The 72,089-nt window shown below is 43.7% G+C and overlaps 1 protein-coding gene across 1 annotated transcript; it reads right to left on the reverse strand.

The window, feature by feature from the left end:
• Positions 1-18,138: 18,138 nt before the first annotated feature.
• Positions 18,139-55,033, reverse strand: COQ10A (coenzyme Q10A). Its single transcript, XM_040425554.1, has 5 exons — positions 54,767-55,033; positions 44,717-44,872; positions 37,322-37,514; positions 34,124-34,225; positions 18,139-19,667 (listed from the first exon to the last, which is right to left on the reverse strand). Exons 1-5 carry the CDS (start codon positions 54,889-54,891, stop codon positions 19,500-19,502), a joined length of 744 nt encoding a protein of 247 aa, XP_040281488.1. The 5' UTR covers positions 54,892-55,033; the 3' UTR covers positions 18,139-19,499.
• Between the last annotated feature and the right edge of the window lie 17,056 nt (positions 55,034-72,089).

Raw genomic sequence — 72,089 nt, forward strand, 5'->3', positions numbered from 1 at the left:
CTGGGTCCAGTTGAAGAATACCCCAATTTTTTTGAAAGATGTCTCTGATGTCACCTGCAGCGCTGTCATAAGTCATGATAGGGCGGATGATGCTTGCGGTCGGCACTGAGCAAGGTTTGGGAGTGAGGAGAGATGCTCTATCCGCATGCAGAGCAAACTCAAAGGCCCTCCTCAGAACCTTATCGGGGTATCCGTGCTGGCGGAACCTAACCCTTAGGTCAGCCGCTTGTCTGACGAACTCCCGTTTGGTTGAACAGTTTCGCCTGAGATACTGTCCTTTGGGAATACCCCGCTTAAGTGGGAGAGGATGGCTGCTCTCCCACCTAAGCAGGGTATTGGTAGACGTCGGTTTTCTGTAAACCGACGTCTCCAGTTCGCCAGTTGGTGTTTGAGATATGAGGACATCAAAGAAAGGCAGCCTTCTGCCCCCAACCTCACAGGTGAAATGCATGCCAATCTGATTGTCATTGAGCATCCCCACCAGAGAACGGAACGAGGGCTCATTCCCGTTCCATATGATGAAGATGTCATCAATGTACCACGCCCACATGCCTACTTGGTCCATAAGTGTGGACCGGTCCTCCCTGAAAACCATCCGTGAGTTCCGCAGACGTATTGGGGAACACCTAAGTGACATAGCAAAGGCAAAAGACACCCCTGTAGCTAATCATGTCCATAACCATCATAACGGAAAAGCCTGCATTTCAGTGATGGGCATTGATCGGATCTTACCCCCAAAACGCGGGGAAGATTGGGATCGCGCCATCCTGTAGCGGGAGGCACGCTGGATTTACTACCTCAAAACCATGGCCCCCATGGGCTTAAATGAGCAGTTACACTTCGGTTGTTTTATTTGAATTTCTCCTTTCCTCTACCCATTCCTTATCCCCATGCTCTCACCTGGCACCCTGTCAGTTATCTCTTCCCTGGGGCTGATGTCTCCTAGAGCCTGCCTCTAATAGTTCGGTATTGTGTTATCTTTTGTTACTAGGGGATCCCTCTAACTATGGGCCCCAATCGCCACCTTGTTGGTCCACATATACCTTGTGACAACAAGGTTGCTTTGTGCCTACTCCCGCCCCCTGTTTATACATATAACCGCTCCCTCTCCGACGCTCAGCCTGTGGGCGTGGCCTCTGGTTGTGATGCGCTCTGCAGTCGGCTCTCTCCCGATCATGAGCCTGGTCACATGATGTGTGACGTCATTCCCTGGCGCCGCGCACTCCAGATCGCATCGCCCTGGAACGCACGCTCACTTCCTTGAGTTCCACCGGACACGTGACTTACTTTCACCGGAGTCACATGACCGGAAGAGGGGCGTTACAGGGCTACAGGCGCGATTTCTGGCACAGTTTAAAAGGGGCTGACAGGTGGGCATTCTCTGCCCATTTGGATTACGAATATCCTGCGGTCATACTTTGACTTTGACAGGCATCACCCACTGGTGTTCCTGTACCTTAATTAAGAGATTTGCTGCGGTCACTCACTGGTGTTTTTGTCCGACTGACCATTCACCTATGTCCACATTTTTTTGACTGACCTTTGCAAACCCTCTTTTCTACCATCTTTTTGGTTATACAAGCCCCATCCATAGTCTTGTTATTACCATTTCTCCCCTGAAGAGTTCACTCACGGAAAAAAAGTGACACGTCGGGAGTACCCGCCTAGGGTTTATTAGGGATTCCGCCCCCACAGGGTCAGGTATCCGGACGGGGACAGTTCCTCGTATAGATAGGTAGGGCGTACTAGCCCCTGCCCCATACATAGGGTGTTCTAGGGCCTTTTTGCCCTGTTATCCAACATCATACAGGGGCGAATACGCTTGGCACCTTCCAGCATGGCGATCCACCAGTACAGGTCCATCTCTACCTCCAACGCAGATTGAGAGAACCCTCGGTCCATCTCCACACCTGGGTGAGAACGTTCCTGTATATTTTGTTCACCATACTGTGTGTGCATGTTTAGTCTTGGCCTTTAGGGCTGTTCTATGTTCGTTCCATCCTCTAGCGTCCATTTATTTTAGAAGTATTTACATTAAATGTTATGTTTTACCCCTCTGTCCCCTAGGGGATTAGTATCTTTGCCATATTAGTTTGGGAGTTAATAGGCCTGGTCGTCGAACTTGGCCTTCATTGTTTTCACCAATTGACATACACACAGTTAAACAGATAACTCAACAGCAATACCCAGCATGCTGGGTGATAAACATGTTTGGAACACGGAACTTCAGTGACCATGAAAGTGGGGAACCTGCACAGTGTAAAGGTGGATCAAACTGGTGCAGGTGAGAGAGCTGGCTCTCTAGATAAATGGTCAACAAGGCCAGTAACCTATTGCTTCTTGAACAGTACCTGAGATATGTTTCATTTATGTCCACGGGACTCTCACACCCGTTTGTTGGCAGGTGTAATGATCACATGGAAGTCCAGTAAAACATTCACAGCCCATAATTGAGAAAACATAAGGTATACATGTCCGATCCCGGAAAATAAAATATAGCTTCCCTTGAATAAATATCACCTCATCTCTGGGGCGCATTCCTAGGTCTCACCAAGAGCCAGTCCTCGGCCTCTCTGGGGTTGTTGAAAAAATGTGATTTCCCTCCATCTAGGACCCTCAAACCGGCAGGGTAGGCCATGGAATATTGCAAATCGAGATCCCGCAAGAGTTTCTTAATAGATGTGAATGTGGCTCTCCTCTTCTGTAACTCCGCTGAGAAATCCGGGTACAGGGATATCTTGGCAGATCCGAGGGTAATGGTTTGCTTTACTCTCGCTTTAGAAAGAATGAGGTCCCGAAGTTGTCTTGAAGGGGCCCCAGGTGGGGGCATCCGAGCTGGAACTCGGTGAGCTCTCTCCACTGCAAAGGCCGCCGAGAAGGACGCGTCCGGGAACGTCGATTTGAACCATCCCTCTAAAAATGTAGCAGGATCGGATCCCTCGGTCCTCTCAGGCATGCCAAGTATACGGATGTTGTTTCTCCTCGAGCGATTTTCGAGGTCGTCACATTTCTGACGCCACATCTCAACCGCTCCTTCCACTGCAGATACTCTAGCTGCCAGAGGTCTGGTCGAGTCCTCCAGCTCGGATACTCTTTCTTCTATGAGCCGGACCCTCTCCCGCAGTTGTTGAACATCATGGCGCAGGAGGCCTAGGTCTACTCTGACCTCCTCTATCTTGCCTGTGAGAGACAACTGGCATCCCATGATAGCTGCCATCAACTGGCTGTGGGAAGCCTGCAAGGTTAGCTCTGGTTCCCCCTCTGTCTCCATCGTTGGGATTTGCCCAGATTGTCCTCTGGTTTGTGGCGCGCGAGAAGAGGAGGTAGCGGCGGCGCCATGTTGCGTCTCCTGACGAGCAAATTCCTTTAGGCGATCCGCCGCTTGTTGCGCTTTACTGGGACCCATGACCAGAATGTTTGGTCTCTTGGGGTTCTTGGGCTCAGGTTCCAGGCTAAATATCTGGGTTACCAGCGGCAGGATTATTCAGGATTAATGCTTGGAGCCGGAGCAGCTCTCAGACACGTCCGGCCATGTCGGCAGTTAGTCACCCCCCCCCCCCCCCCTATAGCATGGATTCTTGCTATATTTTGTCCATGTTCACGGATCCATCAAGCCTGTTATAGTCTATGGGTTCATGAAAACCACGGATGTTTCATGGATCATTAGGAAGAGATCATTTGAAAATTATTTTTCAGCTGTGCAGCGTCAGTGAAACACGGATGACACACTGACCCTTCACGGGCAGCTTCATGGATGCATCACTGACCACCTTTTCACAGATTTAGCCTACATGCACACGAACGTGGTTTGGTTCCGCATCAGAGCCGCATTTTCTGCGTTTTCTTTTTGAGGACTGCAAAACACATACGGTCGTGTGCATGTAGCCTTAAAGGGCTTCTGTCACCCTACTAAAGTCATTATTTTTTTTTGGGCTAGTTAAATTACTTATATTGCGATATATGAAAATATAATGGTCTTACTTACTTTGATTCAGCAGTTTCTTCTAAAAACGAAGTTTTATAATATGTAAATTAGGTCTCTACCAGCAAGTAGGGCGGCTACTTGCTGGTAGCAGCTGCAGAAAACCGCCCCCTCGTCGGGTTGATTGACAGGGCTAGCCGGGATCTCCTCCTCCGGCCAGCCCTGTCAGCATTTCAAAAATCGCGTGCCTGTGTTCATTCGGCGCAGGCGCTCTGAGATGAGGAGGCTCACCTCTTCAGCACTCCCTCAGTGCGCCTGCGCCGATGACGTCTTCTATTTCGGTGATGTCATCGGCGCAGGCGCACTGAGGGAGTTCTGAGGAGACGAGCCTCCTCATCTCAGAGCGCCTGCGCCAAACGAACACAGGCGCGCGATTTTTGAAATGCCGACAGGGCTGGCCGGAGGAGGAGATCCCGGCTGGCCCTGTCAATCAACACGACGAGGGGGCGGTTTTCTGCAGCTGCTACCAGCAAGTAGCCGCCCTACTTGCTGGTAGAGACCTAATTTACATATTATAAAACTTTGTTTTTAGAAGAAACTGCTGAATCAAAGTAAGTAAGACCATTATATCTTGGTCAAATGCCAACTTTGTATAAAAAAATGGGAAAAGTTGTCTTTTGCCAAGATATTTCTCTCACCCAGCATGGGTATATGTAAAATGACACCCCAAAACACATTCCCCAACTTCTCCTGAGTACGGAGATACCAGATGTGTGACACTTTTTTGCAGCCTAGGTGGGCAAAGGGGCCCATATTCCAAAGAGCACCTTTTGGATTTCACAGGTCATTTTTTACAGAATTTGATTTCAAACTCCTTACCACACATTTGGGCCCTTAGAATGCCAGGGCAGTATAACTACCCCACAAGTGACCCCATTTTGGAAAGAAGAGACCCCAAGGTATTCGCTGATGGGCATAGTGAGTTCATGGAAGTTTTTATTTTTTGTCACAAGTTAGTGGAATATGAGACTTTGTATGAAAAAAAAAAAAAAAAAAAATCAGCATTTTCCACTAACTTGTGACAAAAAATAAAAAATTCTAGGAACTCGCCATGCCCCTCACGGAATACCTTGGGGTGTCTTCTTTCCAAAATGGGGTCACTTGTGGGGTAGTTATACTGCCCTGGCATTTTCCAGGGGCCCTAATGTGTGGTAAGTAGGTAAATGACCTGTGAAATCCTAAAGGTGCTCTTTGGAATATGGGCCCCTTTGCCCACCTAGGCTGCAAAAAAGTGTCACACATGTGGTATCGCCGTAATCAGGAGAAGTTGGGGAATGTGTTTTGGGGTGTCATTTTACATATACCCTTGCTGGGTGAGAGAAATATCTTGACAAAAGACAACTTTTCCCATTTTTTTTATACAAAGTTGGCATTTGACCAAGATATTTCTCTCACCCAGCATGGGTATATGTAAAATGACACCCCAAAACACATTCCCCAACTTCTCCTGAGTACGGCGATACCAGATGTGTGACACTTTTTTGCAGCCTAGATGCGCAAAGGTGCCCAAATTCCTTTTAGGAGGGCATTTTTAGACATTTGGATACTAGACTTCTTCTCACGCTTTGGGGCCCCTAGAATGCCACGGCAGTATAAATACCCCACATGTGACCCCATTTTGGAAAGAAGACACCCCAAGGTATTCAATGAGGGGCATGGCGAGTTCATAGAAATTTTTTTTTTTTGGCACAAGTTAGCGGAAATTGATATTTTTAATTTTTTTCTCACAAAGTCTCCCGTTCCGCTAACTTGGGACAAAAATTTCAATCTTTCATGGACTCAATATGCCCCTCACGGAATACCTGGGGGTGTCTTCTTTCCGAAATGGGGTCACATGTGGGGTATTTATACTGCCCTGGCATTCTAGGGGCCCTAAAGCGTGAGAAGTCGTCTGGAATATAAATGTCTAAAAAACTTTACGCATTTGGATTCCGTGAGGGGTATGGTGAGTTCATGTGAGATTTTATTTTTTGACACAAGTTAGTGGAATATGAGACTTTGTAAGAAAAAAAAAATAATAATTCCGCTAACTTGGGCCAAAAAAATGTCTGGAGCCTTACAGAGGTGTGATCAATGACAGGGGGGGTGATCAATGACAGGGGGGGTGATCAATGACAGGGGGGTGATCAGAGAGTCTATATGGGGTGATCACCACAGTCATTGATCACGCCCGTGTAAGGCTTCATTCAGACGTCCGGATGCGTTTTGCGGATCCGATCCATCTATCAGTGCATCCGTAAAAATCATGCGGACGTCTGAATGGAGCTTTACAGGGGGGTAATCAATGACAGGGGGGTGATCAGGGAGTCTATATGGGGTGATCACCACAGTCATTGATCATGCCCCTGTAAGGCTTCATTCAGACGTCCGGATGCAGTTTGCGGATCCGATCCATCTATCAGTGGATCCGTAAAAATCATGCGGACGTCTGAATGGAGCTTTACAGGGGGGTAATCAATGACAGGGGGGGTAATCAATGACAGGGGGGTGATCAGGGAGTCTATATGGGGTGATCACCACCGTCATTGATCACGCCCCTGTAAGGCTTCATTGAGACGTCCGTATGCGTTTTGCGGATCCGATCCATCTATCAGTGCATCCGTAAAAATCATGCAGACATCTGAATGGAGCTTTACAGGGGGGTGATCAATGACAGGGGTGTAATCAATGACAGGGGGGTGATCAGGGAGTCTATATGGGGTGATGACCACAGTCATTGATCACGCCCCTGTAAGGCTTCATTCAGACGTCCGTATGCGTTTTGCGGATCCGATCCATCTATCAGTGGATCCGTAAAAATCATGCGGACGTCTGAATGGAGCTTTACAGGGGGGTAATCAATGACAGGGGGGGGTAATCAATGACAGGGGGGTGATCAGGGAGTCTATATGGGGTGATCACCACAGTCATTGATCACGCCTCTGTAAGGCTTCATTCAGACGTCCGGATGCGTTTTGCGGATCCGATCCATCTATCAGTGCATCCGTAAAAATCATGCAGACATCTGAATGGAGCTTTACAGGGGGGTAATCAATGACAGGGGTGTAATCAATGACAGGGGGGTGATCAGGGAGTCTATATGGGGTGATAACCACAGTCATTGATCATGCCCCTGTAAGGCTTCATTCAGACGTCCGGATGCGTTTTGCGGATCCGATCCATCTATCAGTGCATCCGTAAAAATCATGCGGACATCTGAATGGAGCTTTACAGGGGGGTGATCAGGGAGTCTATATGGGGTGATCACCACAGTCATTGATCATGCCCCTGTAAGGCTTCATTCAGACGTCCGGATGCGTTTTGCGGATCCGATCCATCTATCAGTGCATCCGTAAAAATCATGCGGACATCTGAATGGAGCTTTACAGGGGGGTGATCAGGGAGTCTATATGGGGTGATCACCACAGTCATTGATCACGCCCCTGTAAGGCTTCATTCAGACGTCCGGATGCGTTTTGCGGATCCGATCCATCTATCAGTGGATCCGTAAAAATCATGCGGACGTCTGAATGGAGCTTTACAGGGGGGTGATCAATGACAGGGGGGTGATCAGGGAGTCTATATGGGGTGATCACCACAGTCATTGATCACGCCCCTGTAAGGCTTCATTCAGACGTCCGGATGCGTTTTGCGGATCCGATCCATCTATCAGTGGATCCGTAAAAATCATGCGGACGTCTGAATGGAGCTTTACAGGGGGGTGATCAATGACAGGGGGGTGATCAATGACAGGGGGGAAATCAATGACAGGGGGGTGATCAGGGAGTCTATATGGGGTGATCAGGGGCTAATAAGGGGTTAATAAGTGACGGGGGGGGGTGTAGTGTAGTGTAGTGGTGCTTGGTGCTACTTTACTGAGCTACCTGTGTCCTCTGGTGGTCGATCCAAACAAAGGGGACCACCAGAGGACCAGGTAGCAGGTATATTAGACGCTGTTATCAAAACAGCGTCTAATATACCTGTTAGGGGTTAAAAAAAACACATCTCCAGCCTGCCAGCGAACGATCGCCGCTGGCAGGCTGGAGATCAACTCTCTTACCTTCCGTTCCTGTGAGCGCGCGCGCCTGTGTGCGCGCGTTCACAGGAAATCTCGCGTCTCGCGAGATGACGCGTATATGCGTCCACTCGGAATGAATCAACCACCTCCAGGACGCGTCTGTGCGTACAGCGGTCCGGAGGTGGTTAAGCATGGACGTGTGAATGAGGCTTAGTCCTGTATTTCATTGTAAGTGAGTGTGACAGAGTTTGTCCACCTGCCTACATAGGAGAGAAGCACTGAACTGGCAGTCAGGCTGGGGACCTCGACACAGCTGCCCATAAGGCCGCTTTCAGATGAGCGAGTTGTACACTTCGGACTGCGATTATAAGAGAGCTCCCATCCTGAACTTCCAGCACTGCCGGGGGCGCATAGCATTATATTGATTTGTGATGATATGTAACACTTACAGTTCTGGAATGTATTGGATAACACTTACAGCATTAGGTCAGTGTTATCCAATACATTTCAGAACTGTAAGGCCCCTTTCACACGGGTGAGATTTCCACGCGGGTGCAATGCGTGAGGTGAACGCATTGCACCCGCACTGAATCCGGACCCATTAATTTCTATGGGGCTGCGCACATGAGCGGTGATTTTCACGCATCACTTGTGCGTTGCGTGAAAATCGCAGCATGCTCCTCTGTGCGTTTTTCACGTAACGCAGGCCCTATAGAAATGAATAGGGTTGCGTGAAAATCACAAGCATCCGCAAGCAAGTGCGGATGCAGTGCGATTTTCACGCACGGTTGCTAGGTGACGATCAGGATGGGGACCCGATCATTATTATTTTCCCTTATAACATGGTTATAATGGAAAATAATAGCATTCTGAATACAGAATGCATAGTACAACAGGGCTGGAGGGGTTAAAAAAATAAATAAAAATAATTTACCTCACCTTAATCCACTTGTTCGCGCAGCCAGCATCTCTTCTGTCTTCTTTTGTGAAGAATAGGACCTTTGATGACGTCACTACGTTCATCACATGGTCCGTCACATGACCCATCACCATAGTGATGGATCATGTGACGGACCATGTGATGAGCGTAGTGACGTCATCAAAGGTCCTATTCCTCACACGACAAGACAGAAGAGATGCCGGCTGCGCGAACAAGTGGATTAAGGTGAGTTAAATTATTATTATTATTTTTTTAACCCCTCCAGCCCTATTGTACTATGCATTCTGTATTCAGAATGCTATTATTAAGGGGTAATAATACAATCTACACTACAACTAACCCAAACCTGAACTTCTGTGAAGAAGTTCGGGTCTGGGTACCACAGTCCGTTTTTTATCACGCGCGTGCAAAACACATTGCAGTGCTGGAAGTTCAGGATGGGAGCTCTTTTATACTCGCGCTCTGAGTCCTAAAGTGTACAATTAGCTCGTCTGAAAGTGGCCTAAGTGTTCAAAACGTATGAATGCAACTGAGCTGGGATGAAATCAATTTACACCAATACAATGCCAAATATGCTGCAGTGTTTTTTCAAATTTCTTTACAGATGGGATCTGTTCTGTTTTAGCAAGACAAATAGGGGGACATTTATCAATAATAGCGTAATTTGGGCCAAAAAAATACTGACATTACAAGTAAAAAGTGGTGATTTGTTTCACCTCCCATATAAAAAGGCACGCACCACTTTTAAAATATAAACCCGATTATCCACCTATTTCTCTCTATTTGCCACATTTTAACACCAATGGCACTAAAATGCAATTTTTTTAAACTATTTTCAGCCACCCCCCCCCCCCCCCGCCAGACCACACGTGAGACATTTGAAACATATTTACGACTTTTGTAATAACATTTTTTATTTTAGAATATAAAATTTAGTAGCATATATGTAAAAAGTGCGACATTTACAGTGATAAATTGCGAATTTTGTCTCCGATTTGGGACGTTTTTGAAATTGTTTTGTTTTTGTTGGATGTCAATTTACTAACAACTTTATTTAGATAGTTTATATTAGATAAAAATAAACGTATCCTGTTTTAATACCTATCACTTGTTCCCACGAGTTGGTTATCTTTTCGTAAATGCGACTTTTTAAAAAAAATGTTGCATCTTTCTGCCATAAATGTGACTTTTTACACAAACCACCACCACATAAGCCGGATTAATTGTCCGCAACAATTTGAGCCTTTTCTGCAGATAAGAGGATGATAAATGAGGCATAATATGCACCAATTGATAGCCCTGCACACTTTGACATTTATAACTTACCGTATTTCTGGCGTGATGCATTCTTTATGGTGAAAATTCGGGAGAAAACTGTTGATATATTTAGCGCAAATCAAAACGCAATTTACACCATAATTCTGGCGCAACATGCTTAGTAAATGTCCCCCATACTGTACGAATCGAAAATATAGGGGTTGTGCACTCTGTTTATACTTATGACCAATCATCAGGAAAGGCCATCAATATCTGGTCAGCTGTAGCAGTAGCTCTGGTGTAGTGGATGCTGTTGATTATGGCAGCGCTGCTCCCTATCGCTTCAGTGGAAGCGGCACAGCAGTAACCAGTGGACTTACAACTGAACAGCTGGTATGCGGGCTGTTGGACCCCCACTGATCTGATGTAAAGGCCTAGGCCAGGGGTGGGGAACCTTTTTTCTGCCGAGGGCCATTAGGATATTTGTAACATCGTTCGGGAGCCATACAAAATTCTCAACTTAAAAATTTGACTGCGCTATTTGGTCAAACATATAAGTGACTTAGGGGGGGGGGGGAGTCACAGAAATTGCGCTTCGATAAAAAAAAAAAATCCAGAGCGCTTTATTCTTGCAGCACAAAATGGCACCTGCACTATATCTATTACATATAGCGGGATCTGCTCTGTGTTGGTAAGAAATATACTGTATGACAAATAGAGGGGTTTTGCACTCCTTTTATATTGATGGCCAATCCTCAGGAAAGGCCATGAATATCTGGTAACCCCATATCTGGTTCCCCACCCCTGGCCTAGTCTGTCACATATAAATCACTGACATGTGCTGTCCATGTTCTCTATGGACAGCACATGGATCCGTTGACAGTAATGTGTTTTTTCACGCGTCAGTGGTTTTTCACTGACCCAAAACGGCAGAGACATGCACTTTTCTGGTCCACGAAGCAGACCATGCATGCCCATTGAAGTCCATGGGTAAAAAACACTGACAACTGTCAGGAGATGCACTGCCTGGAATTCGGATGTCACAGCGAACAAAAAAAACAGACATGTGGACCTTTCTGAGACTGACATCTTTACCGATGAAACCCTGACCGTTTTGTCACAGAAGATTGAAAGAGGTCTAAGGGACATAGATGCCTCTACAACACTCTGTTGCCATGTGCTTGAGCCCTGAGTGATGCTGTTGTCCTCTTGCTTCTCCAAGCAGATCACAAAACAATCCCGAGCACAAGCAGCGGAATCGCATTTGCTTTTTTATTATTATTAGGGGCTTTTTAATAGGACAGATGTATATAATCTGTATCTTTCAGTACAGCTTAGATACGTGAAATCGAAAACACCCCCTATCTAATTATGCACAGGCTGCTGCTTGGGTTCTTCTCACTTTAGCTGTCTGTTCTGATTGAAGCAGGAGGTAGGGAGCTGGTTTCTATTACTGCAATGGTAAAATAATTATAACCTGCAAGCAACTGAAGCAGCAGTAGATAAAAATGACTATCTAGCACAGAGATGCCCAACCTGTGGCCCTCCAGCTGTTGCAAAACTACAACTCCAAGCATCCCCTTATAGCTGTAGGCTGTCCAGGCATGATGGAAGTTGTAGTTTTGCAACAGTCGAGGTCCATAGGTTGGGCATCCCTGATATAGCACTTTAATTTTGGGGCAGAATTTGGAGACCTCTTAAAAGGGTTGTCAGGGTTCAGAGCTGAACCCGGACATCGCTCCATTTTCACCCCGGCATCCCCCCTGACAGTTTATGCTCCGATGCTCTCCTTTGCCCTGCGCTAAATTGCACAGGGCAAAGGCATTTTTAGGAGTTCCGGTGACGTACCGGGGCTCTTCATGGGGCTGCCAGGAACCCCGGTGACATCACCGGCACTGATGGGCGGGATTTAGCTTAGCTCTGCCCTAGCCAGTAAAACGGCTAGGGCAGAGCTAATGCCCACCCCTCAGAGCCGGCGACGTCACCGAACACACTGCCGGGCGGAAGTTACCGCCCGGCAGTGTGTTATTGAAAACAAAAGAGCCCGTGCCCTGCGCGATTTAGCGAGATGAGATGCTCCGATGCTAGCCTCAGGGGGGCTGTCTGGGTGAAAAAAAGGGTATGTCTGGGTTCAGCTCTGAACCCGGACAACCCCTTTAACTCCTGTTAATTTTTTTTCCTTTCAGGATAAGACGACATTTGGTACATAAGACCCATGTTTGTACTTGGATTTGTGAAAGTAATTTGGCTATATCATAATCTAATTTATGGGCAGACTATACTTTAGTGGCAAGAAACTTATAAATTACCCTTTAATTACAGAATCTGTTTTATTAGGCCAGTTTCACATGAGGGTATTCAGCTCGGGAAACACTCTGTGTGGGAGCAGTATTTCCCAGACTGAAAACTGCTCCTCTTACGTGAGCTCGCAGCATCATAATGATTTATAATGCAGTGAATTCCTGTCTCACCACAGGTCTGCTGAACTGTAGTCACATAAAGAGGTGACTACAGATCAGTACACCCCCACGGAGAGGCAAGAATTCACGGCATCATAAATCATTATAATGTTGCAAGCTCATATCAGAGGAGCAGTGTCCAGTCCAAAAATACAGCACCCACACAGAGCGTGTTTCCCAGACTGAATATCATTATGTGAAACTGGCCTAAACATGTATACAGGGCAAACTGTCAATCAATGCATAAAGGGAGGGAGGTTTATAACCAAGATAATTGTATAATATAAATTATAATCTCTGTATTCATCAGACTGGCCACAAGCATCTTAGTGGTTACAGGCAGAAATTCCCTCTACCACTCCTGCAATGTGATCCTGGGATGAAAGATGCTGATGTCCTTATGGAGAGCGTCTTCATCTGCGTTTTATGGGCCAGGCACAAGGCTCCTTACACTGATTAAGATGCCCTCCATAAGGACATATAGTACACCCCAAATCTTGACCTAGGCCTTGTACCCAATTAAGCCAGTACTCTGCTCTGCACTGCACTGATGTTTTAGGGCGATTGCCCCTCAGCTGACTGCAGATGAGATGCTGGCTTACTTAATATCCGAGTCATTGACCTTTAGGATAGCTGCCTTACATCTAGTGGCATCAGAGACAGAGCTTAAGAGCTCATTTGCATCCCTTCTTCTCTGGGATGCTGGTGGATTCCTATTATGACTGATGACTAGTGTTGAGCGAAGCGAGCTTCGGCTGCTACATGTCGCTTCGTTCAAAACTTCGGATTAATACTGTACGGAGATCCATCTCCATACAGTAGTAAAACGTATGGGCGCCAATAAGTCGAAGTTAGTTATTCATGAAGTCGCACGTGACTTCGTTAAATAACTTCGGTAGTTGAATTTTAAAGTGTAAAACCACTTTAAAACTTGAAACCGAACTTGGCTTCAGTTCTGACTAATACCTCAGAACCGAAGCAGAGTTCGGTTTCAAGTTTTAAAGTGGTTTTCCACTTTAAAAACCTATTACCGAAGTTATTCAACAAAGTCACGCGGGACTTCATGAATAACTAACTTCAGCTTATTGGAGCCTATACGTTTTAATACTGTATGGAGATGGATCTCCGTACAGTATTAATCCGAAGTTTTGAACAAAGCGACTTCGGATGTAGCATCTGAAGCTTGCTTCGCTCAACACTACTGATGACCTAACAAAGGCCTCTAGGTTTGCTATGTCTGTCATTCTGCATTATGTCAGTGGTATCCAATACATTTCAGAACTATTAGGCCTCTCTCACACGAGCGAGTTTTCCGCGCGGGTGCAATGCGTGACGTCAACACATAGCACCCGCACTGAATCCTGACCCATTCATTTCAATGGGTCTGTGTACATGAGCGTTTTTTTTTTCACGCATCAGTTCTGCGCTGTGTGAAAAACGCAGCATGTTCTATATTCTGCCTTTTCGACGCATCCGGAAGCAAGTGCGGATGCAATGCGTTTTTCACTGATGGTTGCTAGATGTTGTTTGCAACCTTCAGTTTTGCATTGCACCCGCGCAGAAAAAAGTAAACGCAGTCTCAGACAAAACTGACTGAATTTGCTTGCAAAATGGTGCGAGTTTCCCCGAACGCATCCGGACCTATTCCATCACGCTTGTGTGAAAGAGGCCTAAGGGTTACATAGCATTATAAATTAATATAATGCTATGTGCCCCCGTCAGTGCTGGGAAGTCAGGACGGGAGCTGCTGCATACTCGCTTGTCTAAAAGGCACCTTACAGAATAAAAAATATATATATTACAGGGGAAAAAAGCCTTAGGGTACATTCACACGTCCGTAGTGTATTGCAGATCCACAATCCACCCGGCCGGCACCCCCATAGAAATGCCTATTCTTGTCCGCAATTGCGGACAAGAATAGAACATGCTCTATTTTTTTCCGGAGCTGCGGACCAGAAGATCGGGGCCGTGCTCCGGAAATGCGGATGTGGACAGCACACTGTCTGCTCTCCGCATCCATTCCTGCTCCATTGAGAATAAATGGGTCTGCACCTGTTCCGGATATTGTGGAACGGATGCGGACCCATTCCATGGACGTGTGAATGGACCCTTACACAATGTTTTTCTAGGAGGGAAAAAAAAAATATAAAAAATTATATATTTTCTTACTGGTATTGCCCTATCTCTAAAAACTTGTATTAAAAAAATTAACATATTATTTATTTTACATTGTGAATGCTGTATAGACAATTCCCAAAACACAATGTAGGAATTGCGGTCCGTCCGCCCGCCTCAAAAAATGGTGCTGTTACAAGCCACAATATGTAACATTGATGGAAAAACAAAAAAAAAACATTGGGTATTCCTGCTCCCATTCAAGCGAACAGGAGTTAAGCTGCAGTACCCCGGCAGGGCCACTAGACAGCAGACAGATACCTCTGTTTCTGGCTCCATCCACTGTTTAGTTTTTCACTGCTGCCTAAATAACTGATTGGTGGGGATTGCATCCCCAGGCTGGAAATCACATTTAGAGGGGTTACCCAGGTAGAAATAATGATGGCCCTGTCCTCAGGATAGGTCATTATTATCACAGCGGCGGGCGTCCGAACCCCCGGCACACCTGCTGTACAGCACGTGTTTAGTATTGCAGCTCAGCCCCATTCACTTCAATGAAGCTGAGCTGCAACTAAACCATGTGACCGATGTGCGTTGACCTCACATGGCCTAGAAAGAGGCTATGGTGCCCACAGCCTCTTCTAACAGCAGGGTCCCAGGTAGCAGACCCCCACAAATCTGATATTGATGACCTAGCCTGAGGTTAGGTCATTCATATTTCTAGAATAACCCTTTTAAGACCCAAACTAGGTCACTTGAGGGTTAACAACACGTTTATGGCTGCTTTCACACAGCCATGTGTAGTCGGTGAAATGTGGTCCATGTGATGGCTGCATTTCCAGGACAGACCACGGCTTATGTGAGCCAAACTTATCATAGTGATATAGGATGTTGTGAGTTTGGCTCACATCAATCATGGTCAGTCTTGCAGCATAAAAGACGCTGAAAGGTGCCACAGGCGTGCATAGGCTATAGTAGTCCAAAACATTGGTTCTATAAACAGCTTGTTGCATTCATATGTTTGTTGGAGGCTTTATTAGGGATCTCCATCACAGACTATGTTTAAAAAAAAAAGGCCAGGCACCTTGAAATAAACCTGACAGAACCAATTCTAAATAATGGGTCTGTCTTTCATGCTTCAACTGCCTCCTGAGCTGTGATAGGCAGAGCATGAACACGCCACCAGAGCAGCAGCAGAAAAGACACTCCCCTGAGCTGTCAGCTTGATAGAACTCAGGGAGATCTATGTGAAGTACAGGGCTGGTTCTAGCTTAGTCTCTTTCTAACAGTCATATACTATATGATGTCTGATTTTCATTTTTGACATTATTTATGGGATAATAATCAGCCTGGAGTTCTACATTCTGTGCAGTCCCCTCACTTATAGTCTTTGTGAGCCTGCCTTGTAGGCATTACTCCGGCATCAGAATACAATTGTGGGATCACCATGGTCAGACGGCTGCTCTTCCAATTTTCTTTTTCTCTATAGGGATATAGTAATCATAACTTTCAGTATAGTCGTTCTCATTTCAGCCAAACAACAGTGAAGGGAAAAGCAATAAAGGAATATAAAAACAAAATGAATATACATCAGTTATCCATAGAGATAATGATAATTTTTACGGCATCACTAGAAAAGGCTCTGCACTCATGATGTAAGAATGAAGAAGGGTAAAGATTGCAACACAGATGTAAAGTTCAGGATGGTCTTGGCTGGTGCCAGGTTTTTTCCTGGAGTCACCCGATATCATATTTCTGTACAGTATGTCCTTCAGTACAGACGTTCTTTTAAATCTAAGTTTAGTCCATACCCCCTTCCCCCTTTGCAGGAACAGGGGCTTTAAGATGTGTGTTAGTTGCCTTTCATCAATGCCTCACCTTTACCCCATTGTCACCCATTTGTTATAGGAATGATTTTTTCATTTAAATTTTTTACAAATGGCAGGGATGATCAGATTAATAAAAAAAATGTAATACTTACCCTCTGGAACCTATTTTATTACAGCACTGCTACAAGTTTGACGCGCCATATACCGCAGCAGCCAATCACTGGCTCAGTGTGGGAATGGAGGGGGTTCTGGACGATAAGAATGCAATTTTTTTAAATGTATTTTATTATTAATCTGATAGTTTTCCTGCCACTCGTAAACCTTTAACAACTGCTGCCAGATTCCCCAGAGATTATAGCGGATTCCTGGGAGCCACAGCAGTGGAGTACCCTGTAATCCGCTTATTATTTGGCAATTCCTCTAAAACACTCCATACGTTTTAGTTACTCCACCATATAATTAACCCAAATATTATAAATCTAAATGTGTAAGCTTCACAAAAGAACATGAAAAGAAAATGTTCAGATACCGTTTCTGTAAAACACTGTATTTTCCCTTTAGAGTAGGCCCATCTTTTAAACACAGCATAGGCAGCCATACTGCAGACTAAATCATTATAAACGGGTATACAGCTCGCTAGTGACAGCAAAAAGGTTTGAAGCAGATTTATTGCCAACTACTGCAAGTCAACAACACATATAACGGCTACCGACATCCCTGGGGAGGAAAAAAAGGTTACAGCTCTGAAGGACTTCAGCTTCTGGTAAACTGAAAAAGACGTAGGCTATAACAGCAAGCAGCGCCCTGAACATACAGTAGATAATTGGGGATGGGCTCATGCACTGCTCACCACTCTTGGGCACTCGATTGTAAGGCGTCATCCACACGACCGTATCCATTTTGTGGTCCGTAAAATACGGATGCTGTCTAATATATATATATATATATATATATATATATATATTTTGCAGACATACAGATGCAGAAAGCGCATTGACCATCATTAGTGTGCTTTCTGCATCTGTATGTCTGCAAAATATATATATATATATATATATATTAGACAGCATCCGTATTTTACGGACCACAAAATGGATACGGTCATGTGGATGACGCCTTACAGTCAAGTGCCCAGGAGTGGTGAGTAGTGCATGAGTGCATCCATAAATGTCTGTTCTGCAAAAAGACACAACACATCTTATACTTGGCCGCAAAATGCAGGCCACGGACCGACTGAAGACAATGGGTCTGCAAAAAAAAAAAAAAAAATGCGGATGAAGCTCGGATGGCATCCGTAAATTGCAGACTGCAAAATACACATGGTCGTGTGCATGAGGCCTTAAAAGGGATTCCTAGAAGGTGCAGTTTGTAGGATTGTAAAGAGGTCATGGTGTGGGTAAAGGGCAGTCGTGCCAAAGGTCAGGCTAGTTAGGGCCTGGCAATGCCAGTTATATTGCATGTGTGTACCTTTACATTATTTTTTTTTATACTTGTTCCCGTTTTGTCGGTTTGTCAGTCACTATATGTTTTCTCGATCAATAACGACACGGCACACAAGCGGAAGTTGAAGACAGCATGTTTCACAAAGAGATGGCTCTGCGTTCTAGCCTTCAGGTCCCAGTAAATGAAGCAATAACTAATAAACAAAGACAAGTGGTCCCTGTCTATTGCGCCCAGGAAAAAGCAACAGAGAATTAGAACACAATAAAAATGGATTCCAGCGAGGAGTCACCACATGTTCAATGCTTTTCTCTAGAAGGCTTTTCCGTGGCGTGCGCTCCTGGTTCATACAGCAGCAGTGTGATAGGTGGGCAGTATTGCACTTTTTGTAAACTCTTGCACCAGGATCAGATCTCCAACTCTTTGTGCTTTTGGAGACCCAAGAGGCAAGCTTCATTTTCTTAACTTTTCTCCATGTGGAACCTGCATGCCATGCATAAATACATATACTCTTTTTCCTGGTGAAGAGCCAACTAGTGCATTAAAGCAGACTTTAAGGCCCTAAAGCAAATGGTGGACCCAGTCTTGAAGACAATGACAGTTACTGTGGCACTTTTACTTTCTGTATCATCTTGTCGATCTCCGGCGGTCTTTTGGCACAAAGGATCTCAAGTCTACTGTCATAGTGTACCCTGCTATTCCAATTCATACTCATTTGCATAGAATATAATGCTTTCAAATAACCATGACGGCAATCATGATCTCCGTTCCTGCTATGGTGTGTCTCCATTGTTGGGCAGTTTAACCATGCAGTAATCAGCCAGTCTTTAAAAAATGCACCATAATTTCATGTTATCAATGCAACATCCTTAGAATGCATACAGTATCACAAAATATTGGGCACTAAAGCTGGCACAGAGTAGAAATGGTCATGTATTAGGAAGAGGGGGCACATAATCAGTCAACAAGAGGTATATGTGATCGTAAAACCAGCAGTGCCTTCCTGTAATGCAGGGGGTCTGACTATGATGGTTTAGGACTACAGGCCTAGCTTTTGTCAGTGGTGCCACTATGGCAGGAGTAAGAGAAAAGTCCCTTTCCAATATAGGAGTACAGTGGGATGCAGCACCCATCTCATCATATATGAGAACTTAAAACAAAAATATAGGATAACACACGGTTAAAATGCATCAGTCCCAGGTGGTCCTAGTCCTGCTACAGTGCAGCGTACCAGCCTGGACACTACCGATAACTTCTACAATATATTTCTCAGCACAAATCAGATGTGAAATTAAATAAATATGGTTTAAAAAAAAAAAAAATACAAAGAAAAACCAAGATGTGTTTCTGAGCTCATAAGTCCCAGTAAGTGCCCAGAGTTTGAGACTCTGGTTCCATATTCATTGTGTGAACTTTGGGTTGGTTTGCGTTGATGTTTCATTGCGGTCTCTCCCGTGCCAGTACAGCTGATGTGAGGGCATCACGTCTGATGTATTTCATGAAACATCAGTTCACGGGGAATTGACGTTTCTGGACCAAAGGTCTTCCCTGCTCGTCTCTCAAAGGCTGCGACCATCTGCTTCACTACCTCATCGAAAAAGACAGCGGCCAGCTGGGAATGCAGCAAGGACCGAAATTCGAAGGATATCTGTAGGATAAAGAGAGCAAATCAAGTTACAGCTAGAAATAATTCCAAGCCAATCAAAAAAAGGGAATGAGTCATCAAAAAATGACTATTGTTTAAAAGGACAGGGAATAACTATTAGATCGATGGGGGTCCTACCCCTGGGACCCCTACCGGTCATGAGAACAGGAGTCCCGTACCCCGTGAAGACCTCCCCACCCAGAAATGAATGGAGCAGCCAGAGTATGTGTTCATCCGCTCCATTCATTTCTAGGGGAGTTTGGGAGATAGCCAAGTACAGCGCTCATCTATCTCCCAAACTCCCCTAGAAATGAATGAATGTATTATTCAGTCATCTCATTATTATCACAGGCAGAACTACAATAATAGATAACAGCTATATATAGGTAACACATGACCCACCATTCACAAAAGGTGATGTCACAGCTTATCTACTCCCTCCTAACCTCTGCCCAGGTCACAGAGCATGCCTAGAACATTCTCCCATAGAAGCCAATAAGTTGGCTCCTGTCTAGTTTGTCTATGACCCATGTGGCTGTTGTAAAGGATCTCTCTAAATGCTGTTAGGCAAGATGGCCGCCCTATAACCTTGCATAGAGAACAGGATAAAAAAAATATTTTTTTATATATAGAATTGTAAAATAGATAAAAATAAATAAATATGAGACAAAATAAAGATATTAATATAGGCAACACATTCCCTTTAATTCCACTGTCTAGTTAAATAGTTACTAGTTGATCGTTGAGTTATTCCGATTGCCTGATTGGAGTCGGGAAGCAATTTTTTCCCCTAAAGTGGGGAAAATTGGCTTCTACCTCACAGGGGTTTGTTTGTCTTCCTCTGGATCAACTTGCAGGATAACAGGCCGAACTGGATGGACAAATGTCTTTTTTCAGCCTTATAAACTATGTTACTATGACACTGCCCACTCCCAAAAGAATATTGCCATTGTTTACTGTAAAATACATTTTATTGTGCACACAATTAAAAAATACATTTATAAATTACACCGTAATTTATATGTATCCCAAACCAATGCCAAAAAATTAAATTTCTCAACAAATAAATAAAAACAGCACAATTTGCTGCTGTAACGCAAAGGGGCAAAAACAAAAAAAATTCAAGAAGTATTATGGTGGCTCACCTGGCTGCCATCATGTAATTGGGTGAATCAGATAGACACTGAGCACCTATTAGTATATTGAATAAGTATTAATGCTGTATAGACAGGCACCCTACATCTAGTCGCACGCAGAGAAAGGTACTGAATATAAAAAAGGTACTGAATATTTTATTCCATTGCTAACACTAATATACAGAATACAATAAAGATGTAAAAAATAAAATAAAATACAGATAAAAAAGGTGCGTGTTACACAAGATATGGATAAAACTGCAGGGAATATGCCCCTAGAGGCAAAAAATATCTCCTATAAATATCAAGTCAATATTTCTTACTATTGTCAAGACAGATATTGGACAAATAAAAGTGACGTTGTGTCCTCCTAAAACGTCTGGGGGAAAAAAACACTTTAAAAATCTGGTGGTCAATACCGGCTAACTGCCGTCCTTATAAATGTACCATCTTGTTGACTGGTACAGCTGTATGTAGTGGTTAGAATCAAAAGTCTAATGTATTGATAGCCACAATCGGTTATATATGAGAATCACAGTCAATCCTTTATGGTGGCGGAGTTTAGTGATGTAATAGTATTAATGGAGGTCTTTCTCCACCACAGCGGTTTGATCATATACAGGTATAAATAGATTATATGCAGTTTGGGCAGTTGGGTATTGTGCTAACCGCGGCGTCCCACGTAGCTGTACTTCCAATATCCCAAACTGCCGTTACCTGTCTTGGCGTCTTCACGGCTTGCTGCCGCTCGTGCAGGCCCGGCTTCACTTTTGGGATTCCCCGATGAGTGTACCACGTGGGTGGGACGTCACTTCTTCAGCGTCCCACGTGTATCATGCCGGTCTTTTACAGCGGATTCGCAGATCACTGAAAAGGCAGTGTTGTAGTTGGAAGCGCTTCCAAAAGAGTTATTGAATGTTATCTGTCTATATCATGGGGTATGCGGGTATAGCCACTAGTCACCAGACGAGTTTGGGAGTCCCGATCTGACTCCATCAGTGGTTACCCGCGTATACCCATAAGGCTTTTTTTATACCCCATCTTTGGTTACACAGAAAATCTAAAATGTATATTGGATTTTCTTTTACTGGGAATAGTTGCATATCTTCCATTCTCAATTATCAAAAGTCCATGATGGGCAGTACCTCATATATTCCAATGTTAGATTCCAGATTGCTTTGTTGCGGTAACGCTGTGTTTTTTGATTACATGCATTTTTTTGTATATATTATATTATATTATATTATATTATATGGGAGATTGCATTATAACCGTTCCATTACATATTTCTTGAACGGGAACCTGTCACCGGTATTTTGGGTATAGAGCTGAGGACATGGGCTGCTAGCACATCCGCAATACCCAGTCCCCATAGCTCTGTGTGCTTTTATTGTGTAAAAAAACCGATTTGATCCATATGCAAATTAACCTGAGAGGAGTCCTGTTCGACTCCTCTCACATACAGGACTCATCTCAGGTTAATTTGCATATGTATCTAATCGGTTTTTTTACACAATAAAAGCACACAGAGCTATGGGGACTGGATATTGCAGATGTGCGAGCGGCCATCTAGAAACCCATGTCCTCAGCTCTATACCCAAAATCCCGGTGACTGGTTCCCTTTAAAAATATCAAACATTACTCTATTTAAAAAAAAAGTCTTACTCAAGGAGAAACATTTCTTCTAGATCAGGCATGCTCAACCCTCCAGCTGTTGCAAAACTACAACTCCCAGCATGCCTTAACAGCCTTCAGCTTACAGCAGGGCATGGTGGGAAGGCAAGGCCGCAGGTTGAGCATCTCTGTTTTAGATAAACATTGATAAAGGGGACATATGGACTTCATGTGTAAAACATAGTATCCTAGTTGTTCTTGGGTCATTCTTATTTTTTGCATTTTCTATTTTCATTTCCATTTTTCTTATTTCTATTGTTGCTTGACAGATTTATTCAGTATATGCGAATTCTTCATCTGAATAGATGATAGACGGGGGGATGGGGGCCTCCTACCGAGGGAGGGTCGGAGTGCTGATAAACAGCCAGACGCCGATCCTCTGTCGGCCAGGGGTGCCGAGTCTATAAGAAGCCGAACAATTCAAGGTCTGCCTTAAAGAGGACCTTTCACCGATTCTTACCCTATGAACTAAGTATACATACATGTGGAGCGGCGCCCGGGGATCTCTCTGCACTTACTATTATCCCCGGGCGCCGCTCCGTTCTCCTGCTATGTCCTCCGGTATCTCCGTTCCCTAAGTTATGGTAGGCGGAGTCTGCCCTAGCGCTGGCCAATCGCATTGCAGAGCTCACAGCCTGGGAGAAAATAACCTCCCAGGCTGTGAGCTCTGCGCTGCGATTGGCCAGCGCTAGGGCAGACTCCGCCTACCATAACTTAGGGACTGGTATCTCCGCCTACTATAACTTAGTGAGCGGAGATACCGGAGGGCATAGCAGGAGAACGGAGCGGCGCCCGGGAATAATAGTAAGTGCAGTGAGATCCCCGGGCGCCGCTCTACATATCTGTATAGTTAGTTCATAGGGTAAGAATCGGTGAAAGGTCCTCTTTAAGCTCTTCTGGTATAAGTGTGTTAAATTCAAATATATATTTTGATTCTGTACATGACATTTTCATAACGTGATTCCCTCCCCTTCAGTGTTCCGCCACCATTTCAATAGGTGTAAAGGATAAACCCGTTGGATCCTGGTTGTGGTGTAGCTTAAAGAGTTTCAAAAGTGAATGTTTTTCATACCCATTCCTGTTATTATTGATGTGTTTAGATATTCGTTTTTTAAGAGTCCTTTTCGTTCTCCCTATATATTGTTCTCCTCGTGCTATTACAGGTAAGGAATTCTCTTATTTCATGTTCAAACCGGGTTGTTGTTGAGTATAGTTTTTCTGTCTTTTTCTGGAAGGAGGTAATTTTGCAGTTGCCACATTTATTACAATATAGAAACCTCTTAATTTTAGCCACCCACTCATTGAGTGTTCTCGTCTCTTATTGTATGGTTTGATGGATGGGGCGACTTTTAGGGCTCTTTCACACTTGCGTTGTTCTGTTCCGGCATAAAGTTCCATCGCCTTGGCTCTATGCTGGAAGAATCCTGATCAGTTTTATCCTAATGCATTCTGAATGGAGAGAAATCCGTTCAGGATGCATCAGGATGTCTTCAGTTCCGGACCGGAACGTTTTTTGGCCGTAGAAAATACCGCAGCATGCTGCGCTTTTTGCTCCGGTCAAAAATCCTGAACACTTGCCGCAAGGCCAGATCCGGAATTAATGCCCATTGAAAGGCATTAATCCGGATCCGGCCTTAAGCTAAACGTCGTTTCGGCGCATTACCGGATCCGACGTTTCGCTTTTTCTGAATGGTTACCATGGCTGCCAGGACGCTAAAGTCCTGTTTGCCATGGTAAAGTGTAGTGGGGAGCAGTATACTTTCCGTCCGTGCGGCTCCCGGGGCGCTTCAGAGTGACGTCAGGGCGCCCCACGCGCATGGATGACGTGATCGCATGGATCACGTCATCCATGCGCATGGGGCGCTCTGACGTCATTCTGGAGCGCCCCGGGAGCCGCACGGACGGTAAGTATACTGCTCCCCCGCTCCCCACTACTACAATGGCAACCAGGACTTTAATAGCGTCCTGGCTGCCATAGTAACACTGAACGCATTTTGAAGACTGATCAGTCTTCAAATGCTTTCAGTTTACTTGCGGTGTTACGGATCCGGCGGGCACTTCCGGCAAATGGAGTACACGACGGATCCGGACAACGCAAGTGTGAAAGAGGCCTTAGTCCTAAGGGTACTTTCACACTAGCGTTATTCTTTTCCGGCATTGAGTTCTATCCTAGGGGCTCAATACCGGAAAAGAACTGATCAGTTTTATCCTGATGCATTCTGAATGGAGAGCAATCCGTTCAGGATGCATTAGGAGGCCTTCAGTCCAGTCTTTTTGACTTTTCAGGATGGAGATAATACCGCAGCATGCTACGGTTTTATCTCCGTCCAAAATTCCGTAACACATGCCGGATCCGGCATTTTTTCCCATTGAAATGGATTAATGCTGAGTGTCCCTGCAAAACAGATCCGGCATTGTGGTCTGCACATGCTCAGACCGCAAAAGATGTGAAAAAAATAAATGTCGGATCTGTTTTTCCGGATGACACTGGAGAGACGGATCCATCATTTCAATGCATTTGTCATACGAATCAGGATCCTTATCCGTCTGACAAATCCCATCAGTTTGCATACATTTTGACGGATCCGGCGACTGAGCTGCCTGCCGGATGCCTCTGCCGCAAGTGTGAAAGTACACTAAATTTGGGGCTTTTGTGTAAATAATATGTGGGTTAATGGCAATGGAGGGGCCTATCAGTTTGTCTTTTTGAATATGGTGCCAGTGTTTTCTAATGATCCCTTCTACTTTATATTGAGCATTGAATGGTAATATAATGTATGGCGTTTCATCTTTTCCTGTAATGTCGTTACTTTTAGCGTTTTCAGCAATAAAGAAGGTATTTCTATCAAGCTCTCTTACTTTGGCTAGAGATGTTTCTACCTTTGTGAGAGGGTATTCTTTGGCAAGGAATTGATCTTTCAGTAATTTTGCTTCATATTCAAATCCCTCCTCACTCGTACAGTTGCGTTTTAGACGTCTGAATTGACCTTCTGGGATGTTTAACAACCATCTGGGTAAATGACAACTAGAGTGGAGGATAAAACTTTCTTGCTTTTGGTTTTTGAAATGTACAGCAGGTCAATTTATTATTCTCTACTCTGATTTGTAAATCTAAAAATTCTATTTGATGTTTGCTTATATTGGATGAAAAATGCAAATGAATCGAGTTGTTATTAATGTCTTCAAGGAACGCTTGGAGTTCTAGTTCTCCCTTCTGCCAAATAATTATGATGTCGTCAATGTACCTACGCCATAGCACCAGGTCCGTCCCCAGTCTATGTTCTATATATCAATCTTCCCACTGGGACATAAAAAAAAGTTTGTATAACTGGGGGCGAACCTGGTGCCCATGGCTGTTCCTCTGACCTGGAGGAAAGATTCCGATCCAAAGCAAAAATAATTGTGCATTAAGATAAATTCTACTCCTTCTGCTAAATATTGGATTTGTTCCGCTTGAAACATATGACTTTTTTCCAATTGTGTCTTCATCGCTTTTATACCCTGTTCATGATCAAGAATTGTGAATAGATGTACAATCATTAAGGTACCTAAAATCCAATTGGGGTTCTATTCCAAATTTTAATAGTTTGTGTACTATCTTTTCTGTACGTTTTGGTGTTCTTTATTACCGGTTGGAGTAGTCTATCTATATATTGCGATAAGTTTAATGTTAAAGACCCAATCCCTGAGATTATTGGGCGACCTGGTGGATTCTCCAGATTTTTGTGTACTTTTGGCAAACAATAAAAAAAACGGTAATCTTTGTTGTGTGTTCAAAATAAATTTGGCTTCTTGTTCTAATAGGATCTTATTTTCCACACCCTTTGACAATAATTTGAGAGTGAGTGGCTATATTCTTTAGTGGGATCTATAGTTAGTTTCTTATATGTGGTTTGATCTAACGGTTGTCTGGTACATTCTGGTTTGTATTTTTTAGTGTCTAAGATCACAATCGCTCCTCCTTTGTCTGCTGGTCGAATGATGATATTGTTCTGAGTTTGTAACTGTTTTATTGCCTGAATTGCCTGGCTTGAAAGGTTATTTCTATTAGTTTAGATTTTTATACATCTTATATCAGATTCTACACATTTACGGAATGTGGCGATTTTCTGTCTGGGAACTTTGGTCGATCGTTGTTTTAGTTCCTTATGTTTATATCTTTCACCATTTATTGTGGCTTGTGTAATGGGATTTTTCATAAAGTATTTTTATAAACACAATTTTCTAATTAATTTCTCTATCTCTATAAAAGTATGAAATTTGTCCATTTTGGTGGTAGGTGCGAATTTTAAACCTTTGTTAAGAAGTTTGGTTTGAAAGTCTCAGTGTAAAAGGTGCTAAGATTTATTATTGCATCTTTAGAATTATCTGTGCCTATCTTCTGTTGTAAATTCTTCGTTTTTCGTTGTCCTCTCCGAATCTCTCTTCGTTTTTCTTGAGTGTGAGGTCTGTGGTATTATTTCTGAGGAACTTCCTGTGTATAATTGGGTTTCAGGTGTGGGGGTGGGTTCCATGTTTGTGATGGTGATATTCCTTGTGCTCCCAATCCAGATTGTCCTGTCTCTTCCTCAGATTGTATTGGTGTAATATTAAGGGAGGGGGGTGTTGTGTTTGATTTGGTGATTGTCGTGACATCCTTCGAATTCGTGACCTGTGATGTGGCGGTGTTTTGTCTAAAAAATGTTCACTTGACAGTGTTTCATATCTGTTAGTAACTGGGATATTAAACTTTGATTGTGTAATATCTTGGTCCATTTCTCCTATCTCTCTAGTGACTTCGCGAGCATAGTTCTGTGGTTTTTCTAGTATTTTATTTGGTTGTGTACTTTCCTGATTTTTTTTTTTTTTTTTAGAAACAAATTTTATCCATAATTTCCCATTCAAATTTATCTAGACTTTTGCATAGTCTGTCTTGCCATATGTTGTATTCCTCGTTGTTTGGAAGTTGTTCTATCGTCACTTTCATATCATTTATTTTCTCAGTTGTGTCATTCAAAATTTGTGTTCTTCTTTTGATAATTAGTTGAACCAGTGCTAGATTGGGTCATTAGAAAAGATTCCCACTCTTTAATGAAATCTGTCTCAGAGGTCCTGTGCTGGGATTTTAGATGGGTATAGACCTTTAGGCTCCTTTCACACGGGCGAGTTTTCCGCACGGGTGCAATGCGTGAAGTGAACACATTGCACCCGCACTGAATCCGGACCCATTCATTTCTATGGGGCTGTGCACATGAGCGGTGATTTTCACACATCACTTGTGCGTTGTGTGAAAATCGCAGCATGTTCTATATTCTGCGTTTTTCACGCAACGCAGGCCTCATAGAAGTGAATGGGGGTGCGTGAAAATCGCAAGCAAGTACGGATGCGGTGTGATTTTCACGCACAGTTGCTAGGAGACTATCGGGACCCGATCATTATTATTTCCCCTTATAACATGGTTATAAGGGAAAATAATTGCATTCTGAATACAGAATGCATAGTACAATAGGGCTGGAGGGGTTAAAAAAATTATAATAATTTAACTCACCTTAATCCACTTGTTCGCGCAGCCCGGCATCTCTTCTGTCTTGTTCTGTGAGCTATAGGACCTTTGATGACATCACTGCGTTCATCACATGATCCATCACCATGGTGATGGACCATGTGATGAGCGTAGTGACGTCATCAAAGGTCCTATTGCTCACAGATGAAGACAAAAGAGATGCCGGGCTGCGCGAACAAGTGGATTAAGGTCAGTTATATTTTTTTTTAACCCCTCAAGCCCTATTGTACTATGCATTCTGTATTCAGAATGCTATTATTTTCCCTTATAACCATGTTATAAGGGAAAATAATACAATCTACACTACAACTAACCCAAACCTGAACTTCTGTGAAGAAGTTTGGGTCTGGGTACCACAGTCAGTTTTTTAGCACACGCGTGCAAAACGCATTGCACCCGCGCGATAAAAACTGAACAACGGAACGCAATCGCAGTCAAAACTGACTGCAATTGCGTACCTACTCGCACGGGTTTGCCGCAATGCACCGGGACACATCCGGACACGCCCGTGTGAAAGAGGCCTTAGGGATTCTCCCATGGTCCATTTATTGTTAAATAAGAAGCCAGGTCTACTGGCGAAACGGCGTTGGGTCAGGAGTCGGCCGAGAGATCGATACACCACTCAGGGTATGCCTATTTTTAGTTCTTTCACCCAAACCTCATTTTTACAATCGCCTCCTTTGTACTTTGTTTGGGGCGTTGCTGCCATGAGGTTCTGTGGTATGCTCTTTTAGCTAGCATTCTTTTTCCCTGTTTCTTGGTGCACTGATCTCCTGGCCTCTCCTTGGGTCCTGCTCATCTGTGTGTCCTGACTTGTGCTGCCTTTTTTATTATGTATGTACTGTCTATATATATTTATAATAAAGTTTTTGGGATTTTCAATTATTTATTTTTTGGTGACCATTGAAAGTCAATGGAGGATATATCAGTTTTTTATTGTGCCAGATTATGTAATAGAAAACTGAGCCAAACGGATCCGTCCTGACACACAGTGTAAGTCAATGGGGACGGATCAGTTTGGCTCAGTTTCGTCAGACGGACACCAAAGCGCTGCAGGCAGCGTTTTGGTGTCCACTTCCCAAGCGGAATGGAGACGGAACGGAGGCAAACTGATGCATTCTGAGTGGATCCTTTTCAATATAGAATGCATTAGGGGCAAAACTGATCCGTTTTGGACCGCTTGTGAGAGCCCTGAACGGATCTCACAAACGGAAAGCCAAAACGCCAGTGTGAAAGTAGCCTAACAGATATGAAACACAGTCAAGTGAACATTTTTTAGACAAAACACCGCCACATCACAGGTAACGAATTCTGAGGATGTCACGACTATCACCAAATCAAACACAACCCTCCCTTAATACCACAACAATACAACCTGAGGAACAGACAGGAAAATTAGGATTGGGAGCACAAGGAATATCACCATCACAAACATGGAACCCACCCCCACACCTGAAACCCAATTATACACAGGAAGTTCCTCAGGAACAATACCACAGACCTCACACAAGAAAAAAAAGAAGATAAATATTCGGAGAGAACAACGAAAAACGAAGAATTTACAACAGAAGATAGGCACAGATAATTCTAAAGATGCAATAATAAATCTTAGCACCTTTACACGGAGACTCTCAAACCAAACTTCTTAAAGGTTTAAAATTCGCACCTACTACCAAAATAGACAAATTTAATACTTTTATAGGGATAGGGAAATTTATTAGAAAATGGTGTTTAAAAAAATACTTTATGAAAAATCCTTATGTTTATAAGTAACTAAAACAACGATCAACCAAATTTCCCAAACAGGAAATCGCCACATTCCGTAAATGCGTAGAATCGGATATAAGATTTATAAAAAACAAAACTAATAGAAATAACCTTTCAAGCCAGGCAATTCAGGCAATAAAACAGTTACAAACTCAGAACAATATCATCATTCGACCAGCAGACAAAGGAGGAGCGATTGTGATCTTAGACACTAAAAAATACAAACAAGAATGTACCAGACAACCGTTAGATCAAACCACATATAAGAAACTAACTAAAGATCCCACTAAAGAATATAGCCACTCACTCTCAAATTACTGTCAAAGGGTGTGGAAAATAAGATCCTATTAGAACAAGAAGCCAAATTTATTTTGAACACACAACAAAGATTACCGTTTTTTTTATTGTTTGCCAAAAGTACACAAAAATCTGGAGAATCCACCAGGTCGCCCAATAATCTCAGGGATTGGGTCTTTAACATTAAACTTATCGCAATATATAGATAGACTACTCCAACCTGTAATAAAGAACACCAAAACGTACAGAAAAGATAGTACACAAGCTATTAAAATTTGGAAAAGAACCCCAATTGGATTGTAGGTACCTTAGATGTACAATCATTATTCACAATTCTTGATCATGAACAGGGTATAAAAGCGATGAAGACACAATTGGAAAAAAAGTCATATGTTTCAAGCGGAACAAATCCAATATTTAGCAGAAGGAGTAGAATTTATCTTAATGCACAATTATTTTTGCTTTGGATCGGAATCTTTCCTCCAGGTCAGAGGAACAGCCATGGGCACCAGGTTCGCCCCCAGTTATGCAAACTTTTTTTTTTATGTCCCAGTGGGAAGATTGATATATAGAACATAGACTGGGGACGGACCTGGTGCTATGGCGTAGGTACATTAAAGAAATCATATTTATTTGGCAGAAGGGAGAACTAGAACGCCAAGCGTTCCTTGAAGACATTAATAACAACTCGATTCATTTGCATTTTTCATCCAATATAAGCAAACATCAAATAGAATTTTTAGATTTACAAATCAGAGTAGAGTAGAGAATAATAAATTGACCTGCTGTACATTTCAAAAACCAACAGCAAGAAACTGTTTTATCCTCCACTCCAGTTGTCATTTACCCAGATGGTTGTTAAACATCCCAGAAGGTCAATTCAGACGTCTAAAACGCAGCTGTACGAGTGAGGAGGGATTTGAATATGAAGCAAAATTACTGAAAGATCAATTCCTTGCCAAAGAATACCCTCTCACAAAGGTAGAAACATCTCTAGCCGAAGTAAGAGAGCTTGATAGAAATACCTTCTTTATTGCTGAAAACGCTAAAAGTAACGACATTACAGGAAAAGATGAAACGCCATACATTATATTACCATTCAATGCTCAATATAAAAAAGTAGAAGGATCATTAGAAAACACTGGCACCATATTCAAAAAGACAAACTGATAGGCCCCTCCATTGCCATTAACCCACATATTATTTACACAAAAGCCCCAAATTTAGGACCAAAAGTCGCCCCATCCATCAAACCATACAATAAGAGACGAGAACACTCAATGAGTGGGTGGCTAAAATTAAGAGGTTTCTATTTTGTAATAAATGTGGCAACTGCAAAATTACCTCCTTCCAGAAAAAGACAGAAAAACTATACTCAACCACCACCCGGTTTGAACATGAAATAAGAGAATTTTTTACCTGTAATAGCACGAGTGTCATCTACATCATACAGTGTCCCTGCAAAAAACAATATATAGGGAGAACGAAAAGGACTCTTAAAAAACGAATATCTAAACATATCAATAATATCAGGAATGGGTATGAAAAACATTCACTTTTGAAACACTTGAGGCTACACCATAACCAGGATCCAACGGGTTTATCCTTTGCAGCTATTGAAAGGGTGGAGGAACACTGGAAGGGAGGGAATCACGTTAAGAAAATGTCACGTACAGAATAAAAATATATATTTATTTGAATTTAAACACATTTATACTGGAAGGGCTTAATGCAGACCTTGAATTGTTCGGCTTCTTAGACTCCTGGGGCGACGGAGGATCGGCGTCTGGCTGTTTATCAGCACTCCGACCCTCCCTCGGTAGGAGGCCCCCGTCTACCATCTATTCAGATGAAGAATTCACATATACTGAATATATTTGTCAAGCAACAATAAAAATAAGAAAAATGGAAATGAAAATACAAAAAATAAGAATGACCTAAGAACAACTAGGATACTATGTTTTAAACATGAAGTCCCTATGTCCCCTTTTTCAATGTTAATCTAGAAGAAAGGTTTCTCCTTGAGTAAGACTTATTTTAATAGAGTAACGTTTGATATTTGTAAAGAAATATGTAATGGAACGGTTATAATGCAATCTTCCATATAATATATACAAAAAAAAATGCATGAAATGACAAAACAACACAGCGTTACCACAACAACAAAGCAATCTGGAATCTAACATTGGAATATATGAGGTACTGTCCATACAGGACTTTTGATAATTGAGAATGGAAGATATGCAACTATTCCCAGAAAAATCTATATAAAGAAAAAAAACAGACAAACTATAAAATGTCTGAGTAAAAGAAAATCCAATATCCATTTCAGACTTTCTGTGTAACCAAAGATGGGGTATAAAAAAAGCCTTATGGGTATACGCGGGTAACCACTGATGGAGTCAGATCGGGACTCCCAAACTCGTCTGGTGACTAGTGGCTATACCCGCATACCCCATGATATAGACAGATAACATTCAATAACTCTCTTTTGGAAGCGCTTCCAACTACAACACTGCCTTTTCAGTGATCGGCAAATCCGCTGTAAAAGACCGGCATGATACACGTGGGACGCTGAAGAAGTGACGTCCCACCCACGTGGTACACTCATCGGGGAATCCCAAAAGTGAAGCCGGGCCTGCACGAGCGGCAGCAAGCCGTGAAGACGCCAAGACAGGTAACGGCAGTTTGGGATACTGGAAGTACAGCTACGTGGGACGCCGCGGTTAGCACAATACCCAACTGCCCAAACTGCATATAATCCATTTATACCTGTATATGATCAAACCGCTGTGGTGGAGAAAGACCTCCATTAATACTATTAAAGCATAGCCAGCTGGAATGAACTGTGATTTACATCACTAAACTCCGCCACCATAAAGGATTGACTGTGATTCTCATATATAACTGATTGTGGCTATCAATACATTAGACTTTTGATTCTAACCACTACATACAGCTGTACCAGTCAACAAGATGGTACATTTATAAGGACGGCAGTTAGCCGGTATTGACCACCAGATTCTTTTATGCGTTTTTTCCCAGACATTTTAGGAGGACACAACGTCACTTTTATTTGTCCAATATCTGTCTTGACAATAATAAGAAATATTGACTTGATATTTATAGGAGATATTATTTGCCTCTAGGGGCATATTGCCTGCATTTACAGTTTTATCCATATCTTGTGTAACACACACCTTTTTATCTTGTATTTTTTATTTATGCTTTATTTTATTTACATCTTTATTGTATTCTGTAGATTAGTTTTAGCAATGGAATAAAATATTCAGTACCTTATATATCTTTCTCTGCTTGCGACTAGATGTAGGGTGCCTGTCTATACAGCATTAATACTTAAAAACAAAAAAATGCTTCTGGTCATTAACTCTTATTTTTACACTTAGGCCCTGCCCATGGCCGTTGTTTTGGTCCGCATCCGAACCGCCGTTTTGGCGGCTCGGATGCAGACCCATTCACTTCAATGGGGCCGCAAAAGATGTGTGCATGCGGCCTTAGTCCCACAAGGGGACTTTGACATGCAATTGTTTGATCGCTTCTATAATATACTGTACTGCTTATGCAGTACAGTATATTATACTGATGCAGCCTGTTGGCCATACACTGCAGGCAGATCTGGGGGCCTGATGATAGGTAATCTGTACAAAAACTTCTGAAAACCCATTTAATGACTGGCTTAAAAAAAAAAAAGGGGGGGTTGGTTTGAAAGTTGCTCGAAAGGCCCACTTCTTCAGAAACTGACCTACGCTACACAACTGTATATGCAGTTTCCATCTTCACCTGTTAGCTGCTTTTTTCCCTTGCAGACGGCATGCCAAAGCGAGCAGGGCCTTCTCTCTCTCTCTCTGTACCAGTCAGTCACTCAGTAAGCTCATGTTTTCTTTCATGGTTTAGGTTATATATTTAAACATTTTCTTTCAGGTTCCTTGATAGTTGATCACCCATCCCCCAAATTGAAATAAACTATAAAATAATATAATATATGGTATAGGAGGAGGAATTAGAAAACAAATGTAACATACCGAAAAGTCTACAGTGCACGTACGAGGGTAACCAGGGATGCCAGGACTAAAGCGCCAAATGGTCTCCAAATGGTTAAAAAGACGACCATCCGTACAAAGAGCCTGAAAATATAATGGATATAAGAAGAAAGTGAATGTCCTTATCACAGCACAATGCAGAAGTCTCAGCGACCAGACTCAGTTGGGACAGGTTCCAATGTTCCTGGCAGAAAGCAATCTCAAGTTATACTGGTCTCCTTCCATGTCTATGACCTTGAAATCTACTTTACCCTTTAAAAGGCTGCAAAACGTATTTGGAACATGGCCAACCTGGCAGAGGCCCCGGCAGATTTATGCCCAGTGAAGAAAGACACAATGAAATCCTACTGTAGATGAGGTGCATGCGTGCCAGAGGATCCAGACCGTACAGTACCCCCACCCCCCAAGATACAGTATTAAGGGGGAGTTCACATCAGCGTTTCACTTTCCATTTTAGCAATCCGTTCAAATGTGATTAAAATGGAAAATAATGGAACTGCTAAAACTGAACACTTTAATTGCATTCTATTTTGATCCCTGTTTATAGAGTTCAATAGAAAAATACGGAATGCATTTAAGGCTACTTTCACATCTGCACTTTCCCTTTCTGCTATTGAGATCCGTCATAGGATGTCAATAGCGGGGGGGAACACTTGAGTTTTGTCCCTATTCATTGTCAATGGGGACAAAACTGAACTGAAGGGAACGGAATGCACCAGAATGCATTATGTTCCGTTTCATTGCGTTCCCATCACGGACAGAATAACGCTGGGAAACTGATCAAGACGGATCAGTCATGACTCACAATGTAAGTCAATGGTGATGGATCAGTTTTCTCTGCCACAAAAGAAAACGGATTCGTCCCCTATTGACTTACAATGGTTTTAGAGACGGATCCGTCTTGGCTATTTTAGAGATAATACAACTGGACCCGTTCATAACGGATGCAGACGGTTGTATTATAATGACGGAAGCGTTTTTGCTGATCTATGACGGATCCAGGAAAAACTCTGGTGCGAAAGTAGCCAATGTGTTCAGTTTTGCTTTCCGTTTTAGCAATTCCATTATTTTCGTTTTAATCACATTCGAACGGAACCTCTGCTTGCCTGCAGTGAACAGAAAGATTCATGATTTTACATCAAAGGACCGAATCTGCGCAGGCCTTGCCTCATTATAATAATTTATAATGCTGTGTGTTCCTGCTCTGAACTGTACTCATATAATGCCATCAGTACAATTCAATACAGCAGAAGTCGGGTAGGAACACACAGTATTATAAATCATTATAATGCCGCGGGTTTGTGAATACGCTCGTGTGAAATTGGCCTAAAGCTAAAGGTCTGTGAGCCAAACTTCTAAAAGTGGCACGCAGCACTTGTTAACTTTAGCACTGACAAACTATTATATTCTGACTTATTTTCACCTGCCACAGCTATGGAAAGCCCGGAATGGGGTGCAGTTAAGACATTTCTTTGGGACTTGTCAGGAGCAAAAGAATAACATTGGCCCGGCGGTGGTGCCAAAGTGTCGGACCCCCGCCGATCTGATATTCATGACTTATCCTGAAGTTAGGTTGTCAAAATCGTAAACCAGACAACCCCCTTTAATACCTTTTCTCCCTTATGATCCAATGCCTGATTTTGGCTTAATAAACTGCATCAATACACCAGAACGTGTGGCAGCACCCTCAGGGTATGTTCCCACAAGGCAGCTATGCCACAGACTTTACACTGCGGAACTGTGCGAAAATACGTGCACGGATTTGAAATCCGCCGTATGCTGCAGATTTCCACCACACCCTATGCAATGCAAAGGGAGCAGTTGTAGTTACACTCATGCAATCCTCAGAATGAAATCCACATGTCTTATGCACATTTTGCAGTAGATTTTATTTTTCTGCAGAAATTACATCCACTGGGAACATACCCTTAAAGGATAACTGTCGTATATATATTTTTTGAAGTATTGGATTGTGGTGATTAATATCACCTTGGTGGCCCTATTTCAACTTTTCACTGTGTATTCAATTACCCCTTAATTCCACATTTTTGTTCCCTGTACTGCCTACTTTTACCGGTGCTTAAAATAGGGTTGCTAGGCATGGTCCGTCTATACTCTGCGTGCAAGGTCACATTACTGACAGCTAGGGACTGTAAGTAAATGATTAAAGCCAGGTCCTCCCCAGCAGCTGATAACAGTGCCTGGGCTGTGTGCACTTCTCCCTGTCCCTGCGCTTGGCAGACGCTCCCTCACTCAGCAGAGCTGGAGAATGCAGAGTGGAAGCAGCGCACAGCAGGGAAGGGAGATCTGCCGTCTGCTCAGTGTATAAATGAAAGCAACATGTGGTAAGAGGACCCCTTTGTGCTGCAGGAGATTAACCCTTTAGGGGGAGGGCTCTGGTTACTGACACTTTTGGGGGGCTATTGGGATTAGCCTCAGGGTGAGGGCAGTGGCGGCCATCTTAACTGAATAGTGAAATTACATTTTTATGCAGACTGGTTGCTAAGGGCTGAATCTTATTAAATATGGGGTAAGTCAGTCTAATAGTAACTGATTCTGGAATATCATGTTATTAGTAACTACATATATGAAAATTGAAATTAGGGTCTAAATGTGACAGTTATCCTTTAATGTTTTTATTCACAGACAGTAAGCAGAGAACTTGAAACAGCAAGGAAGTGATGCAGTCGGTACAATTCACGTTATACAATCAATCATCTTGTTCGATTTACAAAACCACAGAACCCTCCTTTTTTATTCTCTGTATTTACTTTAATTCCACATTTTCCATCATTAAATCCCTTTTTTTTTTTTATAAAAGAAAAAAAAATACCACGCAGTCTATGTATTTTTGCGAGATGCTTCTATCAGGAAAGCATAGTTCACCATGAGATTATATATATATATAGACAAACCCAATGAGGACCAGTAGGACCCTTTTGGCCTCTATCGGATAATTGGAACCATATACCGGTCGATACATTTGACATACACAACGGGAGCCTCCGTGGCATATGGCAAATGTGATATATGGTAATATACCAGTATAATATGGCAAAGGCGGTATAGCTGAAATACAAATGAAATCATTCTTAGGTGCAGTCTTATTTTTGCACGCTGCTATATGCTCCTTTCTGTAGAACAACTTATACAAGGCCTTACAATAGATCATACACTCACTTTGACTAAATGAGGGCGCACTAGTGTGAGGATAGACGTATACCGTTCCAGGATGGGTGGGAAGCCCACTTCCAGCTGTGCTTTAGCATATCCAGTACGCTTGGAGATAACTGTGGACTTTTTACACCAAGGCACAAACAGTTTGTATTCTTCCACATTGGACACCACTTCGTACATCTCCTGCATGGAGTACCTGAGGAGTAACAGCAAGCACATCAGTCACATAGATCACAATGGCCAAATACTAAGGTTTTTGTTCTTATCCTGGAGGGTGGAAATGTCGCCGGGTGATCGGTTACGGGTTTTCTAAGATAATGGTGTGTGCACGACATGCTGGTAGCGAAGATTACAATAATACTATTGCCCCTGTGGAAGCATTTGATTCTGCCCTGTAGCAGGCCACGCCATGTGTTTGAGTTGTCCTGGTGCAACACGGCCGCATACATCTTATGGCTCAGTGCAAACCTATGGTGGCCGCGTTTGCATCCACAACCTACAACTGCAGTCGTTCTCTAGGGCTAGAGAAGGGGCATTGGAATGCAGACTATAAAATAAAAAAATCTAAGGTCATCTTTTATATGGAAAGCAAGTAGATGAATTACAGGCTCGCAAAACATCTCATATACATATTACATTATGTTCCAGCCTAGAGGACTTTTTTTTCAACGTTTTAAAATGCTTGATTTAAAAAAAAACAAAAAAAAAACACAAGTTTCAGTTATTTATTTATATATTTTTTATTTATATTTTTACAAGTGTTCTTAGTTTGTCACATTTTGTACATGTATTTTTCCTGGCTTTTTCTGTCCTGTACAGAAAGCTATGGGAAAAACTCCATACCTAAAGCATGCTGTGTTTAAAAGGGCTTTCCGGGACTAGAATACTGATGTCCTATCATCAGGATTAGGGATGAGTGAAGGAGGTTAGCCATCCCTTGAACTATCCTGATTAGGGATGAGCGAATCGACTTCAGATGCTTCATCCGAAGTCGATTCGCATAAAACTTTGTTTTAATACTGTACGGAGCGGGCGTTCGATACAAAAAGGTTTTTTTACAGTAAAAATTAATTTCCAAAGTTATTACACAAAGTCTCACAAGACTTTATGAAGTAATAACTTCGGCTTATCGGAGCCAATAAATTCTAATACTGTACAGAGTGCCTGCTCCGTACAGTATTAAAATGAAGTTTTATGCGAATCGACTTTGGATGAAGCATCTGAAGTCGATTCGCTCATCCCTAATCAGGATAGTTCAAGGGATGGCTAACCTCCGGCACTCAAGCTGTGGTGAAACTACAACTCCCAGCATGCTCCATTCATTTGTATGGCGTTCTGAGAACAGCCAAGCAAGTGTGCATCTTGAGCGTCGTAGTTTTACCACAGATGGAGTGCAGGAGGCTAGCCATCATAGGGATAGGTCATCAATACCTGATGACCAGGAGTCAGACTCCTGGCACCCCGCCAATCAGCTGTTTGAAGAGTCCACAGCGTTCATAGGTCACATGATCTAGGAGCAGCTCAGTCCAAATGAAGTGAATGGGCTTGGTCTGCAATACCAAGCATGGCCGCTATACAATCTATGGCGCTGTACTCTGTAAGCTGTGAGGAGGCCACAGCGCTCACTGGAGCACCGCGCTCTCTTCAAAGAGCTGATCGGTGGCAGTGCTCGGTAAAGCAGAACCTAACTAGTCAAACACAGAGCATTTTCAGGTGAAATACAGCTTATATAAAATAAGTATTTTGTATTACTTAGGCTACTTTCACACTAGTGTTTCTATTTTCTGGTATTGAGTTCTGTCATAGGGTCTCAATACCGGGGGAAAAAAATGTTTCCATTTTGTCCCCATTCATTGTCAATAGGGACAAAACGTAACAGAACAGAACGAAGTGCACCAAAATGCATTCCGTTCCGTTTGGTTGCGTTCTACCGGATGTCATGGGATGCGGAGCAAGACTTTCAATGGAGTTCATGACGGATCCGTCCTTGCTAAGTTAAGGCTAGATTTACACTACCGTATGTGTTTTGTGCTCCGAAAATTGCGCATCCGCAAGAAACAAAAATCAAAACGGATAACGTCCATATGGCAACTGTTTTTTTTTTTTTTTGTGGATCCATTGTAACAATGCCTATCCTTGTCCACAAAATGGACAAGAATAGGACATATTCTATCTTTTTTGCAGGGCTACGGAACGGACATACGAATGCGGATAGCACATGGTGTGCTGTCCACATTTTTTGTGGACCCATTGAAATAAATGGATCTGCATCCTATCCAGAAAAAAAAAAAAAAAAAGGGAACGGACACGGAAACAAAATACGTTCGTGTGAATGTAGCCTAAAGATAATACAACAGGATTCGTTCATAACGGATGCAGATGGTTGTATTATCAGTAATGGAAGCGTTTTTTGCTGAACCCTGCCGGAGCCAGCAAAAACGCTAGTGTGAAAGCACCCTTAGAGAAAAGCTGGAAAAATGTCAATGTGCCACAAATATAGAGTCAAATAGGGTAGAGAAGATCTTCTGGGTGGATATGTGTAAGCATATGTAATGCCAGCAGACACCGCAGCTGCATTAGCTTATCATGTCCACTGCAGATACAGCCTCCTGCTGCACGATCCTGCCTGCTGCCGCATACTTTCACTTGCAGGCAGCAGGACATGATCATGCTTGTTTTCTTACATATTGTGTAGTCAATTTTGTATCTTTCCTACAAACGTCAAGAAATGTATACTTCATTATTGCAATTAAAGGTTTTCCCATCAGACTGTCTAGGTACGGAGCAGGAGGGTCTCACATAGAAGGGAGTCTGTCCCATATAACACACAGTCATATGGGCGCCAAACACCTTACTTTGTCCTCCATTCCTTGGCTGAGCAGGGAGAGGGGGCAGAAAGCTGCTACCAGACCACCTCTTTTGTAATAGAAGACTTGTCATGTTGAAATCCAAAATGTCCAATCCTTCCCCCAACATCTGCCATCCAAGGACTGTCTGGACACCATGTAATATCCGTGCATAAGGACACATATAGACTAGTGCTAGCCTTTCAGTGCTCTCCAGTTCCACAAATGGAAGCAGCTGTTCTTATATGCAGCATAGCTTGCTGTGCTACGTTTCCGTAGCTCTCGTACACTGTAATGGGGAGCTATGGAAGCAGCGAGTGCCAGAGCGCTCTGATGTTTCCCAGCCAGGAGGTGGTCGGGACTGTCTCATCTCGCCTTAGTAATGGCTAGACAAACCCTTCACATGGCCCAATGCAGCAAGCGATTATCTGGAAGGATGCGCTCCTCCCTATCGCCTGCTTGTCAGCGGAGGAGACCGTTGCTATTACATGCAGCGATCTCCTCCACAGTATGGGGAGGAGCGTTCACTAATGCCATCGCTTGTCCCCATACAGAATCATTGTTTGCCGGCAGCAAAGCCTTTTTAGATCGCATGATCTGCTGCCAGCAAACGATGATTTAGGTGTCCGCTCAAACAATCCTACTGCCCGATGAACGAGCGTTTCACTCGTTCAACCGCGGTACCTTTACACCGGCAGATTATTATTAATAATCTGTCTGAACATTGTGCTCTGTAAAGTCTGTATTACACTGCCAGATTTTCTGCCAGGTGACCGCTAGCCAGTGTTCATAGTAACACATTTGTTAGCGATCATCTGGCAGTCTAATACTGCCACCGATTACCCGATGAACGAGCACTCATTCATCTGGCAATCGAGGTCTTTCAGCATGCTGAAAGATCACAATTTGCCGGCGGCACATCGTGCTGTCTAATCAATCTAATCGGCAAATAACTAGACAGTATGGGGCCTAACGATCTTTCCTCCCCATGCTGTGGAGGAGATCGCTGCATGTAATACCAGCGGTCACCTCCGCTGGTGAGCAGGCGATTGCCGTGAAGGAACGCTTCCTTCTCAACAATCACCTGCAGAATCGGCTGGTGTAGTACAGCCTTAAAGGGTTGATGGCAATTGCTAAAATGTCATTACCTTTAGGCCCCTTGCAGACAAGCGGCAGCTCCCGACCTGAACTCCCAGAACTGCCAGGGGTCACATAGCATTATTTTGATTTATGATGCTGACCCTTAGGGCTGTTTCACACGAGCGGATGCCGTGCGTGGCATCCGCTCCGTGAAATAGTGCCAAGACCCGATGCAGACTGCAGAGGCACGGAGCATTAACATGACTGATAATGCTTTGTGCCTCTCTGTGACCTCTATACTACGAAATCACAGTGATTTCGTAGTAAAGAGATCACAGAGAGGCACGGAGCATTATCAGTCATGTTAATGCTCCGTGCCTCTGCAGTCTGCATCGGGTCTTGGCACTCTTTCACGGAGCGGATGCCACGCACGGCATCCGCTCGTGTGAAACAGCCCTTACAGTTCAGGAATGTATTGGATAACTGCGCTGCGCTGACATAATGCTGCCAGTGTTATCCAATACATTCCAGAACTGTAAGGGTTACATAGCATCATAAATCAATATAATGCTATGTGACCCCCGGCAGCGCTGGGAGGTAAGGCCGGGAGCTGCGCTGTGGACTCGCAGCGCGACAAACGCTCGGCTGCAGGGGGCCTTAACTTGTTGCCATTCATTTACATTCCTGCTAATTCTGGGCTTTGAAGTCAAGGAGTCGCTCTTATCTGTGTATGCACAGCCACAGAGGGAAGGCTCTCAATCACTGATAGGGCAGACTCCTTGACTTCAAAGAACAGAATGATCAGAGATCTAAATGTTTAAAACTGAATCGGAATCTTTTCCCATAAAACTATACATCAATCTTCTCAGCTCCACCACATTCAACATGACAGGTTCCCTTTAGGTATAGGTCTGCATACCACATACATATTAGAGCTTGCTGGCCTCTGTTAAGCTCCTTTTACACAAGCAGAAAATTGCTCATAATATAATGGTTGGTGATCGACAATATAGCAAATTCATTGTTAAAATGAGCTTTCCCTGTGGGCAATTCCTGGGAATGAACAGCATCATTCATAACTCATTCATGTGGCCATTCCCTTCCACTGACGGCTGTACATCCAGTTTACACAGGGCGACGTGCTGCTGGCAAACTATCAATTTTTCCTACCAGATTTAAAAAAAAAAAAATCCACACTCACCCCGCAAACAAAATGTCCTTGTTTGTCTGGTGAGCGCAGGGCCTTTCACATGGGGCAATGATCGGGAATGAACATTCCTACCTACTTTAATTCAGCCAATTGTCAGCCCACATAAAAGGCCGCTCAGAGATCTGGTGCAATCAGTGGAGGAATCCGCTGGTGTTCAATTAAGTATTACACAATTCCTGTAAAAATGAATGGGCTGGCGGTGTACAGGAGACAGTAGGTGGTCATCAGATGATTTCCATTAGCATCGATCACGTATGGTCACTGGCTTGTGTGAATATGGTCGAGGATATTCGATGCAATTCTGACAAATTGGAGCCTAAAATGGTGGGATCATTGTCTTGAATAATGAGTAGCCCAAGCTATTTGGGGCATTCCAAGGATTGCCGACATACTTGTCTCTGCTAAAACACACATTGGGTGGGTGTAATTTATGGTCTGGTTGAACCCCCTACGTGGCATACCTGCTTTCCTACATATTACCTTTTGGGGGTTGAGTCAGAAGCTCTCCATATACATTAGACTGTCATCTGAACCAGTCTCAGTAGATACACTAATGTGAACGGGAGACTTAAAGGGAATCTGTCACCTAGTTTGAGCATATTAAACTGTTAACATTGCAAAGTTCACTAAACTACCTTTATTCCAGCAAGGGTCTTTTTTTTTCATGTTGTCATTTAGATAAAAAAGCGATTTTTCAGATATGCTAAGGGACCTTCAAGGTGCCCAGAGGGGCGTTATTCCTCTCCTCTAGTGCCCAGTAACGCCCCCTGCAGTGCCCAGCCCGCCTTACTTTCAAGCCCAGCACGCCTCCTCATAGATTGATAAATTTCCTGCCACAGCCGAGCCGAACGGCGCCTTCCCCTCCGCTACGTCATATAACTTATTCAACAGATGAACCTTGCATCCTCCTTTTTTGCCCATGAAATCTCGCGCAGCCGCAGTATCGCTGACTGCCTGCGCCTGTCCGATCCTACGGCTCCTGAGGGCAACAGCGCTCTGATTACGTCACTGGGCTCGGCGCATGCCCAGTGACACTATTGAGGCTGTTGCCCTCAGGAACCATAGGATCGGACAGGCGCAGGCAGTTGGCGATACTGCGGCTGCGCGAGATTTCATGGGCAAAAAAAGGAGGACACAAGGTTCGTCTGTTGAATAAGTTATATGACGTAGCGGAGGGGAAGGCGCCGCTCGGCTGTGGTAGTAAATGTATTTATGAGGAGGCGGGCTTGAAAGTAAGGCGGGGTGGGCACTGCAGGGGGCGTTACTGGGCACTAGAGGAGAGGAATAACGCCCCTCTGGGCACCTTGAAGGTTCATTAGCATCAAAAAAAAAAGAAAGAAGATCCTTGCTGGAATGAATTTAGTTTAGTGAACATTGCAATGTTAACAGTTTAATATGCTCAAACTAGGTGACAGATTCCCTTTAAGTCCCTTGTTGAAGACTTTTGTTATTTATGTGTTGTTGGGATCTGAGCATTTTACTTGTGACCATGCATAATTTTCTATTATATTTGATATATTCATTTCCCCTATAAGGCATTACTGGTGGTTACAGATGAGCACATTCTACATTATCATAAGGGATAGCACTTTCAGATATTTAACAGAACCAATTGGAGTCACAAGACACCCCACAACCCTGACGGGATGTTTTAGAAGCCATTTTGTGGGCATGACTGCACTGATCGGTCCGGGACATTATACTGATGTTTTAGTCTAGAGAGAATCTAGCAAGATGGTAGTAAAATAAAATTTTGGCCAACATTACAGCCTGAAAAAACAGAAAAGGGGAATCACCGACTATGATGATCCTGGCTTCATGATATTAAAGGGCATCTGTCAGCAGTTTTGTATCTATCAAGCTGGCTGACCTGTTACATGTGCACTTGGCAGCTGAAGGCATTTGTGTTGGTCCCATGCTCATATGTGTCCGCATTGCTGAGAAAGATGTAGTTTTAATATCTGCAAATGAGCAACTGCAAGAGGCTCAGCTCTCTCTGCAACTTCCACGCCCTCTCCACTTTGATTGACAGGACCGGGCAACACAGATGCCTTCAGCTGCCAAGTGCACATGCAACAGGTCTGCCAGTTTCATAGGTACAAATCTGCTGACAGATGCCCTTTAACTTCCAGGTAAAAAAATATATTTCACTTAAAATGATGATTATAACTGAGCATGTCAATAGCAGGTCAACTCTTTCCAAGAGAGCTGCAACACAAAAAAAGTGTTAGGACTAAAGCTATAAAAGAAACATCCATTTACCCTATAATCCTCCTCTCCGAGTATTCCTTCCGCTTGTTAGTCAATGGCCCAGTAAATCCAAGGAAGCCTCGACAATGCTGCACACATGGGTTGCTGACACCTTGCAAAACCCCTTTCGAAGCTCTCGTCATGAGGATGCCACAGGAAGACAGATGTCTGCAAAGCACAAGGAGAGTCAGAGGAGCAAGACATGAGATTCTGGCTGATGCTAGACCGCTCTTATGGACTGCCACAAGGTACCGACAACCTAATGCAGGGTTGGAAGAGAAGGTACCTTAAGCAATAGTGGTAATGCATTGCAATTTCAGGTTATACATACTGTAGATATAGGATGAAGATGTGTGTGGCAGAATACGCATACAATCTATGGACAAGCTCGTTAGCATTTTCTCTTCCCCTCTGGCGATGCTTTCCCCTCATTGTGCATTGTTGTCTCTGCCTAACAACTAATACACTCTTATCACCTGCCAAGAGGAGTAGTGGGAGGGAAGCGAGAGCTTAAAGGGGATGTGTCATCAGAAAACAAACTATTCAACTATTTTTCTATGTTAAACAGAAAGCTGTCCTGTAGAAGTCAATGAGCCAGCTCCTGTGTCTATTGTGTCTATGGCCCTGGTGGCTGCTGTAAAGCGTATCTCTAATTGCTGTTAAAAGGGTTGTCTCACTTCAGCAAATGGCGTTTATGATGGAGACAAGTTAATACCAGGCATTTACTAATGTATTGCGATTGTCCATATTGCCTCCTTTGCTGGCTGGATTCATTTTTCCATTACATTATATACTGTTTGTCTCCATGGTTACAGCCACTGTTGCAATCCAGCAGTGGTGGTTGTGCTTGCACACTATAGAAAAAAGTACCAGTTTCTCTGGTGGCCAGGACCATGGGAGTGCACATAGGCACACATGCGCAGCAGCTCCCATCGCGAGCACCTTGTATCTGCACTGCTGCAGTGGTCATAACCCCCGGAAACGAGCAATGTGATAGAAAAATGAATCCAGCTGGGAAAGGAAGCAATATGGACAATCACAATACATCAGTAAGTGGCTTGTATTAACTTTCTCTACATAATAAGTGCCATTTGCAAAGTGAGACAACCCCTTTAAGAACTGCTCAGGCAAGATGGCCGTCCCCATAATCATGTTCAGAAAATAGAATAAATCTATTTTCAATCTGGAAATAAAAACAGATTAGATGGAAAAAAAAAAGAAAAATGGATATATGTTGCCATCTGCTTTTAATTGGCAGATAAAAGCTCTGGCGGCACATTCTCTTAAAGGCCAACCCCTTAGTCCTCTTTCACACGAGCGTTGCGTGTGAGAGCCGGATAGGATGCGGGTGCGTCGCGGGAAAATGTGCGATTTTTCAGCGCGAGTGCAAAGTGTTTTAATGCGTTTTGCTTGCGCGTGAGAAAAATAGGCATGTTTGGTACCCAGACCCGACCTTCTTCACAGAAGTTCGGGTTTGGGATCGGTGTTGTGTAAATTATTATTATTTTCCCTTATAACATGGTTATAAGGGAAAATAATAGCATTCTTAATACAGAATGCTAAGTAAATTAGGGATGGAGGGGTTAAAAATAAATAAAAAAATAATTCAACTCTCCTCATCCACTTGTCCGCGCTGCCCGGCTTCTCTTCTTTCTTCTTTTTTGATGACCTGGGAGAAAAGGACCTTTGGTGACATCACTGCGCACATCACATGATCCATCAATAGTAATGGACCATGTGATGTGCGCAGTGACGTCACCTAAGGTCCTTTTCTCCCAGGTCATCAAAAAAGAAGAAAGAAGAGAAGCCGGGCAGCGCGGACAAGTGGATGAGGAGAGTTGAATTTTATTTTATTTTTTTATTTAACCCCTCCATCGCTAATATAACCATGTTATAAAAATAATAAAGATCAGGTCTCCATCCCGATCGTCTCCTAGCAACCATGCGTGAAAATCGCACCGCATCCGCACCTGCTTGCGATTTTCACGCAGCCCCATTCACTTCTATGGGGCCTGCGTTGCGTGAAAAAAAAACGCACAGTATAGAGCCTGCTGCGATTTTCACGCAACGCACAAGTGATGCGTGAAAAATGGCCGCTCATGTGCACAGCCCCATAGAAATAAATGGGTCCGTTCACCTCACGCATTGCACCCGCGCGGAAAACTCGCCCGTGTGAAAGGGGCCTTAGTGACCACACACATTTTTAAAAAATTGAATTCCAAGAGCTATAATGGTTTTGTTTTTTCATCAATATACCTTTATGAGGCCTTATTTTTTGCAGGACAAGTTAGTTTTTAATGCACCATTTTGGGTACATATAATCATTGATTAACACCAGCTATCTGTCTTAAACCCCCTTTGTTTACGTCAGTAAAAAGGCGTATTGGTGGTCACTAAGGTGTTAAAAAAAAGTATCAACCACTGATGAATTTCATGTATTTTTTTTTTTACCTTCCATTGTCTGGCTAAGACGCTACAGATATATTTTTTACATATTCGCTTTAAAGGTCTTGTCTGTATTTTGGTCTGTAAAAAAATTGATGCGCAAAACATGGCTGCCTTCAATTTGCATTCCATACTTTTCTTACTCCATTAATAAGAAAGGACTGTCACACGGATGTGGAAAAATCTATGAGGTGTGTATGGCCCCGCAGAAATTAATGGGTCAGGGTCCAATCTGCAAAAAATGCAGATGGAAAATACACTCGTGTGCATGAGGCCTAGTCACAACTCTGCTTTTAAAGGAAACCTGTCGCCATGAAAATGCAAATTTATGTGCAGGCAGCATGTTATAGAGCAGGAGAAGCAGAGCAGATTGGTATATAGTTTTATGGGAAATTATTTGGCAAAACTTGTAAATGTATACATTTAAATTCCTGCTCATTCTAGGCTTTGAAGTCCAGGAGGCAATCCTATCAGTGATTGACAGCCTTCCCTCTATGACTATGTATACACAGATAGCTGTCAATCACTGATAGGACCGCCTCCTGGACTTCAAAGTCCAGAATGAGCCGAGATTGAAATGGATAAAATACAAGTTATAGTAAATATTTTCCCATAAAACTATATATCAGTCTGCTCAGCTCCTCCTGCTGTATAACAGGCTGCCCTCAGCTCAGACACCAAATTCAACGTGACAGGTTCCCTTTAAGCAAAAGCCCAAAAATGAAATGTAAAAACTACAATTGGAAACAGGGTAAATCTGGCCAGGCACTAAGCAGCCTGCATTACAATGATAACCTGATCCCCGGTGTCCCATACAGGGAGGATATTTTAAGTGAAGGATGGTACGAACATTACCCGCGGTGACGGCGATCAGATTTACCACTTGCACAACTGACAAATTCTCTAACGTAAGGCTACGTGGCACCCGCCCAAAACAAACGGGGGCATTCAGACGGTAAATACTCCGAGCTTAATACCTCGAATTGCAGATTATTATTTAATGCCTAATAAACCCAGGAACACAAGAGGCATTGAGGAGAAATCGTGTGTATTCAGGGCAGGGCACTGCATCTTCAGGGTCAGGTCAAGGTGAGACGATGGCACGGACCGTTCTTCCTTTATGGCCCACTGCTTAGTGCCAGGATTCAGAAGCTATATAAACGGTATACTACCCCACATGACTAGAATATAGATAGACATATACCTCAACATGACAAGCCGTCTAAGGGAAGGAAAGCTTCCCCGAGGCCTGAACTGTTCTCTTCACTGTGTAATATGGTAATTGGAAGATATTTCCATCCACAACACAGTGCTATTAGTTACATAATAAGACTCTCCAGCTAAATCTACCGCACATGCTAAAGAGTCACCTCCCCCGCCCGTCGGGCCGTCTATTACCAGTTTACTTCCAGTTCTGCGCTGTTTACCAGCCAAGGCCTCGCTTGGCAGCACTACAAGTCCTGACAATTCTCCGAGAGGTAGATGTAACACACATTGCAGCGCGAGGACTTCCTCAAATGCTGACAGGACCATTCCATGCACAATGTGGCAGACCTTTCCTGAGGACAAAGACCCGCAGGAAGCACAAACCAAAGCATCGACCCCCTCAGTCCTGCCTTGGTCACAAGGCAATGGGGGTCATTCACTAAGATCTCTAGGTCAATTTCTGGCATAAAAAAAGACCTCATTTTGTGACTTTTTAAACACCCAGGCGACAACACCACTGGCCCTTTCACCTCGTGGAGTCTCCTGACCATTTCACCTCTAGGAACCAGAGCGGACTTCTGCTTTATAATGGTCTCCACGGACTCTCATGAAACTACCCCCTTTAAATTTAAATCTAGTGCCAAGGGAAAAGTGGTGAAGTTACCTGTACCAACCTATCAGGCCTGTGAACACTAAGGGGAAGGGGGTGTAACGCTGGTCTATTATATTCCCTGCGCTGTTGAAGGATGCACCAAAGTTATGATGAGGTGCTCCTCCGGAAGTCTGCCCGCCTAGAGCTGCCGTAGATTGCGGTCTTCAGTCTCGCTGCCCCCTAGATTTAGGCGCAAGGGCACTTAAAAAGTGACGAACACAAGGTTGTGTGGGGAAAGGGGGGGGGGGGCGACAAATACCCCCCTTAGGGCTGATTGGTGCAAAGGAACAGTGGAGCAGAGCAACCAATTTCCCCCACATCTTGTGGATCGTGGACCCACTCTAGTCAATGGGTCCACACCGCAATGCAGGCTGCACACGGCTGGGTGTCTGCGATTTGTTGATCGGTGGCCTGGCATTTCCATGTGACCAGCCAACTATCTAACGTGTTTGGAGGCCTCCAGAGATAAGCATCTGTCCTTTCTTCTCAGAGAGGTGTCTGCCGGCAGCTTGCTCCATCTCCACCTCGAGGACCCATGCATGCTAGGCCAAGCTGTGCATACATATGAATGGGGGAGGGGGTTGGTACACATTGCTGTTGACCAAGCAGCTATCATGTATGGTCAGCTAAGAGCTGGAAAAGGTAATTTTTTTTTTTTTTTTGCCCATAATATGTTTTAGCAAAGGTATATGTAGTGTATGGATTCATGATAATACTGAGTGGTGATATACTTATGAGTATTGTTGTTCACTGAATCTGCATCGTGGATAATTTAAAGAAAGAAAAAGTCAACATATTGTATTATGTTATAATATGTATTTATTGTTTAATAAAAACGATTTGATTCAAAAAAAAAGAGCTGGAAAAGGTAAGATTGTGGAACTCCCCCGGCCCAACAAATGGTAAGGCTTGTAGGCTCTCACACTATGAACAATGGGCATTGAGCGCTACAATTGTATTTTATAGTGTTATTAGCCATATATTGTCTATAAATGTTCAGTAAAGTCAAACATCTCCTAGACATGGGGGGGGGGGGGGGTAACATAGCTAGCAGAACCTTCACCCCCGTTTATGTCTATGTTGGGGAGGGAAGGGGCAGCAAAAAGGCACAAAAGCAGCTGCCACATTGTGGGCACATGCACACAGCAGTGTAGTGGATTTTTCGTGTGGCTTTTCTGCACCAAATCAGCAGATTTTGATGCAGACTTTCCCCAGAGCTCACCCCCTGGCATTGCAAAAGGTGAAATCTGCCCAAACAATTGACCTCCGCACCGCAGGTCAATTTCCACACATAAAAGAGCCTCTGATGCAGGTGCCATCAGTCAGGACTCTCCTATTCCCAGTGGCAGCGGTGCAGCCCCGCTCTTGTGCTATGTGCTTGGCTCAGTAAGCAGACAGCTCATCGCCTTGCCCACTTCAGTCAGATGACGGAGGTATCACGGGTTCACGTGTCTTCTTCTAATGCCAGTTTGGCTATCACATATCATTGCTCAATTTTTAGCTGTACGCTGGTAATACAGGTCTCACGCCCATAGGGCAGCCAGCTACATGCCTTCACCGCACACCCCCTCGGCTTCTGCATGACCAAGGTGCAGATGTCACAACCCATACTTACAATGATGTAAAGATACATTGAAAGAAAAAGAAACGCAAAGAAATTCTTAGATTGCTTCTTAAAGAGGCTGCAATATAGTTTTGACAAAAAAAAAAATATATATGTTATAAGCCTAGAGCACGCCGAGTGCCCAAGGAAACACCCTGGGCAAAGCTTATACCTAGTGCAGGGCCTACAGTTGGAGTACACAAGACGACTTTACATTATCAGTTGTGTGTGCAATGTGCCTTTAAATGAGTTTTATGGACATACAGCTCTTAAAAAGGGTTTTCCGAAATGTTCCTATTTTAATGGCCTATGCGCAGGATAGGCCATCAATACCTGATCGGTGGGGGGCAGATTCCTGGATAGGTTGGGACATCAATTAGTAAAAAGCGGACAATCCCTTTAAGAGACAAGGGGGGGGGGGGGGGGGGGCACTCCTTATGAATTCTCCTGCTACTACACTATGCTGCGGAGCGCTCCTAAACATAATAGAGACCTAAATGGATAATAAAGCACAAGTGCTAAATATTAGGTGACTTCACGGCGACTGAAGAAGAAAACCAGCCAGGGCTGGAGTGTTCCTGCGGCTTTTACAGTTTAACCTTCATGTTACCTTTTGGTAAACGCAGATACTGGATCATTTATTGTGTGCTAAAGGCAGAAAATACCGGTATAAGGCCAGGTTCACACAGCGGAGCGTGGGTTTATACACCATTTTTATAGCAAGCAGTTACTTGCTTCTTGCAGTACTTTTCAGAAGATCCTAGTTTATCAGGCGAAGCGCTGGAGTCCTCTCAGTGATGTGTGGACACCCTGGACTCTCCGATATTCAGGAGGACCGCTTTCTCCTACGCACAGTAAGAGCGGTGGCCGCACGGTCAGGTTTCCTGAGGCAGTTTTGGAAGCCAAAATCAGGAGTGGATCATTAAAAAAAAAAAAAAAGTATAAAGGACGGATACGGCTTAAAAAACCTGACCGTGTCGCCGTACTCAGGAGGAGCCCACCTCTCGTGAATACGAGGACTCCTGGTTTACCATTGCGCGGCTTATAATCGGTACTGCAAGAAAACAAGAAGCGCGCTATTCCATACATTAAGAAAAACTGCATCCCTGGCGGATATCGGCCCAATGGTAAATGTACACAATGGTAAAAACCCCTTAGGTTCAGGAACTCGCTGTGTGTGTCAGTGAGAGGTCTCGTTCTGACCTCCGCTCCTCCGTAAGGATCGCACAGCATTATACTGATATAGCGCTGTGTGCCATGAGAGTAACTGAATCTACTGAATAAAGCCTCATGCATACGGCCATAAGTATTTTGCAGTTCACAAATCACAGATCCACAAAACGTGGATCCCGGCCAAGTGCATGCTGCCATTTTTTTTTTACTTAAACAGAAATGTCCTCTGTTTGTTCGCAAAACGGACAAGAATAGGACATGTTCCATCTTCTTTGCGGGGCCGAAGAACGGATGTGCGGAGCAGCGGATGCGGACAGCAGCGTGCTGTTTGCATCTTTTGCTGCCCCTCTGAAATGAATGGGTGCAGACTGGTTGTAGAACAAACATATGGTCGTGAGCATGAGCCCTTAATCCTCATGCAGACGTCCATGGAACACGGTCCGCGAGATACCGGACTGGCATTGCAGGGGCGCACGGAGTCATTGGTTGCTATGACGACGTGCGCTCCTGCAATGCCGGTCCGTGAGATACCGGACTGTGTTCCACGGACGTCTGCACGAGGCTTTACACCAGGCATGCTCAACCTGCGGCCCTCCAGCTGTTGCAAAACTACGACTCCCATCATGCCCTGCTGTAGACTGATAGCTGTAGGCTGTCTGGGCATGCTGGGAGTTGTAGTTTTGCAACAGCTGGAGGGCCGCATGTTGGGCATCCCTGCTTTACACTAACAATGCTGTCACTGTAATACAATAGATTCCAGGACTCTCGGGGGGGTCACACAGCATTATAAATCAGTACAACGCTGTGCGATCCTGACAGAGGAGGGGAAGTCTCTACGCATGTAGCGAGTTTCTCACTTTGAACTCGCTCGTCTGTGTCTGGCCTTAGTGACGGACCGCTATAATCAGGGTGTATGGCATTACCTTATGGCGTTCTCAGATCAGGCAGCGTACAGGTCCCTACACACATGAATTTCATCTTTGTTGTTTGACAAAAAACACCTCCTAATTAACAAAAATATTGCAAAAAAAAAAACAAACACACTTGTGTGCCCTGCGCTTCATATTTCCAATAGAGGAGTTTTCCCGCATAAAAAATAAATAAAAATACTAAAAACCGCAAATGTGCAAAAAAAAAAAAAAACATCCTAAAATCCTACGTGTGAACCCACCCTTAGGGCAGATTTTTGTGGCAGAAAATTCTGCAACTGAAATAGTGCTTGCAGAGATCCATGTGCTGGCCACCCCATTCAAATGACTGGAACGGATTTTCAGTCGCAGAATTTTCTGCCACGTGTGAAGGCTCCCTTAGGTCTAATTCACACTTCCATTAGGCCACTTTCACACAAGCGTTTTTGCTGGATCCGGCAGGGCTCAGCAAAAACGCTTCCGTTACTGATAATACAACCGTCTGCATCCGTTATGAACGGATCCGGTTGTATTATCTCCAACACACCCAAGACGGATCCGTCATGAACTCCATTGGAAGTCAATGGGGGACGGATCCATTTTCTAGTGTGTCAGAGAAAACAGATCCGTCACCATTGACTTGCATTGTGGGCCATGCCGGATCCGTCTTGCTCTGCATCCCAGGACGAAAAGCGAACTGCAGCCACAGCGGTATGAGAACGGAATGGAATGCCTTTTGGTCCACTCCGTTCTGTTACGTTTTGTTCCCATTGACAATGAATGGGGACAAAACGGAAGCGTTTTATCCGGTATTGAGGCCCTATGACGGATCTCAATACCGGAAAACATTAACGCGTAGCCTTACAAGACGGCCAGTGTTTCACCCATGACAATGTCCATGAGGGGTCTGGGTGTCATCTGTATTCTACGTGTACTGCTAGGGGATTTCCAGGGCATCTGCTACCAATGGTTGGTGAAAATCACTGACAGGAGATAGACGCCATCCATGCTGTGTCAGTGGTCTTCACAGACCCACATATTTCAATGTTTGTGTTTGGTTCACATCATAGATCAAAGTCATGTATGTCTCTGTTTCCCTCCAGCCTAAGAAAAGCAGGGAGTAGCCCGTAGCACTACTGTGAGCGCCGCTGCCTTCTCAAACAGCTGATCGGTAGGGGTGCCGGACCCCCGCCGATCAGATACTAATGAACTATCCTGAGGATAGGTCATCAATGGTAAAAGCCCAGAAAACGCCTTGAATCTGGTGACCGGTTCCCTGATTTTTTGTTTTTTATTCACGCGCCATCAGATGTGGCATCTCAGACCGTATTTTGCCCTTGGGGCAGTGTTTTCAGGGCTGCTGAGAGATTCCGTAGGGCACCCCATTTCTGCCCACAATGCAGTGCCCCCCATCTACACCAGCGCTCTTGGCCTGTGCTACATCGCCAACCCAATGTGTACAATGGCTGACATCCAGAATTGTGGAGCTAAATGGTGACTTCTCATATGGGAATAACATAGGAAGCCATTTGTCTTCTATGGGGAGAAGGCTGCATCCTGCCGCCTAGAAATCTGCATGTGTGAACAGCTCCATAGAACAAAGGCTGGCTAAACCAGAACTATTGTGATGGAAATACTACAGATAAGGCCTGGAGCCATTCCTCAAACAACCATATGTTTTCTGGTCTCAAAATAACACAAGTAGTCTGAGAAAGAATATCATTTTATCCAGGTTAAACTGCAGTGCCCACTGACACGACCGCTCAGCACACCAGGTCTGATAACATCTCCTCAAACTCAGTGACCGGTATACACAACTTTATCAATACTGGGAGAGACCATTAGAGGCCCGAGATGTAGGGGGGGACATCCATGAAGGTTCCTGGCCTTCTACATGGCTCCTCAGCGCTCGGAAATACCATTCCCTTTCCCCCCTCAGGCACTGTCTTCCACCCACAAAAAGCGCCGCAGGTCTCCCCTATACTGATCATATCAATACCTTTTACTAAAAGCTTCACGTGACTGCGCCCTGGCCCCGCCCTGTACCCACACGCGCCCCCCATAAATACTCTTACCTGATTGGATGACGCTGCCCCCTCGCCCGGCAGCCCCGGAGCCCCTGGAATGTCTGGAGCTCGACCCAGTCACTCAGGGAGCGCGCCCCCACACCTGTAAGGCGACCCGCGCATTTGGCGGCCATTGCTTCGGGACTGGAAGAAACCGATGAGACCGGAGTGTTGTTAGGGAGGAGCCGCTGCTCGGCCGGACTCCTCAGTCTGACCTCGGAGAGATGCCGGTTCAGAGCTCCACTGTCACTGGATCCTACGTCATTCCGTTACCATAGCGATACATGGTGACGTTATCTCGTGAGATCAGAGGTGACGTTGGCGGGAGAATGGAATTCTGGGAGTTGTAGTTTGTTATCTGTAACGCTATGTTCCCGCTTTTATCCTGACGTACAGGAGAGTTTACTTTCCACAGCATCGTTTGTACTGGTGTTGGCTGTGAGGTAGAGGACAAAGACAAAAACTCCCATGGCTGGTATACTGGGGTGTGCACCCGGAACCCCAATATACACGTCTATATCTCATCACATTCCTTCCTACTGCTTAAATAAAGACATGGAAATAAAGTTTTCACGTTAATAACATTCATTAGGTGTGCGTTATTTACTTGCCACTTGTGTTCGTTGCATAAGGCAGTGTTCACACAGCGGATTTGGACACTGTTTTTGTGGGTTTTTTTTTAAATTAAAGTGCGTTCACATGTGGCAGATTTTGTTGCAAAACATCTGCAACTGGAAATCAGTTCCATTCATCTGAATAGTAGGGTTTTTTTTGGCGGGAAGAGGTGATGGTAGTGCTCTCTAATGGCTGCTGATGTACTCAAAACCTGACAGGAATGTTTGGCCTCAAAATGACACACAACTCCTTTTCTTTCACATCAGCGCTAAGATCTCCAGCAGAAGAGCAGCCTGTCGGTGCTCTCTGGATCCGGCTCAGCCACATGTTACTGCAATACCCGCCAGCCACTTTGACTATAATGGGATCTGGCAGATCTCAAATATGACTGAATTTGGCCTGACAAAAAACACTGCACGGCAAAGGCGATACATGTATGTGTAAGATTGGTATCTCTGTAATGGTACACACCAGCATAATAAAGTTGCATGGTGTACACAAAAAGTAATGTCAGAGTTGCTGCCGTTTCTTCATTCTGCTTCCTAAAAGATCACAAAGTCATATGTACCCCAAAATAGTACCAATAAAAATGGTACGGTAACTCATCACGGGAAAAAAAAGGATGGTTCTCCACTGTAGGGTTAACTCAGAGTCTCTTCAAATTTGACATGGCACCTAAAAACTATTCCAGCAAAATCTGCCCTCCAAAAACCATATGGCGCTCCTTCTCCTACCCTAAATCCTGTGGTGTGTCTATACAGATGTTTACAACCACATATGGGGTGTTGCTCTATCCAGGAGAAAAATGGGTCATTTTCTCCTGTTGCCCCTTATCAAAATAAAAGATTTGGGCCTAAAACAACGTTTTATTGTAACAAAAGTATGTACTGACCTGGTAGTCTATTGGGAGGTTTCAAACGTAGGGGTACCTCAGGGTCTCTTGAAATGCAACATCATGGTGCCTGGGGGTGAAAATTGGTAGCAAATTGCTGGGTGACTTTCTTATGTTAACCCTTGTGAAAATGTCTTGTAAAAATTTAATTGTTCATCTTCACAGTCAAGTGTTACTTCATTCCTTCAAGGCCTATTCAGTCAAAGCACTCACTACACCCTTTAAACATTCCATGGGCAACAGACCCCAAAAATCGATTCCAACCACAGGTCTGAACTCTAAATTAACATAGATGTTCAGCCATGTAGTGTTTTATAAACTGCTTAAAAGGTTATAAAGTAATAAAAGTAGCGATAAGTTATTGATAACCCGCCACTCACTTCCCAATGACTGGCTGCAGTGGTCATATGTCCGAGTCGAGCAGGACTTGGAAGTAGAGAGACAGGAAGCCGCAGAAGGTAGTGGTGGACATCAGAAAGATATCACTATTTTTATTATTTTATCACATTCTTATCAATCTTCAAAAATAAATTGAAATGGCTGGACAACCCCTGCTTAATACAGACCCCCCAGACCAGCTACTAAATTCATACAGTCACCAGATTAATATAGACCTCCAGACAAACCCCAAAATCAATACATACTCCCAGACGAGACTCCAAAATTAATACAGGTCCATAGATCCCCAAATTAATAAAGACAGACTGAAAAATTAATACAGACCCCTAGACTTCAAGATTAAAGACCAGGTCAAACCCCCAAATGAATATAAATCCCATATCAGCCTACATATTCATACAGGCCCTAGATTAAACACCCAATTCAATCAGACCCCAAAATTATACAGACCCCAAATTCATCAGACCTCAGATTTGTACAGATCCCAAATCAGCTCCTAAAGCAAAGCAGACCCCAAAATTCATACAGTCCCCAGAGGAGTCCCCATATTCATACAGGCCTCAGATCACCCCCCAAATGCATACAAAAAGCAGATCAGCACCACCAAATTCATAGAATGCACATCAGCTCCCAGCTTAATACAGACCCCAGATCAGTCCCTCCTAATTTATTCAGACCACCAAAAAGACCTCCAGATCCAACCCCAAATTCATTCAGATCCCAGATTAGACCCCAAATTCCTTCAGACTCCTATGCTCCCTATAACCTGCCTTTCCCCTAAATGCAGACCTCAGACCAAAACAAAAAAAAAGTCACCTCTTGTCTTGTGCTCCAGGTTCCACTCCTTGTCTGCCTTGCTCTTGTGCCAGGGCCCACGCTGTACTGTGACCTGACGTCGCACAGGACGCAGTGTAGCGCCGGAGCCCAGTGAAGAGCACCAGGGAGAGGTGAGTAGTGCCTAAGCAGGGCTAGCAATGACATACTCACCACTCTCGGAGTGCCCTGTACTAATAAGCACTTTCACAAGTGTGCCCCGTCATCCCTGCCCTCATCAGGGGCTCCTTTAGGGTTGGGGGTCCTGGGCAATTGCCCAGTTCGGAAAACACCAGACAAAAGAAAGCTTTGCTCTTCATCTACAGATTCAAAGAGAATTACTATAACAGTGGAATGAATGAGTAATGGGAAGGCGGTGTGTCCAGAGACCTGAAAAAGCTGAGTTCTACTGACAACCAACCACTGCCATACTTGGGCTTGCTTCTGGTGACCTTTGCATGACGAGTCTGCCTATGCTATAGCACTTATGTGGAGATACAGACTACGTGAAAGTTGCCTAAGCAAAAGGGTTTATATTGTTTCAGTATGTGCATCCTGTTTATTTTTGCCTTTAATAAACTGTTCAACTGAACGCTAACCCACTTGTGCCTACCTTTTGATGCTACCCACATACTTCAAAACATATTTAATATCCACAAATAGCTCATTAGAGGAGGCTGCTCCTATGGGTGTATATATTATTATTATTTTTTTTTTAATGTATTGTGGTGATGTGTACAGTAAAAGTCCTGGAAGGGGTGTATATCTTACCCAGGTTTCTCAACTGGGTGAGATAAGTAAAGTCCAGGAGGATGGCGCTGGCTTCAGAAAACATAGTTGCTGGAGCTATTTGTTTTGTTGGAGTACAAGGGCTGGATTTTATTTGGATTGGGAAGGTAGGTTTGGAAGTGAGACCTTCATAGTCCATGTTTTCCCCTAGCCTAAGGTCATCGTGTAATCAAGGAGGCATAAAACCAACCCTCTGTGTGTCAGTCTGAGAAGAGAGGACTTTTAAGCAGAGGCCTAGTGAGGCTTTGGGTGGTCTCAGCCAGGAGGGCTGAGGGGCCATGAGGCTACGTGTAGCCGGACCTCTTCCCCGTATGGACTTGTGTTTGATGACCGGAACTGCTAAGGCTTGGAGCCTGAGATACTGTGTATAACTGTACTTAGAGGTGAGTCAGGGAACACTACTGTGTATAAGTTAGAGCCCAGACGGGCAGGTGTTTATATCATTTTGATGCTTATGTTTGTGTGGGTGCTGAAGTGCCACAATAAAGCACCAGTTTGGACATTAAATTCGGTTGTCTGCGAAGAAGTCTGTGACTGCGACCCCCTAAGAGAGAGCAATCCCTTACAGTATATTTTTTGTAGGTGTTTCTAAGATCTTTGTTACAAGCAGCTTTGCATCTGAATCTGGGTAGGTTATTGCCTAGCTTGGCCTAGTTGTTTTAAACAGGTATTCTGGTAGGTAAAAATTATCACCTATCCACAGGGGATCTATTAGATCGGTGGGGGTTCTACCACTGGGACACCCACTGATCACAAGAACGGGGACCCCGTACTCCCTGTTGCTCCCCTGAAATGAATGGAGCTGCTGGCACATGTGCGACCGACCGCTCCGGTCATTTCCGGGGAGCAGCAGGGGGTCTGCAATGCATGGGCACCAACCGTGGGGAAGCCACAAGCGGATCGCAGACCCATTCACTTGAATGTCATTTCCGCAAAAAGATAGAAAAAGTTCTTTACAATCACCAGACGGTCGCAGCATTCGTCCCATAAGACGCACTGCTAAGTGCGTCTTATAGAGCGAAAAATACGGTATGTAAAAACTCAGTGGCAGTACTGCTGTTTTTATCTATTCCCCTCCCAGAAAGAGTTAATAAAAGTTAGTAAGTTATGTGTACCTCAAAATGGCACCATTAAAACTATAACTTGTCCCACAAAAAACAATCCCCCACACGGCTACATAGAAAGAAAAAAAAGCTCTTGAAAGGTGACGAAAAAATGAAAAAGAAACAGACTGGTCACTAAGGAGTTAAAGGGTGAATACCAGTGGACTGCAAGGATAACGCTCTTAGGAGTAGCCCCAAGTGATAAAGCCTGTATTACATTGGCCATTTGTCGGCATTAGAGATGATCTGACAGTCTAATACTGCCTCCTATTACCCGATGAACTAGCAAATGTTCGTTCCTTGGGCAATCCAAATTTTTAAGCTTGCTTAAAAATCATTGTTTGCCGGCGGCAGATCGTGCTCTGTAATCATGATCTGCTAGTGGCAAACAACTGGACAACATAGGGACGAGCGATGGTACAACGATCGCCCCTCCCCATGCTGTGGAGGAGATCCCTGCTTATAATAGCAGCGGTGTCCTCCACTAGCGAGCAGGCGATTGCCAGGAAGGAACGCCTTCCCCCCGAAAATCACTTGACTGATCTGGCTGTCTAAGGCTTGTTCCACACTCGCGTGAAACAGATCCGGCAGGCTGTTCCGGATGGGAACAGCCTGTCGGATCCATCCTTGCCGGGTGCAACTGTGCGCTGCCGGCATTACATCCGGCAAATATGCCAGGGAGCAGCTGGACGAAAACTTCTACGTGCAGCAGTATGTGTCTGGTTGATTCTCGACATATTTGCCAGGTTGCGGCTGGATCTCCGCCAGCCCCCATTATAGTAAATGGGGCTGGACCGAATGTTCCCAGCTGGAACAGCCAGACAGATCTGTTTCACGCAAGTGTGAAACAAGCTTAATACAGCCTCAACTATTTTGTTGACACAGTGTTTCCACATCCAGTGAGTTACAATGGGTTTGTCCATTACCAGGTGACTGGTGATGTAGTGGTGTGTTTACTGTTTATATTATCCTCTAGGAAGAAAGGGATACAAATGAGCTCTTAACAAGCTTTGCCTCTAATGCCACCAGATATAAGGCAGCTATCCTATGTCAATGTTCCACCCTTTAAATAGGCCTTGAGACATGACTCGAATATTAAATAAGCCAAAATCTCATCTGCAGACAGCTGTTTCGGGGTGATTGCCCCTCATCAGTGTAGAGTCACCCCGAAACAGCTATCTGCAGATGAGAGCTTATTTAATATCCGAGTCATCCGGGCTGTAAAACAGGCTAAGGCAGCGCTAAAGCCCGCCCATTACTGCCGGTGACATCACCGGGAACACTGTTAGGCGGAAGCCTCCGCCTAGCAGTGTAATTTTATAAACAAAAAAGCCCTTGAAATGCTCCAATGCTTTTCTCAGCTAGGTGCTGCTTGGATGAAGAAGGGGATATGCCCGGGTTCAGCATATTAAAACAGTTTTAACCTATTATACCATTCTTTGACATTTAAGTTGAATTTGTGGTGCAGTTGACATAACTGTACCTATTTTGGACAGTTTTCTGTGACAATTAATCCAGTAAAGGTCCCTTTACATGGGACAACAGAGCAGAAAATTATCAGGAAAGATGCGTTCTTTCCCGACAATCTGCTGATCCCTGGTGGAGAAGACTGCTGCATTTAAATGCAGCGATCTCCTCCAGAGTATGGGAAGGAGCGATTGCTAATGCCATCACTCTTCCCCATACTGACTTGTTTGCAGGCAGGAGATCACAGCACTATCTGCTGCTGGCACAACCGTACAGCACGATCTACACAGTACGATCTGGTAATCGGCAGGAGACCACCAGATAATCGCTAACGAGCATTCATAGGAATTATCTTTAAGATTCTCGTTCTGTGTAAAGGGCCCTTAAGACGGCCAAAGACAAATAAAAAAAGACTTAGCAAACAATTAACAGAATCCACAGGGAAGCAACTAACAACAAACTTCAATGCTGCCAGCAATGAAAGGCTGGAAGACAACAGGTCACGGGATACATAGCTACAAGATAAATAGGCTGGAGCAAGATACTAGAATAACAAGGAATCTGGAAACAAATACATATTATACACTATCCCCAGCAACCAGAGAGGCAGAAAGCCTGAACATTTAAAGGTAGGCTAACCAATCAAAATCATCTCCCTAAATTAACCAGGTTTAGCAAGGTTTTCATCTGACTCAGATTCAAGTGTAAGGCAGTTGCATAGCAACTTTTTCAAGTACACAGGAGATGAAAGTGTACCGCCCCAGAGTGGCATTACCATCTTTGCACCTCGCTACTGTCTTTATTGGTTAACCTCATGTCATCATGTGTATTTATTCCAGGTCCAAACAATGTGCATTTCCTATTTTGCAACTGTTATGTTCACGTGAAATGTGCCTGGTTCACCAGTAGGTGGCAGCAAACAAGGCAGAGCTATAATTACATAGAATAGAGCTTTCCATTCCATTCTACACCCCCCTCTGTGGAAAAGTGGGCGAGTCCCACTTCCTGCAGGAAGGGTGGGGACCAGTTTCTAGAGCAGTCTAGCTTACCCCTGCTAGGGGAAGGAAGCAAGTGCTGGGCACGTCTCTGCTGGACGCGGCCAAGCCAAGCCAGCCAGAGCACCTTCATCTCTGCTGGATGTGGAGGCCACAGCTTAGAGCCTCAGGAGCCAGGAGGAGAGTTCCTTGGCATAAATAAGAGACAGACTACCAACAGAGAAGTTGCAGCATAAAGAAGAAGCTAAGTTACACAGCAAGCCTGTCAGCACAGCAGAGCCAGAGAGCAACAGATTTGGCAGAGTTGAGTTTGCCTGCCAGAGTTTTAATGCTAAAGCCTGCTGGGACCAAGACAAAGTTTGAAGACTGTTTTTGATGAAAGTTTATTCAAGTAAAGCTGCTATTGAACTTCATACAAGGTCTGGACTCAAGTTACTTCTTTCATCCCTCAATTACTACCCCCTATTTGCAAGGAGTAGTAAGCAGGTGGCTCACTCTGATTTATCACGATAGGTGCACAGGTTCAAAGAAGCACCCCCTGATTCTGATAGGTATAGTATAGATTGGGTAGAACCGGCACTCAAAACAGTCGGAATACACGTGGAAATTTAATTAAAATATTTATTAAACAATAAACACTATATCCTGTGTGCACCAGGGTAAAATTCATATAAAAAGCATATATAACATATGTATCAACCAGAAAAGTATATATCTCTAGGGCACAGAGACCTGAATGCTATGGCACAGAGGGCTGCATCCGTGTCCCCCCAATTGGGTATGGCTATTGGATCACAGTCGTCTGCGGCAGAGCAGACCAGGGCTAACTAAATATTGTGCTTCAGATGTACTCAATAGCATATATTCTCATGCAGATCTCACATAGTCCTAAATGCATACAATTAAAATCTTATGCCACCGTATAGTTTATGGGATAAAAGATACTCAGGGATGATCTGTGTTTTACACAATATTTAAATTGTCCATCACCTATAGTAGTCTCAGGGTCTGAGTACGCTGTATGCAAAAAGTCAATTGTCCAGCACGTCTATTACCACCGTGCTTATGTCGCCTCTCGTGCAGCGATTCGGTATAATTCCACTTAGATTTATATTACTCACTGTGTCCCGTGTAGGCTCACTAGGTTAGATCTGCGGAAGGATTTCTGCCGTGGCGTCCCACGCTTCAGCCTTTCTCCGCTGTGTTTGTATCAGGTCCAGTTTTTGCTTGGATCCCGTCTCTACTCTCGCGAGAGACCTGTGTTAGCTGTTTCACTTTCGTGGTTCTGCCACTTTTTGGCAGAACCAAAAGACCCTTGAGAGTGAGGATCACGGAACATCTAAATAATGTCAGAAAAGGATATGAAAACCATTCTCTATCCAAACACTTTAAAATGTCGCATAATAGTGACCCCAAGGGTTTTTTTTTTTGTGGCCCTGGAAAAGGTGGACATACACTGGAGAGGAGGCAATCACATTATGAGAATGTCACGGGCTGAGTCCAGAAGAATTTATGATTTTGGCAGTCTTCTCCCTGCAGGGTTAAATTCAGATTTGGAAATTTTTGGTTTTATTTAAATTGTAAGACTCAAAGAGAATGTTGGAGGAAAATATAGTGAAGCATAATCACAAATTCACTTACAGTAGTATAAATAGAGATTGATTACAAAGTTGAGAAAGGAAGCAACGATCTTTATATATAGAAAAATGGAAAATATAACATCCCCTACTGAACTGGAAAACTTCTCAAGTAGAAGGTAGATAAGACCATTCTGTATAAAAACATAAATAAAATTTTTTGAAAAAAACGCATCTTTAAAATAACCGCATTGAAAAAAACCGCAAAGAAAAAAACCGCAATAAAAAAACGCAATAGTAAAAAGAAATTGCAGGACAGTCGTTGATATAAATAATACTGAAATTGAGGAATAAAGATCATAGAAAAGGATGTATATAAGAAAGAGAAATGGATTAAAAATGATGATCATTCCTTGAAAAATAAAAAACAAAAAATAAAAAATAAAAAAGTAACAACAAAATTGCAATAGTATTTTAACATAGTTAATCTGCCCTCAAGAGGATGGTGATCGATACATATCTTTCAGGACCGGTATGTAAAAAAACTCTCTTGAGATGATTGTGGATAGCTACATCTCAAAACCAGAGATCCGACATTTACACCGGAACATATGTGTGGATAAATATCTGCCACACAATGTCGATATAGAAACATTTCCCTTCATTGTAAGACATCAAACGTCTGATAATACTGTTTTTACATTTTAATATACCGGTAATAGAGAAGTGCCTTTTTTCAGCACAATCTTATTTATTTATTTATTTATTTATTTTTTATATTTGACTTGATTATATAGCTGATATATGTGTATATATATATGCAGAGATACTTGACATTATCATAAATGTACTGCAAGATTGCTACCGAAAGAGGATGCCGAGGTAGAAACATTACATGGAAAAAGAAAAGACTAATGAAAAGTAAGGTTCCCATTCCACCACACAATTTTTGGAATAGGTGAAATCAATTAACCAATTGAGATGAGAGCATATAAAATGAGAGACTAGTGTTCACAGGCTATACCCACTGAGGAAGAGATAAGATATCTCGAAACGCGTCTGGGCGTATTACCTGTGTAATAACCATCTCAGCGGTGCATGGCCATGTACTAAATAAAGGACGGAGAATCTATCCACTCACTCACGTAAGACAAAAAAGTGTTGTAGGACTCACGAAAGTGAAACAGCTAACACAGGTCTCTCGTGAGAGTAGAGACGGGATCCAAGCAAAAACCGGACCTGATACAAACACAGCGGAGAAAGGCTGAAGCGTGGGACGCCACGGCAGAAATCCTTCCGCAGATCTAACCTAGTGAGCCTACACGGGACACAGTGAGTAATATAAATCTAAGTGGAATTATACCGAATCGCTGCACGAGAGGCGACATAAGCACGGTGGTAATAGACGTGCTGGACAATTGACTTTTTGCATACAGCGTACTCAGACCCTGAGACTACTATAGGTGATGGACAATTTAAATATTGTGTAAAACACAGATCATCCCTGAGTATCTTTTATTCCATATACTATACGGTGGCATAAGATTTTAATTGTATGCATTTAGGACTATGTGACATCTGCATGAGAATATACGCTATTGAGTACATCTGAAGCACAATATTTAGTTAGCCCTGGTCTGCTCTGCCGCAGACGACTGTGATCCAATAGCCATACCCAATTGGGGGGACACGGATGCAGCCCTCTGTGCCATAGCATTCAGGTCTCTGTGCCCTAGAGATATATACTTTTCTGGTTGATACATATGTTATATATGCTTTTTATATGAATTTTACCCTGGTGCACACAGGATATAGTGTTTATTGTTTAATAAATATTTTAATTCAATTTCCACGTGTATTCCGACTGTTTTGAGTGCCGGTTCTACCCAATCTATACTACCCCCTATTTGTCTGCTTCGGAGCCAACGCCTGGGGTCCAGCCGTATCCAGGTAGGAGCACCGTGACACTCTCATCCAACATAAAGGGACATTTTAGGCCACCCTATACCACTTGGCAATTCCTACACCTGCGTACCACCAACTATTACAAAAGGGGCCCTGGCCGTTGCGTTGCAACAGGCAGCAAGGAAATCCTGATATTTTGTGGACTTTATATGTCAGTTGTCTCTTATCATGACATGACAGATTTATATGGGCTAAAAAACTAAAATGTGAAATTTGGGCACTACTTTGTACTATTTTGCATCAATATTTTTAACCAAGGCCAAGAATGGAACCTACAGAGAAAAAAATCTTAAGGAAATATTGTGCCTCTTCTCTGTCTCTGGTTTTGACTTAAAGGGGTATTCTATTTGGTTAAAGTATCCCCTATCCACAGGATGGGGGATAACTATTAGATTGGTGGTGGTCCTACCACTGACCACTGGGACCCCCACCGATCATGTGAACAGGGGCCCCGTAGTCCCTGCAGCTCCCCTGAAATGAGCAGAGCAGCCGGTCGCACATGTGCATGGCCGCTCCATTCATTTCGATGGGAGTTCTGGAGATAGCCAAGCGCTCACCTACGGTATGTCCGGAACTCCAATAGAAATGAATAGAGTAGCCACACACATGGTCATTTCAGGGGGGCTGCAGGGGGTACATGACCACCAGTAAATTTCCCGGTGGTCCTCCTGAGCACTCGTCATGGCTGGGTACATAATGATATGATGCTTTCAGCATTAATTAATGTAGGAGAATCAGGTACTTATGCACCTGACCAAAGGCTGTGGGTGCTCTTTAGAATGAAACTATATCGTGATCCTAAAGATGGCTATACAGTTGAATAGCGTGGCAAGGGCGATAGTATTTTGTGGTGCACTATATTTGTATCTGCTGAGACAGTAGTCTGTTCTGCACTGTGGTACATGGTTCTGCTGGGGTGATATTTTGTGCTGGTCTATGGTATTGGCCCGTCTACTTCTGTTGTCCCTGCCTACTTATACTGGCCCTATCCTCCTTCTGTCAATTTGGACCTGTCTACAACATGGGGTCACTTTTATATGTTTTTCTAGGGCCACTCTAAGTTCCCAGTACATTTTTATTGTACAATAGTGGCAATATTGTGACATCAGTGTGTACTTTTTCCCCTGTGTTGTGACATCACTATGTACATTACATGTACTGTTACATCAGTGTTTTTTTTCCTCTGTATTGTATTTTCCATGTACTGTGTCATCACTGTGCCTTGTACATCTACTGTGACATATTATAATCTTTGTATAATGCCCTGGTGTATATATATATCACAATGTATATTATTCCTATATGAATTACCCCTACACTGAAACATTACTGTGAACATTATTCCTTTTCACTGTATTGTGACATCCCTGTGTTCATTATCCCGGTACTCCATTATCACTGTGTTTATTTTCCTTGTACTATCATCATCACTATGTTAATTGTGCCTGTAATGTCATCTCTGTGTGCATTATTCCTATACCGTGACATCACTGTTCTTGTTATATTTGTACTGTGACATCTTTATGTTTATTATCTCTCTACTGTGACATCACTGTATACATTACTCCTGTACTGGGCGTCAATATGTTTGTCATTCCTGTAGTCTCTGTACTGTGACATCACTGTGTGATGTCTTGAACAGGCCGTGGCGCTCCAGAAAGCATTGCGGCTTCATCGTAACTTACCGTAGGCCAGAAACGTCACGTTCATTGGTCACGTCGTCTAGGCGCAGCTCATTCCCATTCAAGTGAATGGGGCGGAGCTGTGATACCAAGCACAGCGCTGCCCATTAGGTAAGCTGTGAGAAGCAGCGCCGCAGCCTTCGGTAGATGTGCCAGAAGTCAGACCCCCAACAATCAGGTACTGATGAATTATCCTAAGGATCGGTCATCAGTATAAAACACTCGAAAAACCCCTTCATTACAACAGATTTTACATTTTCTGTACAATAGAACATAAGTTAACATGGAACACATGAGTACTAAACCTGAGTATTTTTATTTGAAATGCAGCACTGACAGCGGTACACATAAATAACATTTTGAGAAATGTATTATTTACAATATTATATATTTTTCACACATTGATCTTCCTTACAGAGTGTACATTTTAGCTATATAAAATTTTATTCTATATCATTTTATGTTATAGAAAATACTGCAATAATTCTTCATATTATTTACTTCAATATCAACAGGACAAGCAACACAACATTGTTCTAAAGACTTAAAATATAATAAAACCTCCCAACATCTTCCAAATATAATAAACCCTCATCATACTGAAAAACTAAAAACGGTTTCACATGTTTAGTGATTCATTTTTCCTCCATTTTCCCATCTTTGGACCCTGTGGGTGTTTTGGGGTATGGTATTTTTGCTACAAGCACAATGACATGTCACATCACACAAGCTGCCAATTACTATAGGGAGAAAATCTGTGTTTAGCCACTGGTCCGTGGTACTGATCAAAGATCAGAATATTATAAGTCTGTTCAGGGAGTTTGATTATTGTCAGAAGACCTCTAAAGAGTAAGTTCACACATAGGTTTTTGTGTCAGTTTTTGAGCCAAAGCTTAAAGAAGAGGATCCAGGAGAAAGGAGAAGTGTAAGTCTTCTAATTATGAGTGAATCGATTGTGATTCGTACTCTTTCTCGGGCACTCTTTCTCATTATGGAGAGCTCCTAGTACAGTGGTGGCGAACCTATGGCACAGGTGCCAGAGGCAGCACTCTGAGACCTCTCTGTGGGCACCCGCACCCTGGAAAAAGTCTATGGTATACCAATATGCTTTAGACTGCCATTCATGAGCACAGGGCGCACTATAAACAACACAGGCAGCGCATTAAATGTAAGTAGGCTTTTATAGCTAAATGATAAAGTACATGGAATATATACTATTTTGGCATTCAGGTTACATTGCCGTGTTGGCACTTTGCGATTAATAAGTGGGTTGCAGTTTGGGCACTCATTCTCAAAAAGGTTCACCATCACTGTCCTGGTATGTGTAGTATGTGAGCGGAGTATTGTAGGCCAGGCAATGCCCCTCTGGCTTTCTGGCAAAGATATTCAAATTAGCTTTGCTAAGCCTCTCTGATGCCAGCAGATTTAGGATGTGCTAATTTTCATATATTTTTCCCTAGAACAGGGGTTCTCAACTCCGGTCCTCGGGACCCACCTACCGGTCATGTTTTCAGGATTTCCTTAGTATTGAGCAGGTGATATAATTAGTGTCCATGCATCAGGACTTACCACAGGTATTCATTCTGTGGGATATTCTCAAATCCTGACCGGTAGGTGGGAAAGATGAGAAACCCTGCCCTAGGAGGATAAAAGGTTGGATTTCTTGCTCAATCAACCTCCTGGATCGTCACCAGAAATATGCTTACACTGTTGCTCCCTCACCAATATAGCGCTGTCAACAGCCTGCTGGCAGACTCCCTTTGAAACAAGCATTTCTCCTAGTAACTGCTGTCATCATTTAGATATATTAATCATAAAGCAGCGATCCTGACAATATGACCGAGAAAAAAAAGACATTATTCACACTGTGCAGATTTGTCGCGAGTGATTTTATTTTTTATTAAGCTAAGAACAAGATTAGATTTTGGGTTTCACTTTGAAAAAAAAAAACTATTAAAACCCGCACTGTATCTGCATTGTGTGAACAAGGGCTCAGGATTTATAAGCCTTCATGCATGTACACTCTTCTAAAAGAAAGCTTCATTGTTAGCCTTCAAATTCTAACTTAGCTTTATTCATGAAAGAATAGGATTCAAAGAGCATCTGTCAGCATGATCAATCCTATTAAAGCACACATGCTGCCTGTTAGGGTTGAACATGCTAAGTAAAATGACCCCTTTCCTTTTGAAATCTGTGTTTCTGCGGTGACCTGCTCCCCCTGCATCACATGTGACGTCATGCGTGATGCTCACCTGATCCCTGCCGCTAGATCTGGTCTGTTGGGCTCCTCTGCCGGCAGTTCCCCTCCCACATGTGCTGAGGAAAAAACATCCGTCGACGGGGACACATCTGACCTCTGCAGCAGTGGCGTACTGTCACGGCCTTTGGTTTGCGCTGTGACACTGTTGCCACACTTGCGGTTGCCCGCAGCAATGTGTTGCTGTTAGTGCATGCGGTGGCAGTGTCTCGGCCTTCTGGTGATTGCCGGGACATGGTTGCCACACATGCTGTTGCCGGTGGTAACATGTGGATTGGTATGCTTGTGTGTGCACTTCCCCTTTAAGTGGCTTCCTTCCCTTGTCTGGTGTTGGTAGGGTTAACTCCCTTCCTAGTGTTTTGTGAACACTGGGTTTATGTGTTTGTGGGTGTGGCTGCTTGGGCTATTTAGTCTCTGCTGGAAGCCTGTAGCTCAGTGTTACTGCAGCCTTGGTGTGTGCTGGTGGTTCACTGCTCCTGGCTTTACCAGCTTTCCAGTGAGGGCCACCCTTGTGGTCACAGATGTTCTATGTCATCCCGGTGTCTCCTTCCCTTCCTGTCCCTATTTGTATGGAGTGGGTTATGTGCAGGGTGTTTAAATGTCTAGTTTGGTGTTACATGTCTGGTTGTGTTTGGTGTCATGTTTACTAGACATTCCCCTGTCTCAAGTTATTGCAGCTATGGTATCCTGGGTTCCTGTGTGGTTCGTGCTGTGTGCTGTGTCCTTTAATGTTGGTGTGGACACTAGCACTTGTGCACAGGTTCCAGTCAGTGTGTCTGTGGCAGGTAAGTGTGTTACTGGTTTCACTTACCTGCCATCTCCTTTAGCTGTATGTGTTTCCCCTCCTTGCAGCCTGGCATTAGTTAGAGACTCCTGTTCCTCCGTGTTGTGGATGAACAGGTAGTCTCTCCTCTGCTCCTAAGTGAGGGATTTCCAGGGCGACTCAGGATATTAGGTATCCAGTGTATGAGCCGCCCCACTATCGGGGTCCGCTCATATGGTGAGGAGTCAGGGAGAGGATTAGGGACGCGGTAGGAGGTGACCTGCTCCCTTATCACTCCTTTTGGCCAGGCTGATCCCCTTTTACCCTTTGTCACCGCACGGTGGGGGGTTTCCCCCACTCCCCGCCATGACACGTACATAGAGAAGTAAGGGCCCTATAGCAAGGATCAGACCAGGCCCCCCACACAGGACAGAAGGAAACCATTTTCAATGACCCTTGGGCTGTTTTTCCACTGCTTCATTTAAACAACTAAACGTTGTTCCTTTAGAGGGTAGAGTCCTGACCAAATTTTCACCTCCAGTAGAAGAGAAGATAATCCCAACTAAGACTGGGCCCCCTCTTGCCCTGGACCCCATAGCAGTCGTATGGTCTGCTGCTATGGTAGTCACGTGACGTCACGCTTGACACAAGGGGAGCAGGTCACCATTGCGGCCTGTCGTTGACTGCAGTGGTCATGTGTTTTCCTGTCGACGGATGTTGTCCTCAGTGCATGTCGGAGCGGAACTGCCGGCTCGGGCGGGAGCCCAACAGACCTGTTGCAGCAGCGGGAATCAGGTCAGCATTACTCCCACCCTGGTTCTGAGCCACTCTTTTAGTGTCGGATAACCATCTTTTCAAATTTCCACCTTATCATTACAATTTTCATTTGCTACATTTCGAAGCAGAGCTGGCTGCAACCTGGCTAACTAGGACACTGGGCACTGGTTTCCCCAACTGTGACAGATGAAGCATTCACAATGAACAGTCTGCCTCATGTTATCAAACCCCATGGAAAATAAGTGTCCTCAGTGCCTAAACTCAAAGGTGTACCATGAGAGTATATGGTTGGAGAAGGATATGGGAAGTATAGGGTAAGACTTGAAGAGAAAACTTAGGAAAGTTTTATTACAATGCTCCCACAAAAAAATAAAACATGCTATACAACAAAGCTTTCTATTCACAATTTAGAACCTACTTCTCTTGGGAATAGCTTGTCTCTGGTTTCCTGATTTAGGCTAAGTCCACACCTGACTGCAGATTTGCTGTCCCAGATTTTCATGCCACAAATCTGCAGTGTTGTACAATACCAGCAATGTAGATGACATTTTTTGAAATCTCATCCACACGCTGCATACAAACACTGCTGCATAAATTGACCCTCAGTGCGGAAATCTGCAGCATGTCAACTTATGTTGCAAATCTACCCTGTGGATTTCACCCTTTGCAATAAAAAGGGTGAAGTCCACAGCCGTTTCCATGGTAAAAAATGCATGTAATACATTAACTTTTTATTTCGGATTTTGTCAGTTTTGGCTGCAGAACCATGGCAAAACCCACTTTAGACTTTTCTGCTGTATTTTCAGGCACGTGTGGACATACCCGTCCACGATTCTAAATCGATATTTAGTACATTTAATTAAAAATATACATCGCATTGGTCTCCAGCTATTGAAAAAAGTTGTAGTTTAGGAATTTTATAAAAGTGTTCACATTGTATAACATAAAAGTACAATCTTGTAACAAATATACATTCACATTCTACATTATTTATCACATCACATGGGGTAGTCCCATCTTAGACATTTATGGCTCACCCCTGGGACCGGCTCCCATCTCCAGAACGGGGCACCAAAGTGAAGGGAGAGCAAGTCCTGCATTTGCAGCCACCTTCTGTTCACCACTATGGGACTTCCGAAACAATCCGAGCGCAGGCTCAGATATTGTCAGAAATCCAACCGTGGTAAACGGATGGGTGGCTGCACTTGCACAGCTTACTTTTCCATTCAATGCAAGGG

The sequence above is a fragment of the Bufo bufo genome, chromosome 3, assembly GCF_905171765.1.
Source record: "Bufo bufo chromosome 3, aBufBuf1.1, whole genome shotgun sequence".
Lineage (NCBI taxonomy): Eukaryota > Metazoa > Chordata > Amphibia > Anura > Bufonidae > Bufo > Bufo bufo.

Coding starts and splice junctions, on each gene's coding strand:
- COQ10A (XM_040425554.1), bottom strand. CDS start 54,891: ATGGCCGCCAAATGCGCGGGTCGCCTTACAGGTGTGGGGGCGCGCTCC. Junction 37,515..44,716: donor TCGGAGAGGAGGATTATAGG/GTAAATGGATGT, acceptor GTTACTCCTCAG/GTACTCCATGCAGGAGATGT. Junction 34,226..37,321: donor TGCGCCCTCATTTAGTCAAA/GTGAGTGTATGA, acceptor TTATATTTTCAG/GCTCTTTGTACGGATGGTCG.